The sequence below is a fragment of the Lactuca sativa genome, chromosome 8, assembly GCF_002870075.4.
Source record: "Lactuca sativa cultivar Salinas chromosome 8, Lsat_Salinas_v11, whole genome shotgun sequence".
Classification (NCBI taxonomy): Eukaryota; Viridiplantae; Streptophyta; class Magnoliopsida; order Asterales; family Asteraceae; genus Lactuca; species Lactuca sativa.
Genome location: NC_056630.2, coordinates 23,668,085 through 23,740,173, shown reverse-complemented (window position 1 = coordinate 23,740,173; position 72,089 = coordinate 23,668,085). Strand labels below are relative to the sequence as shown.

Here is a 72,089-nt window from a genome sequence, read left to right as displayed (position 1 = left end):
AATAAACCCTTAAGCCTTCAAATCTTTTCAATTTAAGTCCTAAACGTACACTTTTAACCCTCGACTCCTAATATTCTTTACAAATCATCATGGGACTTACATTTATTAATTATTTAAATAAACGGGGCGTTACAACTCTCCCCCACTTAAATTAGATTTCGTCCTCGAAATCCTTCCTTACCATTCCTTACACGCTAACTATTCAAGTAATATGGCCATAATCCTGAGTACACCCTAACCTTCTCAGGGTAGCTGTGACCAATGATCGCAAAGCCCAAACATCTGTAGGCGAACTACTTCCTCGCAACAAGATCACATCTACTTCATCTAATTTTTGATGTCTTGAGGTGGTCCGAATCCCTGACAAACCACTCTACTGATTCATGATTGCTAAATCCAATCCACTTGTTACTCAGCTGCCTGCTCAACTTCTGGTAACTCAAGGCTCACACTAGAAAACAGAATCACAAATCCACTTATCCCTGTGATTCACTTATACCTGGCCAACGTCCTGATAATCCCGCTGTGAGTGACTTGTCACTTCCGAATAAACTAGCTATCTTGACTGTACTTGCAACTTAGGGCACAATTACTAACATTGCCCAAGAGCGGTAATTGCCTGAAACACTGAACTGTCTGAAACTATATGCTGCCACATGGCTGCTTCCCAACATCTTCCGAGACCTACCTGGTCTCAAATTTTCCGCCAATCATCTGAACTATCGGGTTCCAGCCTAATTGCAGAGCCAAAGGACTCCCTACTTAGCCGCCTCGCACGACTTCTGAACGCAATCCTTCTATGGATCTAGCTGCTACTAGTTATCTCGTCACTGTGGCCCTAACGACCTTCTGCTCTAACTGATTGGTTCCATGCGTCGAATCCTGACGTCACCAAACCCAAAGCTAAATGCGATTGCTACATGATCATTGGTAGCCTTGTGTCATAAATGACCTCAAGCAGTCCACTGCTTCTCTGCTCTCTTCTCTGTAGTGGCGCTTCTACAGTCTTATCACTGGCTTAACCAGGTCTAATCCGACTGGGAAATTCCGAAATCCAATCCATGGATTTCCATATCCTTACTGCTATACCTGAAATGGTGAGTACTACTGATCTTTCTGCGTCCTAACAACGCACTCACGCTATCTACCAACCTAGTGAAGGCTGCGGCTACACCCACAGACTCACATCACTCTAGTACTATCTGCTAATCTTGTGAATGCTACGGCTACACCCGCAGTCTTACAACACTCTAATACTATCCGACTGCTAGTGAATGCTACGGCTACACCCGCAGGCTTACAACACTCTGATGCTATCTGACTACTAGTGAATGCTATGGCTACACCCGCAGGCTTACAACACTCTGATGCTGGATCGAACACGCGCTTGCCCCGCACTCAACTGAACTCATGTCCTAAATGGAATCCCAAACCTGATTCCCCAAGGCTTACTAGTAACATCACGAGAACGCGATCTCCTTATTGGCACGCTTTTCCGAACTTCCATCTCACACTATCCTCAAACCATACAACCACTTGGGCTATCTTCCTTCCCAATAAGGATGCGAAACTTATTCTAGTCTTAAAACTGCCTCGCTTCTGAATCCTTGGGTGATTCTCCCCCACTTTGATTCAGCTAATGCCCTACAGTACACAAAACTGGAAGAATTCCCAATCCTTCTCACCATCCATGACCAATCTGCTAGAAACCACACTTACCATTGCTAGTGTTTTAACACTAGCTAATCCAAAAGATCTCACAACTCTTAAAAATTCGAATAAATCTCCGGTAATAACCCGCTAAACCCAGGAAGCTCCGAATCTCAATTGGAGACCTCGGAATCTCCCACTGCATCACGGCCTCTAACTTAGTCGGATCGACTAGAATATCCTTCTGATTGACAAGGTGCCCAAGAAATTGCACCCCGCGCAACCAGAAATCACAATTAGAGAACCTTTCGAAATTTCTCTCCCTCCTCAAAGTCTCTAGCACCTCCCTCAGGTGCTTCTCGTGCTACTCCTCAGTCTTGGAATAAACCAAGATGACGTTGTACTCCTTACTCCCGCAAGTGCTACACCGAATCTAGTCCTACTGGTCTCTCGGAAGCTAATCCGAAATCTTGAGTCTCCTCTCGAGACCCTTCAATATGAGTAACTAATCTGGTTCCCTCTTACCAATGTGCTCTAAGTCCATATCCCGCTCTCGAGCTATGGAAGTCATATCATTTAGGGTCTTGCACCCCGAGATACTCACAATCTCCCTGCTATAATTCTACAGTATGTTCTGATAACTTACCTTCTTCATTTCCTCATCTGCTGCATACTATGGTACCATATAAGCTCTTTCCCAAGACTTGGCAGTGATCTCTGCCACAGTCTTAGTCTTCTGGTGGAGATCTGACAACTCTTGCGCCAACTGTTGCGCCTCAATCGCCTGGGTACACTCTGCCCATAATCTGGTCTGGAAGTCATCTCATGACATAACATCAACCACGTCACCACTCAACTCACTACCAACCTCTTCCTATCAATCTCGTGCTCTATCCCTCAGGAAATAGGAAGTAAGTCAGATCTTGTCTCCTTTCGAGACAACATCTGGTACGAAATGTGTTGGCAACATCTGCCAACCATCTGCCGCTAGCAATGGGGTCCCTAACCCCCTGACAATCTGAAGCCTCACAAACTGTGAATTCCTGAAACATCAACGTACGGGTCTCTATCATGACTGCTATCTCAGTGCAGAATGCACTCGGCCTCTCATCACAAATCTCCATAATGCCCTCCTTGATCACACTGAGGATCACAGGAGTCTGGTCAGTGATACTGCGCAAAATTCTCAAATGAAATGAACTCTCTCATCTGATCATCAATCTGCCCGACTCCAGAGTCCGAGCCTGATCCCCTGTCGACACCAGAACTACCATCTGGTCTACCACGTAGCGCCACTATACTCGGCAACATGCCATCACTAACATCACAATACTCACCCAAACTCGAGGGATCTCACACACTACAAGTTCCCTGGATTCATCTCAGCCTTCCTTGATTCGAGTACGGATCCTCTGCTTTCAGTAGTACGGGCCCATACTACCTTCCACATCTATCCGTACTTTCCTCAAGAACTGCCTCGACTCCACCAAGTCACTCTACTGCTACTGATCTCTGCTACTACTTTCCTAGGCTTTCCCTAGGGAACTTCTGACTCCACCCAAACCAGTCCTCAGCTGCTGAAGACCTCCTTGTAATGCCAATTAGTCACCACCTGAATACCATCACATGCAATGAGGCTCGGATAATCCTTCGAGTAAATCGTCCCTACAACGGTTAGACTCAAACAAGAGCTGCGCAGTAGGGCCAAATCCAGCACTCTGAGATTATTCAACCCTGATCACATGTAATGTGACGTATTCACCTAATGGCTAACTCCCATCACTCAGAGTTCTATAAAGCATAAAGCAAGCAGCATTCGGATAAAGGAAACATGCTCAAGCAAATCTATCCTCATAACGAAAAACCGCACTAGCATACAATGCTAAGCTCATACTATCAGGCATAACCTACACAGACTATCCTACTACTGTCTACTCAATACTAGCATGCAATTCTTATCAAGCTGAAACACATAAAGCAGGCACATAAGGCATCATCCTAGATCCTTAGTCCTATTCTAGCATGTTGTTCTACTGAAGCTGAAACTGAAACTGAAACTGAACTGAAACTGAAGCTGATACTGATAATCATAACATAACTTGTCTGGGTAAATTGGGAGTACTTACTTGAGCTCGGCTGATTGCATGCACCACACCCTTTTCTCTTTTCAAGGTTCTTTCTTTCTGAATTCTTTTTACTTTTCTAAAACCGTTTTCTTTCTCAAAACTCTCTTTTTACAAAACCGTCTTTTCATTTTTGAAAACCTTTATACCAATCCCTCAGTTTGAGTCCAGACACGCTCGAGAGCATGTCTAAATCCCTCAAACCAAGGCTCTGATACAAACTTGAAACGACCCAAAAATCACGACTAAAAATTTCTTTTAAAACATTACTAAAACCAGAATTATAAAAACGTATCTTAAGTCATAACATAATTTTTAGAGTATGAATTCAAAACATAATCTCATTATCAAAGTCAAACATCCCCAGGCTAACTGACTATGGTGTGTGCACTGCAATCTTCCCGAGCTCCTCATTTGAAGACCGAGTACCTGAAACCAAAACTGAAAACCGTAAGCACGAAGCTTAGTGAGCTCCCCCAATCTACCGCATACCATGCAATAACATATAAAGCACATACTGGGGCCTTGCCCCCTCCATCGGACCGAAGTCCGAAGCTAACTGACTGGGACCTTGTCCCCTCCATCGGACCGAAGTCCGAAGCTAACTGACTGGGACCTTGTCCCCTCCATCGGACCGAAGTCCGAAGCTAACTGACTGGGACCTTGTCCCCTCCATCGGACCGAAGTCCGAAAGCTAACTGACTGGGACCTTGTCCCCTCCATCGGACCGAAGTCCGAAGCTAACTGACTGGGACCTTGTCCCCTCCATCGGACCGAAGTCCGAAGCTAACTGACTGAACACAGCATAGTATAACAACTAGCATCCTCACATATACTGCATACTACATCGGGCTGTTGCCCGGAACACATAACACATAACACATAACACATAAATCCTATCTGAGCCACGAAGGCATCAAACATACTACTACTGCATCGAACCGAAGTCCGAAGCTGACTGGGACCTACGTCCCCTACATCGGACCGAAGTCCGAAGCTAACTGACTGAACATAGCATAATCATATCAACTGGCATAAACACAATAATCCCGTCTGAACCACGGAGGCATCAAACATACTAACTACTACATCGGATCGAGGTCCAAAGCTGACTGAAAGCTAGACGGGCTGGCATTGTGGCCTTAGACCCGTTCCTACTGGAAGGGAACTCACCTCACACTGCTGAAGTCCCGTAGACACAATCCCACACTGCTGAAGTCCCGCAGACTCCACCCCAGCTGCTGGTTGACAGATTCCCGAACTACAAGATTCTATTTGCACAAAGGTCCAGCCACCCTCCCTTGGTAGCTCACGGCGGCGGCAGGAGCACTAGAAAAGCAACAACAGCGGCACAGCGGCGGCAGCCAACATTCCCAATGGTGGTGGCGGTCCCTTACCAAGAACCTCCCGGTCACGTAGAACCCACACAGCGACGACGTAGCTGTAGTCGCCAGACTCGGCAGCTCTTCCGGCATCCCTTACGTCACCGGCAACAGCAAGGAAGGGGTGCTTGTCGGCAAGGCAGCAAGCGACGGTCTCATTTGGACGGAAGAAGAAGAAAAGGAGATGGCGGGCGATGAAAGCATTCAATGGGTAGTAGCGGCTGCATCTTATTCTCTTAGGGTTAGGGTTACTCGACTTCTCTTCTTGAAGCGGGAAAGAATGAGCACCGGGTCTTAACCCGTGTCTCATCCAAGCATTTGACCATTTTGTCAATACTAGCCCCTCCTCCCTTAATCTTTTTCCATTTAACCCTAAAACTTACACTTTAGCCCTTGCCCTAGGAAATTCTTTACAACTGAATCCAAAACTTACTTTTAAAACCCTGATCCCATAAATTTCTTTCATAAAAGATCCCTAAATCACCAATAAACCCTTAAGCCTTCAAATCTTTTCAATTTAAGTCCTAAACGTACACTTTTAACCCTCGACTCCTAATATTCTTTACAAATCATCCTGGGACTTACATTTATTAATTATTTAAATAAATGGGGCGTTACAATATAGCAACCCTAAATGGCTGGCCCTTCAAATCTATTTATAGGGCAAAATTGGCCCTTGCCACGTCGTGGCACCTTTTCCACGTTGTGGGCTTGGTCGTCACTGCATGCATCATCGCAAGTTGCGTCTGGGGGACTCCCGGAGGTGTCAGAAGACTCGCCACGTTGTGGCACTACTTGCCATGTCGTGGTATCTGATAGTTTTGGGGTATCGCGCCCCGAACTTCAGAAATTCATAACTTTCGCATATGAACTCTGTTTTCGACGTTCTTATATTGAAGCGAAGGTGAGATTATGCTATACAACTCTAGTTTAGACTCCATTGGCTAATTTTGACTTGATTTTTAATATATTATAAGTATATTACTTATATATTATTTTTAGTAGGCCGGGACAGGAAAACTCTTTTCGAAATTCATAACTCCTTCATCTGAACTCCGTTTTCGTCTGTCTTTTTATCGTTGGACTACTATCAATGAGATATTCAATTCTCATTTAGAAATTTTTGGCTAAATATCACTCGATCTCTATTTCGAGTATTCATGCTGCATACCGCTAAATCGAAACTTCAAAACATCATAACTTCCTCATACGAAGTCAGATTTGGGCGTTCTTTTTTTGCACGCTCTCGGTTTAAGGAACTCTAAAAAATTCGTTTAGATCACTAAGGCTAAATATCGTACTAACGTAAATTTCACTTTTTATGTCATTCAGCGTTGTCGGTTCTGTCGCAAAACTTCGACAGGTCATAACCTCTTCGTTATAACTCGGATTTCGGCATTCTTTATATATTCGGAAACCTCGTTTCAACTACTAAAACATTATCCATAGATATCGGCTTTATCTGAAATTTCATTTTGACGCTTATTTTTATTATTAATTAAATTAAGACACACAATTAAGCACATAACACATAGTACTCAAATAATACACTTCTATTATTTCAAAACGGGTTACAAAGGCTAACCTAGACTATTATATCAACATTAATGACAAGCCCAGAAACACAGGCGTTACAATATTACCCTAGGTAGCATACAATCTTTTGATACTTGAATAATAAACTAGATAGAAATACATACCTTGTTGATGTAGCTTAACTCCATGAAGCTCAAGAGCCTAGTGCCCCAAGTGTGACACCTCAAATGGTTCACACAACATCATCAACACTTGGAATAACCATGAAAAGAAGACACTTCATGCTCAAATTGGCTAGCCCTCGTATAAGTATCACTAGTGCCAATTTCTTGAGCTAAAGGGGTCTTTATATCGTGTGGCTATTAGGGTTACACCATGTAACTCATGACTTTACCCATTACTTATGCTCCATGGGTTTTAACCTCCATGGAGTATCCATGGGTCACCACATGGGTTAAACCCAACATAAGGAATCTTGGATCATAAGCCCACATATATAAGAATTAACGATTTTCACAATCAATCCCCATATATTTAATTAGTCTCTTTTGATCACTAAATTAAGTCCAAATTAATTCTTGATCAATACTAATTAAATAACATGATTTCATATTAATATATTAGAACTTATAATATATTAATATGTCACAAATGTCCTCTTCTCACAAACGGTCTATCCAAATGTTCCGATGTCATGCAACCCAAATGGACCATGCCGAGTCGGGTCAAGTAGATACCAATTATAGTTATGGACTTCGACAATAATCCAACAGTCTCCGACTTGGATAAGTCTAAAACTATTATTGAGTATGACTTTAAAACCTAACTGGCAATCATAGCTCTCAAAATCTGTTGTCGAACTCTGACCTTGGCGATGAACTCTGACCTTTGTCAATGACCTGCCCATTAGATAAGGGATCATATATTCCTCCATTCTAGATATCATATGGACTGAGACATGGATTAAAATCATTCTCTCTGTCCATTTGTTGTTTCCTGATTTCCAATTCATGATGACTGACTGGTTGAACAGATCAAATCAGTCCTGGCTTGGTCAAGCACTCACATGTATCATCATTAAATCATCGAGGGGCCCACATATATCACTTTTATTCCGAAGGTAAAAAGAAAAGGATAAACTTCGACTCATATGGCTTGTTCTACTACTTGTTAAATCATACACAAAGGCACGTTTTATAACATCGAGTTACCGAATGCGTTTTCGTGCAATCAATGTACAACCAACTCATAGTAACAACTCATATCTCTAGGTTTGAAGAATATAAGATATTATCGTCTCATGATCACTCGTGATAAAATCCATGAAGTGATTCCAATGAGCGCGGGTTGAATCCAATACTCATAACTTATGAGCACTCATGAGTGTTGTAGCACAACTTTGTCCATCAAATTGGACCTCTACAAGCCAACCCATGTCAGTCTTGATTCATATCTACTTCCAACATATGACCGACTGCGGATGGTTTGAATAACTTAGTCATTCCGGAAGAATAACCTAGTTTATTCTGGAAGTCAAAACATGAAAAATGAAACACAAGAATAATTGAATCTGATATGGTATCAAAACCTATGAACATAAATAAAACACTTTTTATTTATCACCATATGATTACACATTATTCATTGCATACTGTTTCAGCTATCAACTTTATTCTTGAATTAAAACAATAGTTGTCCCATGCTCCGAGCATGTACACTATGTTTTTTTAAACAATAGCTTTGCCATACACCAAGCATGCACTCTATGTTTGTCTATGATCCTTACTTTGTGAAATAAACCAATTGACCAAACTTTCAATGATTCTAATTTCACACTCCCGAATTCTTATGGCAAATGCAGGAATTCCAAATTCATGCCATTTTACCGAAATTTGTTAGATTCTAAACTTATATGCACTGATTCTCTTGTAATGATTATGCACAAAGTCACAAAGACTTAACAACAACCATTACAGTGTATTCCAAAGGAGATCAACTCCTTGGAAACATCCTTCTTGCATTAAGTTTCCTAATCTTACACAGATTTCTTGAACAACTTCCACCAATGGGATCATTTCACATTCCCCTTTTGACTATCACTTCTGAACAAGAGTTGCCTCTTTTCAGAATATGTCAATATGATCCTTCCAACAATTAACACTATACTTCCAACTGTCCCTGAGCAACCAATCTTTGGTAAACCTTAGATTGTCCTCGACAATTGCTTAATCGTTTAGGTCATATCCAGTTCTAGACCTTTTCCCTTCTTAATGCCCCAGGCATTTGGAAAATTTTAGATAGGATGAATATAGCACATGTAATCGATCATATATCCGAAGCATATGGGACACGATTCATGATGTCTCACATAAAGACTAAACTAGTCTTTTGCTATAATATTTCCATTTCTATTTTCCAAGTTCTCATAATTCAGATTATGAAAAGGGGTGCCGTAATCATAATCAAATTTTAGAACGCAAATAATGAACCCATATATAGAATTTCCTTATGTTGAGTCATTCTAACATGAAATTCATATATATATATATATATATATATATATATATATATATATATATCCTTGACTAAATTTGATTAAAATCTCAATCTAAGCTTTTAGAATTGAAATGAAGTATAATTTCCTCTCCCTTAATTATATCAAAACAACTTTTTCAACCCCTGCAGCCTCACGGATTGAAACTTTTGTTTTCTATAATTAACATTGATAACTTGCAATACTTTCATAATTATCATGCTCCCACTAACATGATGATTATTAGCATAACACTTATGCTCCCACTAGCTTTGACATGTACTCAGAAATTAGCTGGACTTCTAGAAATCAATACTTTATTGACTTTCTTACCAAAGTTCAGTTTTCTGATACTAGATTGGTTTGATAAGACTTTATCAAAATCATACACCTTTCATTAGATAGCTCATGGGTGTGTCTAAACAATTTAAGAACTATGAAAAGGGATGTCGTAATCATAGTCTCAACTGTTTAGACCTTTGTCACTTCTCACAAGTCCAGGTTAGTGTGCCGATTAACCACACACGCTCCACTAACGACTTTGAGAATGCAAATATCACAATTTCTATCTAGTTAAAATCTACTTAGTGAAAGTGTTTCATCACCATCATTTTCATGAATCATAGAGAAACCTTATGACACTTAGATTTAATGGTGTATGTGTTCTTATCCATGTGAATTGTCAAAACCATAGTCACAAGACAAGGATAATGACAAATCCAAACTCATATGGACTGAACTCAATCTTAATTTCTTGCCATCTGGAAGCTCAAGGGCCTATCATTGCTTCCAAGTTGTTATGCAACCAATTGAGAGCTCTAAGAACTCATATGTAAAGCCAACTTTAACTGGAATGAACACGGAATATGTCAACATGATAGGTTATAAACTTCAAGTTGTGTGCTAGTGATAAACTTATAGGTTTTTATTCTTGATTATCCTTTCAGGATCTTTAAGACTCCCACTATCCTCTTGACACATAAGGCTCACTTCCCAAATATTCAAGAGATAGTTTAGATTCTTTATCAAGACAAACACTTTACACAATTGGCCTTAGTTGGTCATTGTTTTGTCCAAAACATCACAACTTGCCAATTTCAAATGTACAAGAGTAGAAGACTTTTACTCTTACATTTGACTAGTGTTTTAAACCTTTCTTTAAGATATTTCACTCAACTTACAGTCTAGGAGTATGACTCTAAGACTTGTTTTGGAACGAAGTATGACTCATCTTCTTGATTTGACCACTTCAACAATTCATAGCTCCTATTCTTAGCTATCAGAATGCACTTAGGGAATGAATTGCGATAAGGTCTTTTAATCGTTAAGATGATCATATGACATGATACTAAAGTACTCTCCCATCTTTTTAGATTTGATAAACTTTTATCCTTCTGCCTAATTTGATTCTTCTTATTCGCTCTGCCATACATTGGAACCTTTTCCAATGTCTCAGAATTACACTTAAGCTTGAAAGTGTAACCATATTTACTGAGCTTTAGTAAATTATGATGAATAATCTTATCGATCTTTTGTGGTGGACTTGACCAGTGCACATGAATGTGTACTCAATCCCTTAGTCCTTCACTTGACTTCACATATACATGTGAACAAGGAACTAGTCTTAATTTTCCAAAGATGAAAAAATTCTCATTCATCATGCTATACAACCATGATTCTAAGTTTTGGTCCAATTGAAACTTGGGTGATGAGGATCTTTCCTTATTTGGTAAATTTAGACATTACTACAAATGAAAGAATCAATTTCATATTTCCACTCTTGCTATTAATGGAATCATATAAGCAACAATTTTTTTCCCTCAAATGTCATTGTAAGGATATTTTGAAATAAATAAAATCATCATTTTTCCTTTTATTTTAAAAACTTTGCGGAAAAACTATCCTTATAATGCAAAAGAGCATGAAAACTTTGTTGTTATCTATTCCTAAGCAATATATCATAACTCTAAGAAGTAGCTCAAGAATCCGATCTTCAAACTATGCGATAGAAATCCATCTACGCGATTAGATTCAACATATTCTTTCTTTAAGTTTCTTCACATTTCTTTGATTCTTAAAACATCAACATGTGACCCAGTCACATCATGTATCAAGAGTCTCAGAATAGAAACTTAGCAGAGTTACATAGTGGACTTTACCTGAAGTAGAGTCGAACTTATTGACTTTAACATCCTTAGGTAAAATTTGGCAGCTTCGCAACTAATGCCCCTTCCTTTGGCAATATAAAAATATGGACCCTTTGGTAATGGTAGGTAGTATCACAGACTTAGCTTTTCTCTTTACCATTTGGTCAACCGAGTTGAATATGGCCGATCCCTTTCCATTGGGAAGAGAATGCTTTTTCTGGATTTCCAGTGTCATCATTGTCAATGTCCATAAAGTTTTAGGAAGTTGATCTTAGCAAATAGATAAGATCATTAAGGGTCTTGTCATAGTCTGTTTCATAGGGGTCCCAAAGGAACTCACTATGTGACTTAGAAAGTGATTGAACATCCAACTTTCTCAAGACTATGGCACCCAACTCTCCCGGCTTGTCAATATGTGACTTCATCTCCAAGATGTGATCACACCTAGACCTTGCCTTGCCAATAAGGCTTGAGTGACCTTGAACTTGTGGGTTAGGGAGAATAATTGGAGGAGGTGGAGAAAGTGAAGTTCCAAGAGATTTGGGAAGATCATAGATGTCTGAACTAGACATCTTTTGGGAGATATTCAAGATAGTGGATCTAAAGTCCTTAATATAACACCCAATATGAAATATTAAGGCTAGGACCCAACACAATATTTTATAACTCGGAAGAGGGATGCCGTAATCCAAGCTATAAAATATTTGAAGGTAGGTGAATGACGATTCACCAATTTCCACCATGAAAAATGAAATAATTAATAGGTTTTTAATTGGATTTGAAACTCCTAGATCTTTTGAGATTCATTGAAATGTTCGATGGCATGTCTCAATCTCGAGTGTGTCCTTCAGGTTTTGTGATTGGGATGCCGAGGATCACAAAACAAGGTGTGAATAACCATGCAAATATACTTGGTACCCTTAATATTTACCCCTCAATCGATGTGCCGGTTAACCACATACGCTCCATCGATACTATGATAAATATTAAGTTACCCTTTTCCTACCTTGTTAAATACGAGTTAGTGTGCCGGTTAACCACACACACTCCACTAACCGACTTAAACAAAGTGCAAAGTGTAATTTCATGGATTAGCACCTTATTCACATTTTCCTAAAGTAACTAAGATTGGGAATTATAAAAAACATTTAGTTAATTTATATTTATCATTAATACTTTTAATGAAGGGAGAATTATAGTCCTCGTCCTACCCGTTCGGCTAACGACCCTCCACTAGTCAAGGAAGCGGTGGGTGAGAGTGGACACCCATTAAACTGCCATTTTATAGGCAGTAACCTTATACCCCCCCCCCCCCCTTTATAGACTAGCTTCGTGAATGAGGCCTACTAACGGTAAGACTGACTTGCTCTTATACATATATAAATATTATTAACTTATAATATTATAAATTATAAGGGTTGAATTTTAACTCTTTAAAATTCTAAGGGCTTAACTTGGAATTAAAGTATTCATAAAAGAAAACTTTTCAAAGTCCAAAACTTGAGGGCAAGTTTTGAAACTATTCAAAACTCTTAGATTTTCATAACTTATGAGTTTTAATTAAAGCTTTAAAACTTTTAATAAAGAGACTCTTGGACATCCATAACTTGAGGACAAGTTATGGAGCCATAAAAACAATTTATAAGGAAAGACTCTTCATTTTTTTTTTGTAACCTAAGACATTTTTATGAGTTTTTAAGATTCATAAATGTAACTTTTCATATAACTTGAGGACAAGTTACAAAAACACATTTTATGAACAACTTTTAGATTAATTTGGATTGAAAACTACTAACACATATTTTTCATTAATCTAAAAAATAACTCATAAAACAAGGTAACACAAAAAAAAAAAAAAAAAACTTTGGATTCCATAACTTATGGAGTTTAATGTTTCTTTTATGATGAAACTTTTCATGTTCCATAACTTAAGAACAAGTTATGAAATTCTTTAAAACATTAAGACCAAGTTTTGTAACTCCATAAAAAACTTTGAATCAATTCTTTTTAAAACCTTTTCATATCCATAACTTATGGAGGTTTCAAAAAACTCTTTAGATCAAACTTTTAAAACTAATAAAATAATCATATAATTTTATCTTTTACTAAATTTGACCTAATTCAACTCATATAGCAAATGATTCAAATTTTACAAATAATTAGTTTTAACAAAAACAAGGAATTATCTTAAAATTTGACAAACGTCATGTTTTTTTTTTCCTTTTTTTTTCAAATTTGAAAATAAAACATTTGCATTAATATAACAGAAAACAACCCATGGCTCTGATACCACTGTTGGGTTTTTGAGCATTCTACCACTCCTAAGTGTACATGCAACCCTAAATACCTTGGATCTATGTTTTCTCTATTATACATGCAAATATGAACTTTCCAAGGTATTAACCTAGGTAGCATACAATCTTTTGATACTTGAATAATAAACTAGATAGAAATACATACCTTGTTGATGTAGCTTAACTCCATGAAGCTCAAGAGCCTAATGCCCCAAGTGTGACACCTCAAATGGTTCACACAACATCATCAACACTTGGAATAACCATGAAAAGAAGACACTTCATGCTCAAATTGGCTAGCCCTCATATAAGTATCACTAGTGCCAATTTCTTGAGCTAAAGGGGTCTTTATATCGTGTGGCTATTGGGGTTACACCATGTAACTCATGACTTTACCCATTCCTTATGCTCCATGGGTTTTAACCTCCATGGAGTATCCATGGGTCACTACATGGTTTAAACCCAACATAAGGAATCTTGGATCATAAGCCCACATATATAAGAATTAACGATTTTCACAATCAATCCCCATATATTTAATTAGTCTCTTTTGATCACTAAATTAAGTCCAAATTAATTCTTGATCAATACTAATTAAATAACATGATTTCATATTAATATATTAGAACTTATAATATATTAATATGTCACAAATGTCCTCCTCTCAAAAACGGTCTATCCAAATGTTTCGATGCCATGCAACCCAAATGGACCATGCTGAGTCGGGTCAAGTACATACCAATTATAGTTATGGACTTAGACAATAATCCAACACACTATACCCTACAACTCTCAAGTCATCACTCCCACCGAGGGTAAGGACCCACCTTAGTTGAGTGCTAGGGTTTGAAGTTCCTTCACCGCTTGAATTGAATTTCTTCAAGGTCAACTTGCCTCCCACTGTTTCCTTGGCTTATGAACACACACTCTCTCTCTCTCTCTCAAGACAGCCCTCCTAGCTACAAAGACCACATTTTCACTAGGTCTGTAGAAAAGGTAACCAAAGGATTGTTGTGGGTAGCCGATGAAAATACACCTCTCGCTTCGAGGTTCGAGCTTATCATGAGTCTCACGTCTCACAAAAGCCTCGCAACCCCAAATCTTGATGTGGTCTAGTTTGGGTACTTTACCAGTCCACATCTCATGAGGATTTTTGGCAACTTTCTTTGTAGCGACTAGATTAAGGATATGGGTGGCAGTCTCTAAGGCATACCCCCAAAATGAGATTGGTAGCGAAGCTCGACTCATCATGGAATGAACCATATCCAACAAGGTTCGATTACGCCTCTTAGCCACACCATTCAACTGCGGTGTCCTGGGAGGTGTCAATTGTGAGACAATCCCACATTCCCTAAGATAGTCGAGGAACTCTGAACTAAGATACTCACCACCTCGATCGGATCGAAGCATCTTAATGTTCCTGCCCAATTGATTCTCGATTTCCTGTTTAAATTCTTTAAACCTTTCGAAAGTCTCTGACTTATGCTTGATTAAGTAGACATATCCATATCTACTGTAATCATCAGTAAAAGTCAAATAATAATGATTAGCATCCCTTGTGGCATGTTTGAAGGGCCCACACACATCCGTGTGTACAAGATCCAACAAACCTTCACCCCTCTCACAAGAACCTGTGAAGGGTGACTTTGTCATTTTTCCAAGCAAGCATGATTCGAAACTATCATCTGACTTTAGGTCAAATGACTCCAAGACTCCATCCTTTTGGAGTTGGCCTATGCGTTTCTTGCTTATATGTCCAAGACGACAATGCCCTAATGATGCTTTATCCAAGTTATTATCATTAATAGAATCAATACAAAATACATTATTTCCTAAGTTATCAACCACAGATATTGTTTCATACACACCATCACAAGGTAATGCTTTAAAATAAAGAACATTATTAAAGAAAGTATTAATCGAACCAACTTCGTTATCAAATGAAAAGGTAAAACCTTGTTTATATAATGCATGAAAGGAAATAATGTTTCTTGCCATTTCTGGTGAATAACAACACTTATTAAAATCTAAACTAAACCCACTACTTAGCGATAAAGTATAAACTCCAATCTTGGTGACAGATAAATCTTTCCTATTCCCCATGATTAATTTTATTCTTCCATGCTCCACATTCTCACTTCTTCTTAGTCCCTGCAAATCAAAATAGATATGAATACCACAACCGGTATCAAGGACCCAAGAGTTAGAATGGGGTGAGTTATTAGATAAGATAGTGTAAATACCTGCATGGTTGGGTATAACTTTCCCATCCTTCACATCTTGCTGGTATTTTGGGCAGTTCCGCTTCCAATGTGACTTTTCATGGCAATAGAAGCATTCAACCTCTTTTGGGTCAGAAGAAGGAGTGATGAAACCTTTCTTGGTTCCACTTGAAGAAGAGCCTTTAAGGGTCCTATCCTTGGTACCCTTCGAAGAGCTCTTCCTCTTCTTCCCTCGACTTTTCCCGATTGCCAAAACCGGGGCGGAGTTTGGAGTAGGAGTGTTAACAACCGACTTCCCCTTAAGACCTATTTTTGAGGTCTTGAGAAGTCCCTAAAGTTTGCTGAGTGTGATCTCTTCCTTATTCATGTGATATGTCATGCGGAATTGATCATAGCACGATGGTAAGGAGTGAAAAATGATATATATTGCAAGCTCCTCAGGGAAGTTCACATTAAGCTTCAGCAGCCGATCCACATACCTTTGCATTTTCTGCATGTGGTTCGTGACGGATTCCCCGTCCTTCATCATGGTTGTTATGATGGAGCAGATGATTTCATACCTCCCTTGTCTTGCACTTTGATGGTATCTTTCCATCAGATCTTGGTGCATTTCAAAGGGGTAGAAGTCCTCATAGGACTTTTGAAGCTATCATGGTGGCCAACATGATGCATGCCACTTTTTTGTAGCATCCCTTTCATGTGCCTGGAAGTCAGCGATCTCCTGGGGAGTTGTAGTGGTCTCATCAATCTCCTTAAGCTCCTTGTCAAGGACATATTCTTTGTCCTCGTAGCGGCTAATCATCCTGATGTTTCTGATCCATTAATTGAAGTTGGATCCATCAAAAGTGACTTTCCCACACAAGTTCATAAGGGTAAAGGAGCCATTAGGATTAGAGCCAGAAGCAGCATTGTTGGAAGACATCTGAAAGAAAAGGACAAGATTAGTTTATATATTAAGAGAGTCCTTAATAAAACACCCAAATGTAATATTAAGGCTAGGATCCAATCACAATATATTATAACTTAGAAGAGGTATGCCGTAATCCAAGCTATAACATATTTGAAAGGTAGGTGAATGACGATTCACCAATTTCCACCATGAAAAACGAAATATAAATATTAGGTTTTTAATTGGTTCTTAGAAATTCCTAGATTCTTTTGAGATTCAATGAACTTTTCAAAGGCATGTTTCAATCTCGAGTGTGCCCTCCAAGTTTTGTGACTGGGATACCGAGGATCACAAAACGAGGTGTGAAGTAACCATGCAAATCAGTTGGTACCCTTAAAGTTTATCACTCAATCGATGTGCCGGTAAATCACACACGCTCCACCGATACTATGATAAACCTTAGGTCACCCTTTACCTACCTTGTTAAGTCCAAGTTAGTGTGTCGGTTAACCACACACGCTCCACCAACAACTTAAACAAAGTGTAAAGTGTAATTTCATGGATTATCACCTTATTCACATTTTTCCTAAAGTAACTAAGATTGGGAATTTAATAAAACATTTAGTTACTTTATAATATTCATCATACTTTTAATGAGAATTTATAAGTCCTTGTCCTACCCGTTCGGCTAACGACCCTCCACCGATCAAGGAAGCGGTGGGTGAGAGTGGACACCCATTAAGTTGCTATTTTATAGGCAACAACCTTATACCCCCCCCCCCCTTATAGACCGGCTTCGTGAATGAGGCGTACTAGTGGTAAGACGACTTGATCTTATACATGCATACATATATATATATATATATATATATATATATATATATATTATTAACTTATAATATTATAAAGTATAAGGGTTGTATTTTAACTTTTAAAATTCTAAGGGTTGGAACTAAAGTTTTAATCAAGACTTTACTTGTTCCAAAACTTGAGGGCAAGTTTTGTAAACTTTCAAAACTTTTCATTTATTATAACTTATGAATTTAATTGAGTAATAAAAATGAAAACTCTTCATTTTTATAACTCTAGTCTTCTTTTAATGGCTTTAATAAAAGTGTGACTTTTGGTTTTCCATAACTTGAGGACAAGTTATGGACTCGATTAAAACACTTTATGATCATGAATTAAACTACCATGAAGGTTACAAGCAATTCTTATGATCATCTAATCTTCATAAGTTCAAGAACATGAATATGAACAATTCAAGAATCAAAAATTACACTTAAAACTTTGTAATTTTGATAATTGCCATTGCAAATTGATTAGCATAAACATTACACCATCTAAAACAAGTTTTCAAGTACCAAAATAGTTTAGGGTAATGTTCCTAGTCCATTTCCAGCAACAAAAGTCGAATTTCTGAAAACTGCAGCCTCTACTCGTCGAGTGCAAGAACAGACTCGATGAGTGGCTTGCATTTGTTCATGGACTCGTCGAGTCCCCTCATGGACTCGGCGAGTTCATACGAGCAGAAAACAGAAAAATGATTTTTTTTTCCAACAATTTGCACAAAAAATCAACAAACAAGCCTAGGCTCTGATACCACTGATGGGTTTTGAGCATTCTAACACTTCCTAAGTGTACATGCAACCCTAATAACATTGGATCTATGTTTGTATAATAATCATGCAAAGTTGAATTCCAAGGTTATATTCCTATCTAACATACATGGGGAACAATTTTTAACTTGAATGAAAGATAAAATAACATACCTTGTTGTTGCTTATGATCCTTGAAACCTTGTGAGCCTAGCACCCCAAGTGTGATGCCTCAAATGCTTCACACAACACCAAATGCTTTTGGAATGACTTTAGAGAGAATACACACTTCTAAAATCGGCCTAGCCCTCTTGTTTCTTATGTGTAGCCGATTTTGGTGGAGAATGGGTTTCTTATATAGTGTTGGCTCATCTAGGGTTACACCATGTAAACCCTAATGTGTCATGACTCTTCATTTCCATGACCCATGGGTTTGTAACTCCCATGGAGCATCCTATGGGTGGAACCTAACTTGATAATCCATGGAGCCTCTTAGCATACTATACAATTTATGGATGATCTACATAATCAACCCATATATTTAATTAGTTATCTTTTGATCACTTAATTAATTCTAAATTAATTCTTGATCAAACTAATTAAATAATATTATTAATATATTAGAACTTATAATATATTAATAATCCATAAGTTTTATTTCTCTCATTTAGTCTATCCAATTGCATGGTGCCATGCAACCCAAATGGACCATGTCGGGTTGGGTCAAGTACATACTAGAAATAGTTATGGACTTAGACACCTTATCCAACATATATATGTGCTCATGTATAGGGACCATTTTGGTCAATGGTTTTTCGGCTCACGTTCTGTTCGATTTGGGTGCTACCCGATCGTTTGTATCTCTTGCACTTAGCAAGTAGTTTCGGGATGTGCCGAGGATTTTAGATTCCCTACTCGAGGTTAAGATTGTGGATGACCGCACTGTGAGTGTTGCGAGGGTGTATCGAGATTGTATCCTGAATGTGTTGGGGGAGAGGTTTCATGGTGATCTAGTCCCGATACCGCTTCGAGGGCTGAAAGTGTTGTCGGGATGGACTGGTTGGGGGCTAATAAGGCCATGATAAAGTGCGAGCGCCAGTTGGTGAGAGTTCGAACCCCAAGTGGGGGAGAACTGGTTATTCATAGATAGAGGGCCTCGCAGGGGATAACCCTCTATTCAGCTTTCGAGAGTTAGGAGGCTTCTCCATCAGGGTTGTTCCGGATTTTTGGCATACATCTTAGATACAAGGGTTGAGCCTACGACCGATTTGGGTAATGTGTCAATTGTATGAGATTTCCAGGATGTCTTTCCCGAAGAGTTTCCACGGGTGCTTCCGGAGAGGTAGGTAGAGTTTCACATCAATTTGGTACTAGGTGCTACTTCGATAGCCAAAGCACCGTACCGGCTGGCTCTGCCCGAGATGCATGAGCTATCTACGCAGCTTCAGGAGCTGCTAGACCGAGAGTTTATCCGTCCGAGTATTTCCCCATGGGGAGCACCGATCATGTTCATGAAAAAGAAGGACGGATCACAAAGGATGTGTATTGATTATCGGGAGCTGAACAAGTTAACGGTGAAAACCCGTTATCCGCTCCCACGGATCGATGATTTATTCGACCAGCTACAGGATGCATCTTGGTTTTCCAAGATTGATCTTCGGTCGGGGTACCATCAGATGAGGATTCGGGCTGAGGATATAACGAAGATAGCTTTCAAGACTCAGTACGGGCACTATGAGTTTGTGGTGATGGAATTCGGGCTCACCAATGACCCAGCAACGTTCATGGACCTCATGAACATGGTGTGCAGACCGATGATGGATCGGTCGGTGATCGTGTTCATTGATGATATCCTGGTCTATTCTAAGACCAAGGAGCAGTACGAGCACCATCTGATGGAGGTACTAGAGACACTGAGGACGGAAAGGCTATATGCCAAGTTCTCAAAGTGTGATTTCTGGTTGCGAGAGGTGCAGTTTTGGGGCACATCATCAACCATGAGGGTATTTCGGTTGATCCAACCAAGGTTGAGGCAGTGATGCAGTGGGAAGTACCGAAGAATGCATCTGAGATCCTTAGCTTCTTGGGTTTAGCGGGCTATTATCGGACATTCATCCAGGATTTCTCCAAAATCGCTGTGTCGTTGACCCGTTTGACCAAGAAGAATGTGACTTTCCGGTAGGGGCCCAAACCAACAGTCGGCTTTCGATATCTTGAAGTAGAGGTTGTGTGAGGCCCCGATCCTAGTACTACCCGAGGGGCTGGACGATTTGGTAGTGTATTGTGATGCATCGATCTCAGGGTTAGGGGCAGTACTAAACTACTGATGCAGAGGGGGCATGTGACCGTGTACACCTCGAGGCAGTTGAAGCCTCATGAGGCAAATTACCCCACTCACGACCCGAAATTGGGGGCGGTGGTGTTTGCCCTCAAAATCTGGAGGCATTACTTGTATGGGGTGCGATGCACCATCTTTACAGACCATAAAAGTTTGAAGTATTTGATGGATCAACAGAACCTCAACATGCGATAGAGGGGGTGGTTGTATGTGCTAAAGGATTATGACTGAGAGATCTTATACCATATAGGGAAGGCCAATGTGGTGGTCGATGATTTGAGCCGCAAGACAACAGGTTCCCCGATTGGGAACGATTGTTTGAGGATGACAGTGATCTCTCCATTGTTGGATATGATCAAGGAGGCTCAAGTGAAGGGTTTAAAGAGAGAAAATTGGAAGTTAGAGCGGATACGGGGTCAAATTCCTTTGTTGGATTGAGATGGTCGTGGTCTTTTGACCTAGTGTAGCCGAGTGTGGGTTCCAACATCTAGAGGAGCGAGGCAAAAAATATTGAAAGAGGCACACAAGTCCAGGTTCTCTATACATCAAGGGGGTAAAAAAATGTATAGAGACCTGAGGTTGAGTTACTGGTGGCCCTGCATGAAGCGGGAGATCGCCTGGTTAGTAGAGCGGTGCTTGACCTGCCGGAAGGTCAAGGCCAAACATCATAGAAGAAGCATGATTCGAAAACAGAAGCATGTTTCTATTGAACGTTGTTTTGGGGTTAACGATATCATTTTTATAGATATATGGTTGAATGTAAGCTTGATTCAATATTTCAACGCTTTCTTTGAGTTGACCCAAACAACTACCATTTGAATGGAACCCAGTACCTGGATAAGGGTGTCGAGAGGCAAAGAGAAGGCGTGGAACAGAAAATCTACAAACTCCTTAGTGGCTTCTGCAAATAAGACTTTTTGGGTTCTCCTGTAGACCGACAGCTTAAGTACCATTTTTGGGAAAGCCATTGGTCTTAGTGGGAGCTGCTGGAAATTAGGGTTTTCAGGTGTTTTTAAAATGCTTTGTAATGAAGCATTTATTTTGGGGTAGCTTTAAACGTGGTGAAGAAGCATGTACAAATAACCTTGGAAATGGAACCCTTTTAAATAACTCGAAAGGATTATATAGAAAATTAAAATAGATGACAGTGATTACGAATGATATTGATGTGAATGATTGAGGTGGTGCACGATACTGCGGTAGCCGCCACTTTTTCAGTGATTTATTTTCGTTTTCTTTTTCATTTTAAATTATAAGGTTGATGGGAATGGTTAAAAGTGATAAATTATAGTGATAAATGCAAAAAATAAATTGTAATCTCAATCTAACTAAACTATTTTCTAAATATATTTTTATAATCGTTAAAAGTTTTCAATTAAGTAGTTTAAAATAACTTACAATAACAATAGTTAAAAATAACTCTATATAAATGATTATATTGTTAACTTTAAAATCAAAAAACAATGTTTGAAGTTTTAAATAATTAGAATGATTGAAATTAAAACATTAAGCAAATAAATTTTAAAAAAATAATTAACAATAACAACAACTATAAATAACATTAAACCATAAATTATATTTAATTTTATTCATGTGTAACTCGCAGATAGAAGTCATCCAAACGATTGAGATTATGCAGTTATAATATATATATATATATATATATATATATATATATATATATATATATATATATATATATATATATATATATATATATATATTATCATATAATTCAAAATAATCAATATATTATATTAATTTAATATACGAATTATTATATCAAATTTAACAACAACGTTATTGCTATATTTCAAAAAAAAACATATATTTGTAAAGACTTCGATTATATAAGTGTTTATGCGCAACGCATGGGCATTCGTCTGATATATCTTATAAAGCTAGCATATTTCTTTTCATCATATTTATTTGAAACTCCCATGCTTTTTTCCTTTCATAATATTCATTTGAAACTTCCATGACTTTTCAATTTCTTCCTAATAATTATTATAAGTTGGTTAATAAGATTAAATAAATATCAAACATAAAGTGTAATCATATACAAACTAAATTTTAATATTAAAAGAATATCTTACTTCTACTTATAAAGTTATGTTTTTTAACTTTTAACAAATTATACTTAATTTTTAGTTTTAATATAGTATTGGGTGTAAACCATTATCATTTTAAAACTATAACTTTTGAATAATTTGTATAAAATACTTAAATTATAAATTTAAATATCACGTTACAGTATCAACTTAAATATAAATTTTAGTTTAACTAAAACAATCCAATTAATATTTTGTAAATAGTTAAAAGTGATAAATTGTAGTGTCTTTCTAATAATGATTATAAGTTGGTTAATAATGTTAAATAAATATCAAACCAAAATTGTAATTATAAATAAACTAAATTTCAATATTAAAATAACATCTTTACTTCTACTTATAAAGTTATGTCTTTAATTTTTAACAGATTATACTTAATTTATTAGATTAAGATGTTGTTGTATGTAAACCATTATCAATTTAAAGCTACAAATTTTAAATAGTTTGGACAAAATACTTAAATTGTTAATTTAAATATAACATTACAATGTTAACTTAAATATAAATTTCAGTTCCACTTAAAAAACCCAATGAATATTTTGTGAATGGTTAAAAGTGATAAATTGTAGTGCTCAATGCAAAACTGAATTATAATCTCAATTTAACTAAAATATTTCCTAAAGATATTTATATAATCGTTAAAAGTTTTCAAATAAATAGCTTAAAATAACTTACAATAACAATAGTTAAATATAACTCTATATAAATGATTATATTGTTACCTTTAAAATCAAAAAAAGAATGTTTAATGTTTTAAATAATTATAATGATAGAAATTAAAACGTTAAATAAATAGATTTCAAAAAATTAATTAACAATAACAACAACTATAAATAACAATAAACCATATATTTTATTTAATTTTATTCATGAGTAACTCGCGGGTAGAAGTCATTCAAACGGTTGAGATTATGAAGTTATAATAGATGTATATATTATCATATAATTCAAAATAATCAATATATTATACCAATTTAGTATATGAATTATTATATCAAATTTAACAACAACATTATTGTTATATTTAAAAAAACATATATTTGTAAAGATTTCAACTATATAAGTGTTTCTGCGCAACGCACGGGCATTCGCCTAGTATATATAATGTATTACACATTTACCTACAAAAACCAACTTCTCAGGACCGAGGAGATGTATTGTAGCTAAAAGTACGTCTCCTAATGCACAATGTATAAGTATTTTAGTGCATAAAGTATTATTTTAATCTGAACTTTGTATTATTTGCAACTTACAACCCCTTTATTTTTGTAAAGTTATATCTTCGATTATTTTTGCTTTTTGAATATCACTTTCACCCGTTACCTTCAACTTTGTAAATTGTCATTTTTTCCATCACTTGCAACCCCTTTACTTTGTTAAATGATATTTTTTCATCCCTTACTTTTTAAAATATCACTCTCACCCCTACACCTTCAAATTTATAAATTGTCACTTTTACCCCTTCGTTTTCTAAATTTTCGTGTTTATCCACCGTCCTTATATATATATATATATATATATATATATATATATATATATATATACACACACACACACACACACACATGATTTTCCCTTCTATACTCTACTAATATGCAAAATCACATAAAAACCCTCGGCAAAGGGCAGACGCGAATTATACACACACACACGATTTTCCCTTCTATACTCTACTAATACGCAAAATCACGTAAAAACCCTCGGAAAAAGGTTGACGCAAATACTAGTATATACTAAAAGGTAACTTATGCGAGGAGAAGTTACGGTAGCCAAACACACAAGTTATCATGCACAATGTATATGTTTGGCAATGCATAAAGTTGAGATTTCGTTCCCCTAGATTTCTACAATTTTTCACTTTCAATTTTTCTATTTTGCAACAAAATGATATTTTTCATCCCTTTACTTTTTAGAATATCATTTTGACCCTCTACCTTTAACTTTGTAACATGTCATTTTTATCCTTTCGTTTTCTAAAAATTCTTGTTTATCCACATTTACTTTGATTTCCTTAATTTTGAACTTTATAAAATGTCACTCTTACCACTTTCATTTTTTAAGTTTTCGTGTTTATCCCAGGTAGTATATATAATTTGATTTTCTTTAATAACTTTCGTTCCTTAATTTAAAAAATTATCTTATACGTATGACAATGCAACAAGTTGTGATATGTCATATTGGTTTAATCAATTTTCACTCCTAATATGCAACAAAGACACGTAAAAACCTGCGACAAGCAATTACCAGTATCTTATACATTTACCAACTTGTGATGGAACATGGTGAATATTTGCTTTTATTGTTTTGATAATTTTAAATAATATTTCTATTACTATTTGCTGGGATATTTAACAAAAGTTGTTTTTGGTTAACCAACTTTAGCGCCGTGTGTTAAATGTCAGGTGTAGAATTCTACTCCTCAGCGCATCTCAAACCCTACACTAAAAAACCAATTTTTGTATTATAAATTATACTATAACGCTCCAATCGTACATTATACCTAACACTATATATAGTGTGAGATTTTAGTGTAACACTATATATAGTGTTAGATTTTAATATAACACTATACTAGTTGTGAGACTCGTGTATTACATGGGTTTATTAAAAAAATATGAATATTTATAATTTAGGAAGTTTGAATTTATAAAAAATGAAAGAAAATATTGAATTATTTTAATGTAATTGATGCGGTCCCTATTGTGGAGGATCGGGCTCTTGCGTTCCTAGAGGCCCCCGGTCGTGTGACTAAAGAGGCATCATGGAAATGACCGTAACTTTGGCTACGGGACTCCGTTTTAGGTCGACGACCAGTCAAATCGAAGCTTGGAATGAGGAGCACATCGTGAAAAATTTTGAGTCCAAAAATCGCTTTCTAAATGGAGTTATGAAATTTTTTGTTATTTTTCCTTCAACTTTGGGTTTTGTTTTGGGTTTGTATTTGGTCCATGGACCTTTAAGGTTCCGTTTTAATTTATGTTTCTTATTTAACTGTTTTTGATGTAATTTGGATGGTCGATCATCAATTTTATGAACTTTCATTTTCTACCAAAATTTTGTGCGTGTTAACCCAGATTTTAAAGTCAATCCCATGATATTCATAGAATCAATCCCACGATATTCGATTTTTCAACTTTGAAAATTAATCCATGCATAAAATATAATAGAAAACAACTCATGACTCTGATACAACTGTTGGGTTTTGTATACTACAACATCCTATGGTGCACATACAACCCTAAATGTTTTGGATCTGTGTTTTATCTAAATATGCATACAATATTGTTTCCAAAGCATTAAGCCAACAACTAGCATGCAATAGACATAAACAACATAAAATACTAGTTAGGAGTTTACCTTTTTATGTAGCTTGTAGAACTTGTTGTGTTTGGCCTTTAAGAACTTAGTGCCCCAAGTGTGACACCTCAAACGGTTCACAACACACCTAAGACAAAGGAGAACTTGAGAGAGGAAATACTGGCACCCAAAATCGGCTCTATGATCTCCAAGATCACGTGTGTAAAACTTGTGCAACTTCTTCAACCATTCTAGGCTAAGGGGTTACATATTTATAGTGTAGGAATCCAAGAGTCATGTGTAACCCTAATTCCTACACTTGGGCTTGTAATTGATTAACACCTTATGGAACTTACATAAGCTTAGCCCACCACTAATAATTCCCCATGGATTATTAGCCTAATTTATATGTATCATTGATTTACACAATCAACCACTGTATATTTAATTAGCCTCTTTTGATCACCAAATAAATTCCAGATTAATTCTTAATCAATACTAATTAAATCTTATGATTTCATATTAATATATTAGAACTTATAATATATTAATAAATCATAAATAACCTCTTACTCAAGTATCCATCCTATCAAATTGTCCTGGTGATATGCAACCCGAATGGACCATGCTACTCTCAGGTCAAGTACATACCAATTATAGTTATGAGCTTAGACACCTAATCCAACACTTGTAATGTCCCATTTTCACAGCAAACAATTTTCAATTTTATTTAAGTAAATCTTCCCAATTACAAATTTGTTATGGAGAAAATCGTTTATTCCAAATACATTTATAAAAATCAGAGTAATATTAAAGCACAAAATCTTTATTGTTGCAGATGAATGTGTACAGTCACGTCTTTGCCTTCCTATGATGACTGATGATACTTGAAAGAATAAACAATCGGATGAGCACAAAGCTTAGTAAGTATCCCCAAAAATACCCCATACGATAGACATACAAGCATGCATTGGGTCCACTCAGCCATCAGGGTGGAATAACCAGGGTTTGTTGGCCTACCACCCCAACCCAACCGCTCTTCCTGAGCCTCCGTGCCTACGGCTTACAGCGGGTCCGCACCGGGTATCTTGGCCTACAACACAAAGCGGGACCGCCTCAACCCACTACCACCATATGTCGACATATAAACAATCAAAGATCAAGCAGGCACATAATACATTCAAACATCAATCATACAACTCATTACCGCCTACTAGTCCTCTTACAGCATACAGTCCTGCTACCAGCTAACCTCCATAGAACGTGTAACCATAAGTAACCAGAGGTGAGATAGCCACCTGAACAGATGATCCTGCTCTAGAGCCATATCCAAACAAGGAAAATGAAAGAAAGACTAGATCAAAAGTTCTCAGACTATCATACATGACTACATACAGCCCATAGGGCACTCCATTAGATGATAACTAGCAAGTACATATAGACATATAGATCTACAGATCACTACCACATAACAACATCCTAAATACCAATATACAAATCTAACAGATCACTACAACATAACAACATACCAACTACCAGGATACATATCTAATATGTCTCTACAACATAGCAACATACCAACTACCAGGATGCAGATCAAACATGTCACTACAACATAACAACATCCTAAATACCAGGATACAAATCTAACAACTCATTACAATATAGCAACATCTTAAATACCAGGATACAAATTTAACATATCACTACAACATAAAAAAATACCAACTACCAGGATACCGATCTATCAGGTCACTACAAATAGCAACATACAAAATACCAATATAAGGAATGCATAATCGTACGTACTCAGAGGTGAGATACACACCCGGACTAGAATATTACTCTTGAGCCACATCCAAACAAGGAAAAGGCAAGAAAGCCTAAATCAAGAGTCCTCAGTCTATCCTACATGACTATATACAGTCCCTATGACAACCTTTTACTAAAGATAACCAAAACTAGTGGGACGGCATTGGTGTCTTCAATCCATGGGTACAATGAGGCAAAACTCACCTGAAATATAAAATCCTGAGAACACCATGATACACTCCTTGCTACACTGCTTGCTCTCGTGGATTTACTAACATCAGAACCATATATATAAACTTAATCACCAATCAAAACCCTCAAGTTTGACCTAAAGTTAAACTTTGTAAAAAAAGTCAACGATCAACGAAGTCAACAAAAGTCAAAGTCCAAGGCTGATTGAGTACACCCTGCGTACTCAACTTACGCCCCGCGTACATGGGATGACTTAGTACGCCCAACGTACAAAAATTACGCCTAACGTACTCGAGCTGGTTCCATCCTTTCCATTAAGCACTTAATCCCTTAAGGAATTTTCACCCAAACTCAGATTTGGCCTCGAAACATTGTCTTAAGTCATAAAGTTTCCACATTTAAGACTTTATATGGCTATAAAAGGTCCAAAAGACCAAACCCTAACTTATTTATCCATCAAGACATTACAACTCTTGCATGGAAGGGATAGAAGGACCAAGATCACATTTTTATGGTTCCTAATAGCTCCATAATGGATAAAGTTTCCAACTTTATCCATTAGAATGGTCCCAACAAACAAGATATAGTCTTTAAGTCATAAAAGGACCAAAAGTGCATCTTTTTCAACTTAATCCATTTAAGTCCAAGTCTCCAACCTTCAGATTTGAATCAATATGATGTTTAGGTGGATAAAGTTTCCAACTTTATCCATAATAAGGTCACAAACTTTCAAGATATAAACTTTATGCACTTAAAGTGACCTAAAACTCATAACACCCAAAACAAGTTAGATCTAACAATTTTATCATCAAGATTCAAACTTTATACCTTCAGGAGAAAGATCAAGGTGAACAAGGCATGGATCTACAAGCTCTAATGCAACCAACGTTTATTCAATGAGTTCCTTCTTCTCTAAGGTGCACCAAGAACACTCCAAAGCACTTAAAAACACATTCTTTTTGCTCACGAGGTTGAAACTAGGGTTAGAGGTTCAAACTAGGGTTAGGGTTTCAAGAGAGGGCGTTGGAATGGTGGAGGCTAAGAATGGAGTGGGTTTGGGGAATTTAAGGAGCTTAAATAGGGCTCAAACCACAAAAATAGGGTTTAGGCACTGATCGCATATGCCAGTGTACTCCTGATACGCCCAATGTACTAGGGAAAACCAGACCGGAACCGGTATAACCGGAAAATGCTTAAACGGTCCGGATATTGGGTTTCAAAATTACTCTTATCCAGGTTTCGGGTATTATGGTTATGGGTTCAACGGGTCTAGTTAATCCGGTTTTTTTAACCGACTTTGTTTAAAAAATCGAAACCGACTTTAATGGACCAAGTCCGGGTTTAGTGGGCCAAGGAACCGGTTTATGTTTAGTGTCCAAGGAACTGGTATAGGGTCAAGGAACCAGAATATGACAAGTCTCGATTTTCTCTTTCTCATCTTGTACTGTCGCTTTTCTGCTCGACGTCGACAATCATCAAACACATTCAACGACTTGTTTTTTTACCCTTCTCTGTGATCGACGATCTATGACAAACTTGTTTTTTGGCCTTTCTCTGTTATCGACGACAACAACAGGAGACTCAAAAAAAATTATTCTCCTCTCTTTTATCGAAAACATTCATCTCGTTTTATTTTTTCTTCCCTTCATTCCCAATTGAACTTCAAATCAATCTCCTATGCACAATTAAAGAGCAACGGTGGATAATTGGGTATATAACAATGAAGATACACAAGTAAGTTGTCAAGAATTTTGATTTCATGTGTTATGAAGTTTGTGTTTTTTATTGTGTTCCAATATTTATGTTAACATGCGACAATGTCTATATTTGGCACAAGTATGTTGTCAATAAATCCTTCATTTCTTCAGAACTAAGCTCAAATTCAAATCCTTCTTGTGGGAATCACAATTTTGCTATTACTTTCACTCTTGAGCCATGTAGTTTGAACTAGAGTTATTAATTGAGCTTAAAAACCAGGGATTTGCATTGCCATAACTATGAATGATAGTTTTGCTATTACTTTCACTCTTAATGTTGGTTTTTTTCCATACATTTTAGTTGTTCACAAAGAACTAACACTTTCGTTTGTGAATTATCTTGGTGTTGCCTTTGTGTATATTATTTTCAGTTTTGTATTGTCGGTCAAATTTATTGTATTTTAATTGTGTTTTTATTGTTATCTATTATAGTTTGATGATGATGAAGTGTTTGTTGACAACGCTTAACAAGAAATCAATGAGGAACCAACACAAAAGAGAAAAAGAGTAGGGAAAACAAGGGTCGATTGTTGGAAATCATTTGAGAATATTTTTATTGATGGATTCGACATGGAAAGTGAAAATGGTGCGAGAGGGTTCTAAAATTCGACGAAAATAATATAGGTATATGTGAAAAATTGTAAGCAAAACCCCGAAAATTTGAAAAACCAACCAACATTACAATTTAAAAAAGAACCATCCGGGGAGGGTAGTGTTAACACTTGGAAACATGATGAAAAACGAATTAAAAATGCTATGTTGAATTAGTTTGTAGTGGGTGGTCTACCTTTTAAGTTTGTAGAAAATGAGACATTTATTGAATACACAAATGCACTAAATGGGAAGGTGGTTGTACCTAGTCGAACAACAATTTCAAAAAATGTGTCACATTATTATCTAGAAGAAAAAAAATGGTAACATTCTTATGTAATCCCCTCAATACGGTTCATTTGACACCAATTGTTGGACAAGTCCAAGTAAAAGGGTGCATTATATTGACATTATCGCACACTTTATTGATGATAACTAGGTGAATATCCGCGCGTTACACAAAATAAAATTAAAACTTTTGGTAATCTTATGTTATTGAAAATATTTATGTCATTTATATTAACTATAAAATAATAATTATTACATTTAGTTTATATAAAATTATAATTAATTTAAACAATAGATAAAATAATGCTTATTAAAATCAAATCATTTAATGGTCTATACTCATGTTTTATGTGTGTATAACATTAGTCATATTTAAATATTTTAATTTACTACTGTTATGATTTATTAATTTAAAAAAATTGACGGTGTTTTAATTTCATGATGATGATTATTTAAATTATCAACAATTGTTTGTAATCTAACATAAATTAATTTCTAAGTTTTTATTATTTTTAACTATTATTATTATAAATTAATTTAAAAACAACCGAATTGAATTTTAGTTTTTAAAAAATATAGTTTTCAGACACCTTTTAGTTAATTAGATTCATAGATTTAAGTTGTTTTATATTTATTATATTTAATGTTTTCCTTTTAACTATGTTAAAAAAATATATATTGAATTTTTTTAAAAAACATTATTTGATATTTTACTTTAGGTTTTAAATTTTACACTAAATTTTTAATCTTATTTAATATATTAATGTAGATTATTTATCCTGCCTAATAAATAAAAGTTTTTTTTGGCCACATGTCATCACCTAATTTAATATGCCACATAACATTTTTAAAAAAATTTCAATTTCATTTAATTCCACTTGACAAATTGTAGTTTTTATTATCTTTGTTATTAAATTATAAAAAAATCTAATCTAAAAATATATTAAAAAAAATAAGGAAACTTAAATGTCTCCAAAAATTCTCACTTAATTTGTCAATTAATGTATTAAATTCAATTTAAAATTCAAATTAACTTTCCTAATGAAAAAACATCATAAATGGTCCCTGTGTTTTCCCAGATTTTGAAGTTTAGCCCTATGGTTTAAAATTCTCATAAATGGTCCCTATGCTTTCAAAACTTTTGACATATGGTCCTTATCCCTCACACCGTTAGAACCCCACCGTTAACCCTTATTTCATTAAAATAATATAAGGGCAAATCGGTCTTTTCACCTGTACCCTCTTCTTTATTGAGGGAAATGATTATGCCACTGTCTTCTTCACGTCAACTCTCAAACACTCTTCATCTCCCAAGAGTACAATGACTTCGTCTTCAAAAGATCACTCTCATCCAAGAAACGAAATTGGGGTTTAGGGTTGACACAACACCAAAAGACAATGGTTCTGTCAATATGGTGTTTGCGTGAAAAAAATGCGTGCTTGAAGGACTTGCAATCAAGATATGGTAAGATTTTTCATAAAAAAAAACCTTAAGTTTTTGTTTTCCTTGAATGTATTCGTGAAGATAAATCATCTTCTTTACCCTTTCTATTTTTGTGTTTGTAGAGGGATATGATAACTATTTCACATTGAAGATACACTATAGTGGTGTCTTCACCAAGTCACCTGGAAGGAAATACATCGATGGTACTATATCATACGTAGATGACGTTGACACTTATTTATTTTCAGTCCATGAACTCGATGACATGGTTCGAGAATTAGGGTACAAAGGTGAACAAACTCTTTACTACCATTTATGTATCCCTGAATTTCCCTTAGACTACGGGTTATTGCCTTTAGGTAATGACCAAGATGTTCTTAAATTGGTTTCGTATGTCCCTAAGCACAAACTTGTAAAGGTCTATATTAAACTTGGTCAGACTAGGGTAACTAGTTATTTTAAGTCTCCTTCAAAAGTTGTTATTGAGGAACTGGAACCTGAGAGTGTGTCATCGGAACTTAATAGAAAAAAAACCTTATAGAAGAGAAGTAGGATCGTGTAGTACAAATCTTGAGTTAGACCACCCTGCCAACCATGTTGTTGACCAGTCACAGGTAATAGATATGGATGAAAGTCAGGATCATTCAAAGACTATTGTTCCATATGTTATGTCTCAAGTTAGCCAATGAAGTAATTTCATTGATGTGAATGAAGGATTGATCATGGATCACATAGAAGAAGTGTGTAAGGGTAATTTGTGTAAGGATTGATTAATATTTACTCTCTGTGTTCTTACTTTTCATTCATTCAATCATAATTGCTTTCGGAATCTCGATATTAATTCACTACAATTGGTATCAGAGCGAGTGTTCTTGATTTGATCAAGAATTGATCCTTGATGGCTTTCTTGATTTGGTGATTCATTTTATGATCTTGGATCTTCGTGGTTTAGAGAGTTTTGGATTCTAGAAATCGAATTCATCTTTGATTCTATTCATAATTCGATTTTCTTCACTAGAATTCAAGTGATTTTTACTTTCTCTCTCTAGAAAACCCACTCAAAATCATTTTTTCTCTCTAGAAATCTTAAAGTTTTGTGATCATGGTGAATTTTCCTTTCAATTCTTGGATTGTGATCGTTGAAGGTATCAAATACAAAGTCAATAAAGATCAATATTATGGGTTGGTGTTAAACAAGAAGATATATTGGGGAACTATGGTTTCTTATGGAGGATTGAAGGATGATCATGGAAGCTTGATATTTCAACCACTTTGTGAGATCAAATGGTTGGCTGATATTACATGTTCCATAATATCATGTAGTAGTGATAAGATTGGAGAAGAAAAATATTTGTTCGATAAGAAATATGTTTCTCTTGTTGAAAACCCAAATGATCTTCGTGCTCTTAAGCTTGTTGAAGTTTTTGACAATGGGGGTTCAATGTGATTTTCTTGATGTTCAAGAAAAGGGAGTTCAAGTTGATTTTCAAGATGAAAAAGTTTTTTGCTCAATTGGAGTTCAAACCGATGATATTTTGTGTTCTTGTGATTCGTTTGAAGGAATGACTCCTTATCGGAAGCCGATGATCCAAGAAAATCACAAGTATCAAACTCCAAAAAATTTGATTCAAACTCATAATGTTCATGTTGTTGAAAGTGGGTTTGTTCATGAAGCCAACTCTTCAAGATGCAAAAAGATGAGAAAGAAAATGAAGAAGAAGATGAATCGGAAGAACAAACGGGTTTACTCACAAAAATCGTCATATGTTGTGAAGCCGAAATACGTGAAACAAATTTGGGTTCCAAAGCAACAAACTCCAAAGGTTGCATTGAATTTGAAATCAAAACCCAAAAGTGTTGGTGGTTCTTTTGAAGATGTTCTTGGATCGACGAAGAACACGAAGAACGAGTTGTACATCTCGCATGGTGGGTGGTACAATGTTCGTTTTGGAGATTTTCTCATTCTGACAAAAGAACCAAGATCTTTCAAATTTGATTCGTTTGTTGAAAACGGAACTCGATTCGTCAAAAAGGTATCTCAAATTCTCAAATGGATTCCAAAACATCCATGAATTTCGATTCGTGTTTTTCGTTTTTCCTTTTTGATCAATTTGTTTCGTTGGATCTAATCCGTTTCAACCCCTTTGTTGATCCAATTAATTTTTGTTTAGATCAAATTCAAACCAAAAACAAAATAAAATTTACTGTTCATGATTCGTTTAACTTGAGCCCAACATTTGAGATATTTTGTTCATGAAACCCAAATTAAAGATCAGGTACTGTTCATATCGGATCATTGAGCCCAAATTTAAACTACTCGTACACAATAAGTTAGATCCGATGAACTGCTCATTCATAAAATTTCGATTCCTGAGTCGCATGGTCTGTATCGTTGTTGGTATTGATTCCATTTGTTTCACAAATTTATGAAACTCGACATTATTTCTTCGATTTCATCTCGTATTAATGAATTTAGAACCGATCGGAAGTAAAGATCGAGTTGTTCTTTGACGTATCCAGTTTGTGCGCATCAAAATAGTTGTACCTTTGAACTCACACGATTCAGTTCTGGATTCTTAATCGTCTGTAATTGATCATATCTTCATCTTCATTTCTTTAAATATTAACTTCGATTGGAATTGATTGTTGAGTCATTTTTGTAAATCGATTTTATCACTTCGGTTTTAAAATTGCTTTTGTTCAAGTCTCAGTCGGATAATCGAAAATTAATTCTTTGATCTTATCGATTTTGGTCAAGAATTCATGAAAGAGGCTTAGAACTTGTGATAAAATACGTTTTTGATCTGAAATTTGGTATTGGATACTTCAATTTTGTGTTTCTTGATCTTTGACTTCGAAAAGTCAATCCCAGAAAAAATCAAACTCGACTTCTATGGGTTGATTCAATGAATTGGAAGAAGAAATTGGAAGATATAAGTTGTTTTTGAACTGTGAATGTCAAAATCATGTTCAATTTTGAGTTTAATTTCGAATTTGGATGAGTTGTCTTCGTGATGTTGAACACCGTGAGTTGTTCATGTTCGCATCATGAAAGTGATTTGGAAATTGAACATTTTGTGGTAAATGAAAAGCAAAGTTAATACAAGAGTCATCGATGCGAAGTCAAGAAAGTTTGGAATCGATGGTGAATGGATTTGAATGCTATTGGAAATAAATTTCGTGAATCGACATGACGATTTTGTTTTTGATTGGAAATATGAAAATGAAGGATTAACTAGGTCGAACAGTTTCTTGGGATTCTAAGATGCGAATGTTTCAGGTTAATATCGATGCTTGGGAAGTCAAAGTCGAAGTCGATGGTAGATGATTGAAAATGAAACTGGATTTATGATTAAGGGTCGAACAATCGATTATTTGGGTCGAATAGAAATTGGATTCGTGATTATTTGATGTCGATTTTTGACTTTGGAGTCAAAGATCTGGGATCGCGGTTGAGAGTCTCATTTACGGAATTGATCTCATATTTGAGAGTCGAACATCAAGCCTGGGAGTCTCGACTTGACAGGTTTGAAGTCAATCGAGTGTTCGCATCTATGGATTGTGTTCGATGTGTGCTCATTTTTTTTGGGTTCGCATATGGGTGAATTAACATCGAGTTCGCAATCTGGATATTTTTTTGGAGATATTCGCATATAAGGACAACAAGGTTCACATTTGGTTAGATGGGTTAAAGATGCGAAGTCTTCTCATCCATGGTTCGCATTCATGTTTCACGTGTGAAGAATTTGTTTGACGTGCGAAGTATATTTCACTGGTTAGTGAATTGGGGAAGAAAACAGAAGTTTCGAAAAGAGTCCCTGTAGTTTCGTAATATTGGCAGTTTATACCCAACTTCGCATATGGGTAATATAAGTTGAGAAGTTGCAGAATTTTCAATTCTGGTCCCTGCAGTTTGTGCGAATTTGCGCTTTATGCTCGGTTTCGCAAATGGGTTAGAGTTCGCATATTTGGTTGTTTTTAGCGCAACGGGTCCCTGCAAGTTTCAGAAAATGACAATTTCTACCCGGTTTTTGAAAAATCTTGCAACTTTCACCCAAAAAGTCAAAATTTTTCATAAATTGGAATTTTTTGTGGCTTTTTCATGATTGTTTTTCCGTGCAAGATTTTTGGTGATTCATTTTTGGTACACATCAAGGGGGGTATCGTGAAGACTATTCCTCGGGCGCTTCTCATCCTTAGTGGGTTTTATAATCATTTTTTGATTATAAAAAGGGGGAGAATGATGGGTATTCGAAGCTTCTTGGGTTTATCGAATATTCATTTGCGGATTTGAAGACCAGTGTTACTTCGAGGGGGAGTTTGGTCTTGATCGCGCTAGCTCGTTGGATATTAAAGCCGAACATCCAATCCTAACTTTGAGGGGGAGAATGTTAGGGTGCAAAGTCATGCTTGGATGTATTGTTTTAGGCTTTCCTCTTTGTATGTGTAAATGGGTTGAGTCTTTCCTATAAATAGGAAGTGAGTGACTCCCATTATGTAAGTGGAACCATTTGGAGTGTTAGACTAGAGAGAGAAATTGTATACAAACCCATTTGTATAATCTTTCTAGATCTAATAAGAGCTTACAAAGATTTATTTACTCCATGTGTTCTTGATTTTACATGATGATTCACTAGATCCTTTCTAATTCCGCACATGCCATCATAATCAACACCACTACAATTGATGGACAACAAAGTGTAAGACTCGATGAATTTGAAGCATTTACAAATGATTATTCAACTTATGCTGACTTTGATGCTGAGTACATTGTACCAAATGGTGAAGACAATCAAGTAGAAATGGAAATTCTAAAGGGCATGGTAAGTGATGACAGTGGAGATGCTTTCTATAGTCAGAATGATGATGGTTTTGATTATAGTGGAGATGATTCTGATGATAGTGACTACATTGTACATGATTCTAACTTGCAATTTGATGTGGATGTAGACATGAGTGAATTCCAAAGTGTCGTGGATGTAGATGAACATGGAATTTTAAACAAGCAAAACCGAAAGTATAGGGAATGACATAGTTGATGAAGAGTTGGAAGTTATTCAAAGTGATGATTATCAGTATGCAGGATTTTATGAAGATGAAAGGACAAAAATGCTTAAGGAGTTGAGTAGGTCAACTCCATGCTCACATGGGGAGATCCATTTAAAACCATATAGGGTGGGGTAGTGTTTAAAAACAAAGAAGGAAGTTGTGGACTACATGCATGCACATGCTGTAAATACAAGGAGGTCCCTATCCTTAGCAAAAAATGATAAAATCAAGATAAGGGTCAAATGTGGAGGTGTTGTGGGCCAATCTACTGAAACAGTTCAATGTGGTGGGCCATCAACTAGCAGTAAGGTAAAGTGCAAGGGACAATCTACTGAAACAGTTGAATGTGGTGGCCCATCAACTAGAAGTAAAGTAAAGTGCAAGGACAAAAATGTGATTAGTAAAAAAGGAAAATGTCCTTGGGCAGTCCAAATCTCGAGGCCAGATGAGAATAAGGATTGGTTGGTGAAAACAGTACATGATGTCCATAAATGTTTGCAGAAAAGATCAATGAAAGCTTGTACTTCAAAATATTTAGCAAACTTAATTGTCCCACAAATTTAGAGTAACCCTAAAATTCCAATCAAAGCTTCACACGAGGAGTTGTGTAAGAAGTTGGAGCTTGGTATGTCAGTTCAAAAGGTTGGTAGGGCAAAGCAAATGGCTAAATGTGTGATTAGTGGGGACTACCAACTTCAATATGGGTATCTGAGGGATTATGCTTTGGAACTTCTAAACACTAATCCTGGTTCAATTGTTAGGATATATGTGTATTCTAAACCATGCTTGTCGACTACTACAAGAACTTTTAGAAGAATATATGTATGTCTAGGTGCATTGAAGTTGGGATTCAAAACTGGGTTAAGGGATTTCCTGGGAGTTGATGGTACATTCTTGAAAGGCCCATATCCTGGGCATGTACTAACTGTTGTGGGTCTAGACTCAAATAATGGAATATACCATGTAACATATGCAGTGGTAAAGGCTGAGACAACTAGTTCTTGGACCTGCTTCATGAAACTGTTAGGAGAAGACTTGGAATTGGGAGCAAATTCAAATTTTACCTTCATTTCTGATAGACAAAAGGTATGTTTTACCTAATTGTTTCTCATGATAGTGTACCTTACTTTCTATTTTTATAAATGAAACTGGTTGTATTTGCATTTGTTAAGGGGATAATACCAGCAGTTGCAAAGGTATTCCCCAATGCAGAACATGGGTTTTGTTTGAGGCATATTCAGGAGAATTTGAAGAAACAATGGAAAGGAAAAGAGTTGAGTGACTTGGTTTGGGAATGTGGTAGAGCAACAACATTAAATCACTTTAAATATGTAATGGATGAGTTGAAGAAAATGAATGATGAAGCTCATGCTTGGTTGTGTAAGATTCCTGCAGAGACATGGTCTAAATCTCACTTCAGTGGTATGTCATTTAGAAGTTGTTGAGTTTTATGTTTTAATATAAGATTTGTAAATTCTCTTTTTGAATATGTTTTTCACAGGTAGGGCACACACTGATTGTTTGTTGAATAATCTTTGTGAGGTATTCAATGCCAAGATAGAGGAAGGTAAGGATAAACCAATCATCACCTGATTAGAGTATATTAGAGAGTATCTCATGAAGAGATTGTGTGTTGTGCAAAAGGAAATAGATAAGTGTCAAGGTGAACTAAGTACTACTGCAACTATAATTTTAGAGGAGATTAAGACTCAAGCAGCAAAGTATGTAGCTAAGTATAATGGGGCAGGAAAGTACCAAGTTGCAAGCACATGGCAGGATCAATATGTGGTGAACCTAAATGAAAGAAGCTGCACTTGTAGGTTCTGGGAGATTACAGGTTTTCCATGTAGGCATGTTGTTTCTGCTATATGGAACAAAATTGAAAATGGAGAAAATGCCCCTGATGTTGAGGATTGGGTCCATCCTTGCTATAAGTTATCAACATGCAGAGCCATGTATCTGAACAAAACTGATCCAATAAATGGTCGTTCAATGTGGCCAAAAAGTGATTGTCCATTCACGTTAACTCCACCAAAACATCACACACAGGTTGTTATGTCAACTAGGCTAGATATGTACTTTTAATGCCAGCATGTATGTTAATGTTTTAAATATAATAAATGTATATGTGGAGGTTGGGAGGCCAAAAAAGAAGAGAAGGAGAGGTGTTGATGAGCCCAACAACCAAACCACTAAATTGAGCAGGAAATTTCTTGCAGTCACTTGTTCAAAGTGTCATAACAAGGGGCACAATTCCAGAACATGTAAAGGGCAGGGAGGCATTGGTGAAGTTGGATCAAAGGGGAAGACACAGGGAAAAGGGAAGACACGGGCAAAGGGGAAGACACAAGGAAAGGGAAAGGGTAATTTAGGCAATTCTGTTAAGTAGTTAGTTGGATGTTTGGGTAGTTAGGTCTTTTGAAACTTAAATTATGGTTTGGTTGTTTAAATTATGGTAACTAGGTCTTTTGTAATGTTTGTATGGGTTAAGACCTTCCATCAGTAAGTATGTTGAAAGTAAGTCTCATGTTTGTATGGGTTAAACATAGACTTGTAATGATTTTATCAACATTTTGCTTATGAATTACCCTCTCCAAACCTTTCTAAAAAACATGCATGTATAACAATGTAGATTTGAAATACCATTCCTAACCATTTGCAAGATGCAGTTATAACAATGTATCATACGGAAATGCACATCAAAACCACTGATTTACAACAAAATACATAATCATCATTTCCATTAACTTAATGTGTTACACTTCATACAACAAAATGAAACCAAAAATACCCATTCCATCAAAATCCAAAACCCCCTGAACTAGTTAGATGCGTACAAAAGAAACCAATAAACCCCATCCTATTACCATCCAAATCCTTACTGGTTAAAATAAAACCAAAAAAAAAAACATCCATGAATAGAACAACATCAGCCGGTAGTTCCAAAGTTCTGCACTTGCAATCCCAACCCTCTCTTCTAATCGATTCATTGATCTTATCAAACCTGGAATCACCACCAATGCCCTTGCACACATCGGAGGGTCAACCCACCTTAAGAACCCACATCTTGAACAGTTCAAAAATTGCCTTCGTGGGTTACGATCCGTTCATGAGGTCAACTTCGTTGTTTCCATTCCACATCTACAAATCGCCATCTTCGACACTTGCAGAAATCGTTTTGCAATTGGATGCACAATAGAGTGACAAATCGCCATCTTCGACACTTACAATTTAGTTTTTGCATTTATCACTACAATATATCAATTTTAACTATTTACAAAATATTCTTTGATTTTTTTAAGTGGAATTGGATTTATATTTAAGTTGACATTGTAATGTTATATTTAAATTAACAATTTAAGTATTTTGTCCAAACTGTTCAAAAGTTGTAGCTTTAAACTAATAAATGTTTACATACAACAACATTAATAAATTAAGTATAATATGTTAAAAGTTAAAGACATAACTTTATAAGTAGAAGTAAAGATATTATTTTAAAACTAAAATTTAGTATATTTATGATTACTCTTTAGTTTTGATATTTATTTAACTTTATTAACCAACTTATAATCATTATTAGAAATACACTACAATTTATCACTTTTAACTATTTGCAAAATATTATTTGGGTTGTTTAAGTTCAACTAAAATTTATATTTAAGTTGACCTTGTAATGTTATATTCAAATTAATAATTTAAGTATTTTATACAAGTTGTTCCAAATTTGTATATTTAAAATGATAATGGTTTACATCCAACAATATATTTAAACCAATAAATTAAGTATAATATGTTAAAAGTTAAAAAAAAAACATAACTTTATAAGTAGAAGTAAAGATATTATTTTAATATTGAAATTTAGTTTATATATGATTGCACTTTAGGTTTGATATTTATTTAACCTTATTAACCAACTTATAATTATTATTATTAGAAAGAAATTGAAAAGTCATGGGAGTTTCAAATGAATGTGACGAAAGAAAAAATGCATGGTAGTTTCAAATGAATGTGGTGAAAGGAAAAATGTTTCATTTATAATATAGTATGATATGATGATTAGGAGATGCACAAACGAATAATCAACTTTAAAGAATTAGATAGTCAATGGGGGGAAGATATCGGACAAGAAGTGTTGAAATGTATTCAGGGGTAGGGTATCAAGAATGTCATGACTTGCACGATTAATAATGCAAGTTCTAATGACAAGACAATAGAATTTAAAAAAAAAACAAATTACCAAACATGTACAACGAAGGAAAGCACTTTCACATTAGGTGTATGACACACATTATCAATCTAATTGTGAAAGATGGGATGGATAAAAACGATGAAAGTGTTAAATGTTTGCAAAATGCGGTAACATATGTTAGAAAGTCCACACAAAGGATTACCCTATTTAGAAAGTGCATGAAAGTCGTCGGGGCGGAATCAACCAAGTTTTTGAGCAACGATTGTCCCACTTGTTGGAACTCAACCTACGACTTATTGAAGATCACAGTGGATTTAGAAAAAGATTTATACGAGTATGAAATGGAAGGTAGTTTCTTATTATATTCTTTTTTTTTTAAATCTTCTGCATTGTTGCTGAATTTTTTTATTAGTTTTAAACTGTCATATCTAATTTGCTATAAGTCCGTTGGGACTGATTTTTTTTTTTTTTAAATGTAGTTCATTGTTTGACAATAGTTATCGACTCCAGAAACACCTTATTTGCATTTGTATTGAGTCATTTACAACCCTCCAAAAATGAGATATCAAGTTTTTTTTTTTTTTTTTTTGTTTCAACATTGTTGCCGAATTTTTTGTAAGTTTTAAACTGTCATATCCACTTTGTTATAAGTCTGTTGGGGCTGATTTTTTTTTTAATGTAGTTCATTTTTGGCGATAATTATAGACTTCAGAAACACCTTATTTGCATTTGTATTGAGTCACTTATAACCCTCCAAAAATAAGATATCAATTTTTTTTTTCTGTTACATCGTTGTTGTTGAATTTTTTGTTAGTTTTAAACTGTCATATCTACTTCATTATAAGTCCGTTGGGGCTGTTTTTTTTTAAATGTAGTTCATTGTTTGACAATAGTTATAGACTCTAGAAACACCTTATTTGCATTTTTATTGAGTCACTAACAACACTCCAAAAATGAGATATCAATTTTTTATAGATATTTTTTGATAGATCGTTCCTTTACATGAGATGTGGTAACCCCCGTGAGTGAAGATTTTGTAACTTGTCGAGCAATGGTCTCATTTCTTGAGAAGTTCAAGGTCAAAACATAATTGGTGTTGACGACTTCAAAACCGATGGCAAATCAGTTTTTTGGAGAAATATGCGGCGTTTACAAGCATATACGGGTATGGTCGAAAAACAAACGATTTTCTTCAATTGGGAAGGATATTTTAGACAAATATGAGAAGTATTGAGGCAAATTTGAAAAACTGAACGACTACATGTACTTTGCGACTATCTTGGATCCGCGAATGAAGACAAAATTTCTTAAACATGCTTTTGAAACATTTATTAAGTACAAGATGCCGAAAAATAACCCCCTTTCCGAATTAGGTATTATTGAAAAGGCTTAGTCTTTATCAAATGATATTTAAAAGAGATTTGAGAACTTTTATAATGAGTACAATACCGACTCTAACGTACCATCAGAAACCGATAGTAGTCAAGATGTCGTGCATATTGATGACAATGACGACTTTTTAGACGACTATTTTGTTCAATTGATGAACCCATTGGCTTCAAAGGAAACGGAGTTAACACGGTAGTTGAATGAAGGACAACCCCAAAGTGTTAAAAACTTTGATATACTAGTTTGGTGTAAAAATAGTGCATCTCATTACCTAATTCTCTCGCGGATGGCAAAAGGTATAATTTTAATTACTTATAGTTTTTATTATAAACAAACGATTTTCTTCAATTGGGAAGGATATGATAGACAAATATGAGAAGTATCAAATATGAGAAGTATTGGGGCGAATTTGAAAAACTAAACGACTACATGTACTTTGTGACTATCTTGGATCCGCGAATGAAGACAAAATTTCTTAAACATGCTTTTGAAACATTTATTAAGTACAAGATGCCGGAAAATAATCCCGTTTCCGAATTAGATATTATTGAAAAGGCTAAGTCTTCATCAAATGATATTTAAAAGAGATTTGAGAACTTTTATAATGAGTACAATCCCGACTCTAACGTACCATCAGAAACCGATAGTAGTCAAGATGTCGTGCATATTGATGACAATGACGACTTTTTGGACGACTATTTTGTTCAATCGGTGAACCCATTGGCTTCAAAGGAAACAGAGTTAACAAGGTAGTTGAATGAAGGACAAACCCAAAGTGTTAAAAACTTTGATATACTAGTTTGGTGGAAAAAGAGTGCATCTCATTATCTAATTCTCTCGCAGATGACAAAAGGTATAATTTTAATTACTTATAGTTTTTATTATAAGATAGTATAATTTAATATTATATGTTTATGTTATTAGATATTTTGGGCATTCAAATATCTACTGTGGCATCCGAGTCCGCTTTTAGTACAAACGGTTGCATAATTGATACTTATAGAGCAAACTTGTCCACACCTATAATAGAGGCCTTGGTTTGCAACCAAGATTGGGTAAGGAAATCAAAGAAACCGATTTTTTTACAACATCGAAGACATTTTTAAAGATAATGACATAGTTAAAGGTAACAAACAAATTCATTTTATTATCTAATAACAAATCGTTGGTTATATATTTACTTTCACATTACTTTTTTTCCGATATATATTAGAGTTGGAAGACGCAATACGCACCCAAAATCGAAATGGAAAAAGGCCCATAGATATTAATGACTAGTTATATTCTTTTGATATCAATTTTATTAAAATTATTGGGACATGGTTAGTTCACTGTATGATTAAGATGTGAGAGTTTCTAAATTTATCATTTAATTGTATGATTTACTTGTTTTGTATTGTGCATGTGGGTGTAAATTACACAGGGTAAAAGTGTACACTTTACTCGGATGAAATATTTTAACCATTGGATGAAACTATAAAATTTATTCCAAGTTGAGGTACTTAAAATGTTACATGAGAAATTTAATTGTATAACTTATAGTTTTTCCAGCAAATAAGCAACTAACCTGGGTAACCATTCAACCATGGAGGTTGGTGTCATAAATGGAAAGAACTTAATTTAATAGATTATAATTAATTAATTTTGTTCGGTGTCATAATGAAATATTTAAATAAAACAATTCAAATGTAATATTCAAAACAATTGAAATCAATATTCTTAAACAATTCAAAATCAAAGTCTAATATTCAAAACAATTCAAATCAAAATTCTTAAACCATTAAGAACAAGACAACACGTGTTCCTTGACCATCTTGTCGAGTTAACGCATCTTCAATCTCTATTGATAAAACAAAAATAAACATATTTAGTATTAAAAAAATGTTACCAAACAAATTTAAAGCACAAAACTTATTACCTAGTTATATTATTCGGATTTTTGGCACACGTACGACAATGTCTATTAAGGCTACTTGTACCATGTCGATAGATCGGCTTTAAGTGTAGCGAAACAATACTTACAATTTGATTGCCTTCATTCAACCACATCATCTTCTACTACCTACAATATATCAAAATGTAGCCAACATGTGGACATCTCCTTCAAATTCAAATGTTATACAAATAAGTAAAAAATCTAGGTAGATTTAAAGCATGTAAAAAAAACGATGTATCAAAGACATAAAACTAATAGATTCAAAACGAAACCTAATTGAAGTATAAAGACGTAAATTAGTCAATTACTTTAAATGCATATTTGCATAAAATTAAAAAGAAACATACTTCAATTGGACGGTTAGCTTCTATGTATGCTCTTGAAAAGAAAAAACAACTTCAAGCCTTCAACCTATAGAATAATAAGTTAAATGAAAATGTAGAGGTGGAAGGGTCTATTTATAATGAGATGTTGTGAGGTGTTGACAAAACATGAAAATTAAAAGATTGCTAATGTCAAAAAATTGTCTTCTTGCTTTTATGTTCATGTTTTTAAAGTTGAAGCCTTAAAGGTCAAAGATACAAAAAGACAAGTTAGTGTGGTTGCCCAATAAATAAATAGATAAAAATTTAGAATTTCCACAGAAAGGTGTTGAAGAGCTCGACAATATTATCTAAATATCTCGGGATAAAAACTTCTCGAACGAAAATCCATATTTCAAGCACGAACCCAGCCTATGGCTTTTCCATTTTTACCCTTCGGCCCAAAACACAATTTAAGGGTTAGATCTCTCAACCATTATTACCTCCTTTCACAATGTCTAATACTTACCTCCTTAAGTCTCAAAGATTTTACACAATCGACTTTTGGCCCACGACAAAATAAGAAATGACCGGAAATATGATGTTACAAATTACAACAATAGTATGGAACGAGACATTTAGAAGAAAGTATTTATTTTTCAAAAACTGAAAAAAATAATTATTTTCTTCAAATATATCATTTATATATGTTATATTACTTAATTTCCCTAAACGAGGTTATTATCCATAATATTTGAAAATTTAATATGCTTCGATGTAACTCTTTCCGTATAAATTGGTTATAAGGATGGTCATATTTATCCATACCAAAAAAATATAAGTAATTTTATAGGTAAAAAAAAAGTAGAAATTTGAAGACTATGCCTATTTTTGAGATTTAAATCTGGGAAATCTCCAGAAAAAATCATAATATTTTACCCTAATTTACGAAAAAAGACATAAACTAAAATTTGTTTACGAAAAAGCATGAAAAATTACGGTTAAAATGACGATTTGACCACTTTTTTTCAATTTGTCGGTTTCAATACTTATCTGTTTCCATTAAAGTCTCATTATTTTATCATAATTTACTAATAAGTCCTCAACAAAAGTTTAGTAATGATTTGACCATTTTCTCCATGGAACATATATTTTTCGGTTTCATTGGTGGCCTAAACGCCTAGTCATTAAATGAGCTGATCAGCTAGATATATTGGGTTATATAATGTTATGTTTAGGGATGAGCATTTGGACCGGGGAACCGGCCGGAACCGGTCCCGGAACCGGTACCAGAACCCGATGGAACCAGTAGGGCCGGGACCGATACTATAATTTCGTTAATTTTTGGAACCGGGACCCGGTAAAAACCGGTTGTTGGAATCGGCCCAAAACCGGGAACCGGACCGGATAACTCACTCAAAATTTGAAAGTTGCATAACTCACTCAATTTAATTTTTTTGACCTGAATTTTTTTCTACATGTAGATTATGATTTGTAGTTAAGTTTAGACTATAAAAACGCTTGATTTGGTTAAAAATTGAATGAGTTACAAGCCCCGTAAGGAAGGGTGTCAAATCAGAATTTTTTTTATGTTTCAGCAAATAAGTGTAATCTGACTTTGTTGTTCAAATATGCATAACTCACTCAATTTAACTTGTTTTGACCTGAATCTTTTTCCTACATGTAGATTATGATTTATAGTTAAGTTTAGACTATAAAAGCGCTTGATTTGGTTAAAAATAGAATGAGTTACAAGCACCGCAAGGAAGGGTGTCAAATCATAATTTTTTTATGTTTCAGCAATTAAATGTAATCTGACTTTGTTGTTCAAATATGCATAACTCACTTAATTTAACTTATTTTAACCTGAATCTTTTTCCTACATATAGATTGGGATTTGTAGTTAAGTTTAGACTATAAAAACTCTTGACTTGGTTATAAATTGAATGAATTACAGGCTCCACAAGGAAGGGTGTCAAATCATTTTTTTATGTTATAACAATTAAATGTAATCTGACTTTGTTGTTCAAATATGAATAACTCACTCAATTTAAGTTTTTTTGACATGAATCTTTTTCTTACATATAGATTAGGATTTGTAGTTAAGTTTAGACTATAAAAACTCTTGATTTGGTTAAAAATTGAATGAGTTACAAGCTCCGCAAGGAAGAGTGTCAGATAAAAAAAAAATATGTTACAACAATTAAATCGTAATATGACTTTGTTGTTTAAATGTGCATAACTCACTCAATTTAAGTTTTTTTTTTACCTGAATTTTTTTCCTACACTTATTTTAGGTTTTGTAGTTAAGTTTAGACTATAAAAACGCTTGATTTGGTTAAAAATTGAATGAGTTACAAGCCCCGTACGGAAGTGTGCCAAATCAGACCAGTTCCAAAATCGAAAACCCGACAAAAACCGGAACCGGTATAACCTTTGGGCCGGTTCGGTTCTTGATTTTGGCCGAAACCGGTTCCCGGTTCGGGTCTGGGTCCGGCCAGTTCGGTCTGTTTGCTCATGCCTAGTTATGTTTACCATAAAACTTGATATATTGATTTATTGTATATTTTTTAGAATACAAAATGCATCCAACGAAGACTGCAATAATTACATAAAGTAGCAACAGCTTCGTTATTTTTTAAGTTTATAAGAAATTTCAATTTGTCTATCTAATCTTATGTAACCTGGTATATCCATCTCATTAGACATCAGCTCATTTCCCGCCATTTTTCGCCGATAACATATACATAGTCATAAATGAGCCAATGAGATGAATATCAAATTTTACGGTAAATGTAACATCATACAACCCATCATATCCAACTTATCAACTCATTTAATGATTAGACATCCACGTAACAATAAACTAATAAAATGTCTGTTGAAAAAATGATTAAATCATCACTAAGTTTTAATTTTTGACTTACTCGTAAATTAGGTAAAATAATGAGACTTTAATGGAATCATGTAAGTAATGAAACTGGAAAAAAATGGTATAATCATCATTTTTACAAATAATTCATGATTTTATAAATAAATTTGAGTTAAATTTTTTTTCCTATATTAAAATAAAATATTAGTATTTTTATTAAGATTTTTTTTATTTTTTTATTTTTTTATTTTTAAAATCATGTAAACTATGAATGGGCTCATCTCTTATAAGGTTGAAGAATAGTTAAAAATAATTGGTGTACGGTCTTTATCGGGCTAGGCCCATTTTCATATTAGTGTATCAATTTAATAAAAACCTCAATATGAACGTCGAAACTCGAAACCCTAGTTACTAGCTGCCGCAAGCAACTCTTCCTCATTTCTTTTTTGCAGGGTACGTTTTTGGTTTTCTTCTTACTGATTTAAATATTCTGAATTAGGGTTTCAGATTACATTAGCAATCCATACGATTGTCGCTATACTATGTATGCTCATCACTTAAGATCTATCCTATATCCGTTTGTTTTTCCTCGTTTCGCAATTTTACATCGTTTTGACTAACCCTGTTTTATTATTTTCAGTGGATTGCAGTAGGTTCGGCTAGCAATGTCGCCCGCTAAAGGTAACACCTCATCGCTTCTATATGCTGTTCCTTTTTGTCGATCTATATTTATCAATTTTATTGAATATTTAAAGCTTATACATATCAAAGGCTAGAACTCACTTTACAATCCAACCTTATGTTTCACATCCAGCAAACAAATTTTCTGTTTAGTTAATACGAGATTGTTGAGCTGCAGGAAGCATGAGTAATTTGAAGAGAAGTTAGGTCACAAATATATATATATATATATATATATATATTTGTCACAAATATATATATTTGTATGAATGCTCTGCATCTGATAAAAAAAGGACTTCTTGCTGATACTCATGTTGCCCAATTTACTGTTACAGCTGATGCTACAAAGAAAGGAGATGCAAAGGCGCAGGCTCTAAAGACAGCGAAAGCTGTGAAGACAGGATCAACATTCAAAAAGAAGGCCAAGAAGATCCGAACAAAGGTGACATTTCATCGCCCAAGAACATTGAAGACTGACAGAAACCCAAAGTATCCTCGTATCAGTGCCCCACCAAGAAACAAGCTTGACCACTACCAAATCTTGAAGTACCCTTTGACTACTGAATCTGCAATGAAGAAGATAGAAGACAACAACACCCTGGTTTTCATTGTTGATATTCGTGCTGACAAGAAGAAAATCAAAGCTGCAGTTAAGAAGATGTATGATATCCAGACCAAGAAAGTCAACACTTTGATCAGGTATTATTTTCAATAATTGTCACTATTAGTACACATGTTTGATAAATTTTAGACAAAATGGTGGATTTTTGAAGTTTTGTTGTTTTTATTTAAAAAAAATCCAGGCCTGATGGAACAAAGAAGGCTTATGTTAGGTTAACCCCAGACTATGATGCTTTGGATGTAGCAAACAAGATTGGAATAATCTAAGTGAGGTAAGGTGTTGTTTTGGTTTAAACTTGAAAGGGAAAGTGTATGCTCATTGTGGCAGTTTTGTTAGTTTTAATATCTTGAATGTTACAAGTTTAATGTGGTTATTTTTTATTTGGATTCTTCATTTGGTAATGGAAGCATACTATAGCCTCTGTTTTAAGTTGTTTTGTTATGTTGAAGTTTTTTTTTTATGGTTTCTTAGTGGATCTGAATTTTTAAAACATGAATTTATAACATGTTGTGGCGCTGGAACCTTTGAATTGTTTTGCAGAATTGTAAAAAGGATCATTTTACCCTTTTGTATTATTTTGAATTCAATGTTTCTGTTTTATATAATGCTGTAACCATCTTTTTAAATAATCATAAATGATATATAAACACCATACAAAAACACAAAAAAACATGATGAAAAATTCCATTATATTGATCAAAATTGTAGAAATCTAGAAACATTTAAAAGAACAAAAAAAAAGATTAAACTTTTGGATTCCCAGAGGAAAAGAAAACATGTATTCTTTCCATCGTTACATCAAACATGCCCTTCAATAGTCACTCCATTTTTCTTTCCAATGTTTAAACCTCCAAATTCTACAAGGAAACAAATAGGCTCGATGGAAAGTTATACAATCATTAATGGAGGTATTTTCATTGACTTCAAAATTGAATTGATCTTCAGAAAACTGAAAATGATTAGATTATAGTAGACAATCCACATGAAATTTGTAAGATTCCAATCAAACCAATAATCCAAATGAAGACAACCAAAAAATTATCCCATGGATGTTAGGAACTGCAAGGATTGTCCAAACTATATGCGTTACATTGGATGTACAGCTAGGGTAGGTAGGGATGAGCATGGGATGAAACCGACACCGACCCGTACTGTTCCTGATTTTCCGAAAACCGAATTCGATCAAAAGTTCATCCTGAGTACCGAACCGAATTAAAATCACCGGTACCGGGAATGGTACTGGTTTTCGGTACTAGTATTGGTACCAGTGGTATCGAATCCTGAATTTTGTGTATTTGGAGTACCAAGTACCGTCCTGTATTTTTAAATTCGGTACGGTTCGGTACCGATACGGGATCGGGATTTGGGAAAAACTGCTTATCCCTAAGCTAGAGTACTATGACATTTGTTTAGTTGCAAAATACAACACAACTCTTCATTCTCATATAATTTATTGGAATAAAGAAATACATGATGCAAACTAAACTAATTACATCTGGACATATGCAATATCTTACCAAAACTCACCTGTTTGACTAAAAAAACTCAATGATATTGCAACAAATGAAACATAATTCCAGCTGTGATTTTCAAGCATCGCAACTACATACAACTTCAACATAGAAAACTCGATTTTTAGAGGAAAAACAAACCACATAAGAAGAAATAAAAAAGACCAAAACAACCCTAATATCTTGAACTCGATTTTCACAGAAAGAAAAAAGAAAATAGCGTCTGATAATTGATTTTTAGAGGGAGGAGGAAATTAACAATTGAAAATACAAGCAAAACATTCCAGAAAAAAGTCTCCAACTCTTATTATCGAGTTTTGGGGGAAAAAAGATGAAGAAACTCTCACCTCGAAAAAAACACATTACTTTGACGAAGGGAGTCGGCGATAGAGGATGCGGCGCCGTTGGAGGAGTTGCTGCCGGCAAAGTAGCTGGTGGAGGGAGGTAGCTCAGAGAGGGTGAGAGGGAGAAGTGGTTGCTGGTTTGGTGGAGGTGAAGGAAGATAACGAGCGTTCAAATTTTGTGGGTATTTGGTATAGCTTTTTAAAACAACTTATTAGTTTTTTAGCTTTTCAAAAAGCTAATAAGTTAAAAAATTGTTTGTTTATTTGAAAAATACTTTTTAAAACAGTTTTTTGGATAGGAAAAAATAAAGCTTTTAAAAAACTGAAAAATCCATACTTTTTAGCTTTTTAACCATTTTACTTTTAAAAAACAGTTTTTCTTATCCAAACACTTTTTAAAATCAATTTTTCCTAAAAGCCATAAGACAATAAGCACTTTTATTAAAAAACACTTTTGTGCTAAAAAAGCTAACCAAAACATTTAGATCACAAAGGAAAAGACGCATTATTTTTTAAATTCAGACATGGTTTCATATATGAAAGTTTAAGAGGTATTTAGAAAATTAAGAGTTAAAAACTAAGATGCTAAAAAACAAATTGAATCTGAAAATTTAAGAGTTTGCCTCTTAATTTTCCAATTAAGAGGTAAACAAACTAAGGAAGTAGTTCGACACAAAAATCACAGTCGATTGGCTCAACTAAAGTAAAAACATTTGGACAATGATAAACCAAACTTTCTAACATACACCAAGTATTTGGATGATTGAGATTTATCAACAGCAACAACGGACCCATATACAGCAAATATGGGCTCAAAAACCCAATTAGCTAATCTATGTCTACCTAATAAGTAACTAATAAGATTGTATTTCATGTACGAAGGTTTTGCCTTGTGGGTCCTGTCTTTGATCTTGTTTCGTCGAAAAATGATCTATGACTTTCCCACCTTGTCAATAACCATCCCAGAGTCCTCGATTAGCTATCAAAGTTGTCGAAAAGTGATTGAAAAATGATAACATGGATTTAACCTATTTATTTAATAAATTGGGTTGGAGAAAAACATAAGTTAATCCAATAGCAACCCATTTACCCGGAATGTTATGTTGGTTTGAAATTTTAATCCATTTAATCAAATATGTTTTGTTGGATTGAAATGTTTGACCCAATTAATAGAGTTTATTTTAAGTTGTGTTAAATGTCAAACAGAATACTTAAATGTAAGTTAAAAAAAAGTGCTATTTCAAAAATATGAAAAGATAAAAATAAAATAAAAAAATAAAGTGGTATAGTTGTGAAACATACCAAACGGAGAATACTTGCTCACTGTTTATCATGAGATGGCAAAAAGCCTACTCTACTAAAGAGAATAAAAATCTACTTCTTGCAGTGAAAATCTCGGTTCAAAAGAGAGCAAAGGACATTTTTGCCCTTTCTTTCACCTATTTTGTGTTTCCTTTCTTTATTTTCTCTCTGTGTTCTCACCATGGCAAGATATCCATATCTTGTTGCAGCTTTTAATTTACATTGCATATTTTGTGTACTGATACAAGCAACCCAATATTATAAGAAACCCATGATTCTCATCTTTTTAAATCCGACGATGATATGTATTTTTGAAAAAAAAAAAATCTAAGTGCATAGTTTCTGCAGTTAAGAAAAATGTTTAGAAACACATTTGAAAGATATCACACTCTGACGATAACAAGTTTCTTCTTTCTGCAACACCACCATCCTCTCTATCCATCGTGCGAATGAAAGAAGATCTGAAGTGAAGAGAGTCGAGGTATGGTTTCTTAATTTCTAGGGTATTCCGGATCTTCTTTCTTATTTTGTTCCAATTCCAAACATCCTAATTAATTTGAGGGAACGTAATGAACATCGAATCCATATATCGCGCTTTAATCTGTGTATATGTTTTATGGTGTTGTAGTTTGTTAATGATATGAAATTGGGATCGGATCCATATCTCTGTGGAATCCTACTTTTCACTACATGTAACAAGATGAGATCCCACGGACATTTCTTATCTTGCCTTGATTATTGGAATCGGTGGTCTCGGAAGAAAAATGGATGTGATTAACATATCCACAAGGTAAAATTCCTTAATTGTAGCTGCATTACAAATCTTTTATATAGACTTTGGAATTATTTATTTGACCTATATATAGAACTAAGTGTGAATTAGTGAATATATTTGGGGTAAAGTTTTGAGCTTTGTATACTTGATAAACTGAAAACTACAGAATTTGTACACCTATATATAAAACTAATTTTTACAATGAGCATGATCATTCATCGAGGTCCATAAAAAGAAATAGAATTTCATAAACTTCACTGTAACATCATGGGTTTCTTTGAAGAATAAAACATAAGTCCAAAATTCAGTTCAAGTGGTGGATTTTTGTGTTGTTAGTTTTTGTTATCAAAACTAAAGAATTTGCTTCTCTCTTTCATCCTTGCATTTAACTTTAAAGATAAAAGTAATTTTTTAAGTTGTAAATGTTGGTCAAAATTATTCTAAAGGTATATATATATATATATATATATATATATATATATATATATATATATATATATATATATATATATATATATATATATATATATATATATATAGGGTTAGGTTCACATCATTTGAGACGGCCTAATTTTGTGAAACCTTAAGACGCATTTTTTTTATTTATTTTTTATTTTTTTAGTTAATTCAAGTTCCGAAAATAATATTTAAAAAAAAGAAATTTTTGATGTTTCCATTTATTTTGCATTGTAAAGTTATTTTTAAAATATGTACAGTGTAATATTCTATTTAGAATATTTCACGTATTTTAAAAAAAAAATAGAATTTTTTATTTATTTATTTTATTTATTTTTATTTTTTTAGTTAATTCAAGTTCCGAAAATAATATTTAAAAAAAGAATTTTTAGATTTTTCCATTTATTTTGCATTTTAAAATTATTTTTTAGAATATGTCAGTGTAATATTCTATTTAAAATATTTCACGTCTTTTAAAAAAAAAAGGGGATTCTTTTTTAATTTTATTTATTTATTTATTTTTTATTTTTTTTAGTTAATTCAAGTTCCGAAAATAATATTTAAAAAAAGAATTTTTGGATTTTTCAATTTATTTTGCATTTTAAAATTATTTTTAGATTTGGTCTCACGGTCTCACAAAATTAGAATGGTCTCAAGTGAACCTGAACCTATATATATATATATATATATATATATATATATATATATATATATATATATATATATATATATAGAGAGAGAGAGAGAGAGAGAGAGAGAGAGAGAGAGAGAGAGAGATTTGAATTTAATAAAATTTTAAATTAAACAAAAAAAACATCATATGGATAATTTGGTATTTTCAGTTTTCTGAAAGATTAAATAAGCAAGGAAAGATTTTCAAAAGGACCATCAATCCACAACCTTAAGAGTTTGGACGTTTTTTTTTCTAAAAAAATACATATTACAACGACGATTTTTACATTTTTGTCACCTGTTAATATATATGTATTTTTCTAAAATTATGCAATTACTTATGATTGACATGCACCATAATAACATCTACTTTGTTGGATATAAAAAGAATGATCTTAATGACACCTTGTTATAACCTATTTTTCTGTTATTTTTCATATTAAGACAGTTGACTCATTAAATTTTGATTTTAATTTGTAAACATGTTTCAAATTATGCCCTTGTTTTATATAAATAATTTTAACTAGATTCCTAACCTCCGCTCCGCGGGAGGCAGAGGGTATCAGAAAGTCATTACAAACATTGATAAGTGTAGAAGGTGATTAATATGCTTATAGGGTAGATAAAGACAGTAATTTATAAGGAGGAAAAGCTAATATTCATTAAGTGATAAAGGTTGTCGATTACAAAAGAGTCTGAATGACATTCGATTACAAAAAGTGTAGGAAGAGTTTCTTGTTCATGGTGTGTGGTGGTCTTCAATGATTTTGTTGCAGATGTCTGTTGCCGCGCTCATGTTGTCCTGCATGCTTTGGAAAATGTCCAGCATCAACACAGTGTTCTTGTCGAGGTCGTTGATGAGTGATTCCGTGATGACAACATGTATGTACGACATTTCCTCAGGAGCTTTCTTGTATCATTTTCTGTCTTAACTGGTTGATGCTGGTGAATGTGTTTTGGACCAAGGCTAACGACTCTTACATTGTTTCCAGCTGATTCTTCAGTTTCTACATAATGACTTCCATATGTTGTGTGTTGTGTTTGTTGGTGAAGCCGATGAGTTTGCTGTGGGATTTTATAATGGAGGATTGTGGTTGTTGGATGGTATTAATTAGGGACAATTGATTACTATTCTGGGAAGTAATGGATATAGGGTGGCTGCTGTGACCTTTTTTTCCTTTAATTGATAGATGTGATTGTTGGGTTTGTGTGTGGTATTCAATTAGCAATTTCTGTCCAGATCTTTGACTGCATGGGGTCAATTTTAATAACTTACCATTAATTGGGTACATTTCTTTTGGTACTTACATTTGCGTTGATTGGTATGTCAGAGAGCATATATCTATGTATTATTATCTGTTTCAATTGTTTATTATTGATGTGGAACAAATATAAAATTGATACCATTAGACAATGAAATTAGTAAACTTAAGTTATTTAAATTATATATTTGAAATAGATAGTGGCTGTTTTGTATCTGTAACGGATAGAAAGTGAACAACAATTACTGGTGCTGGGATTTAGGATTCACTTCTCTCATTTCTTTTGTTCAGGTTTAAATAGAATAATATTTTGTAACAATTTGTTTTTCTTACTGGGTATATTTGTCTTTTTGTCCAAAGTTGTTTTTAGGTCGGGAATAATTGTGTTGTTGTATATAAGTGAGTTATTAATTAATAGAGGAAGGAAATAAATTTTTTCTTCTAGGACAAGCATGCAAACAGTGTTGACTAATTATAGTTTCGGATAGCAGGATGTTGCGATGGAGTGTTTATACATAGGATACTTGTTTATCACATTTGTTACAAAACGATAATGATATCATTCGAAACAAAACATTGGGTTGAAAGTGCAGCTTTGTGGTATTTACTATTTGCTGCTCTGTTTTTGATTTTTTGCTGGTGGTGGGCCGGTGATAGGTGAATTGGAAAAGTGTTAGCATTCGTTGTGGAAAATATATATATTTTTTATCTTAGATATTGGTAGACTGGGTTATTACCTGGTGGATTGAAGGTGAGAGCACGTGCGATGGATTGAGGAGTTCTGTCTTCTTCAGTTGATGTGTTATCTTTTCGCATTCTTGTCATCCGTGATAGGGCTGGTGTTGTCGGAACAGGTGGCTCTGGTGTTGGTGTTGTTGTTGGGTCATCGATGTCAATTATTATGAAGCGGATGTTGTTAGGTGCTGATGCCCTCAACATTTGGATAAACATTGTTTTTGTTTGTTCTTTTTGATCGGTGATGATTGCAGGCAGTCTGTTTCTGTTTGTGTGGGGGTTGTCGGATATGTATTTGTCAAGTGATGACTTTAACAACTTTCGACATGATGTTTCGGATACAACTGGAGGTATGGTGTCTGTAGTGTCGGTAATGGTTACTGTCAATTTGTACCTATGGATATAGAACAGTTGTAAATTGTGTAGTTGGTGAAGAGTTGTTTTTTGTTTGATTGAGTATATACTTACGTGTAGTTTGGTTTTTCAGTCAGCCCATGTGCAATGCAGTACCAGTCATAACCTCTTCTGAAAATCGGATCTTTGCAGATCGGACATGTTGCTTGGTACCAGGTGTTTTGGAAGTGAAAGTCCTTGATTGAAGCTTGGACCATGAATGTTTTATCCTATAGGCAAAGGTGACCTGGTTGTGGGAGTACAAAATGTTGTGTATTTGTAAAAAGTTGTATTAGTGATATCATCTTACCAGCAGATCAGATCGGGTTTTTAGTTTCATGTCATGTAAGGTTGAGGGGGTTCCAGATGGTGCCGGCACTGGCCTTGAGGGTCCTGTGAATCTGAGGTCGTATACTTGTTGGTATATGATATCGATGATATGAAGGATAATATTGTTCTGTAATGTATGTCACTTACAAATTAATCAGTGTTGTTGTCTCTGGTATATCTGGATTCACATAGATATGTGTAGCATGTGATGACCCATATCGTAATGCTCCTGTATGGAAGTTAGTTGGTGATTAAGGGCATCAGAGGATACAGTGTCATAGTCATAGTCATAGTCATATCATATCATATATATATATATATATATATATATATATATATATATATATATATATATATATGTATGTATGTATGTATGTATGTATGTATGTATGTATGTATGCTAGTATGTAGAAGAGGATACCATTAGATTTTGATGGTTTTAGGTTTGTTACTGCAACAACAGTTGGCGTAGCCGCATGATCCAGGGCGGCACAGTTGAATTTATGTGGATTTGTTATGCATTCTCTCCATAGATTGATTGCGAGGTCACTACCACTATTGAAATTTTGGTTGTTTTTGGTGCTAAACAGTGATGTTAGAACTTATAAGTGTAGTTTGATGGTTATTATATATATACCTTTCATCTGTGAGAATAAGTAAGACAAACGGTTCCTTATTTGTTTTCGTGCAATCTCTTATCTTTGATAGAACACCAATGAAGTATGTTTAGAAGGAAATATAAGTATGTAAAAAGTACTGGTACTATGAACTTGTTTATTGTGAAGAATACCTGGATAATATGGTGGTGTTTCTCCGAGTTCTATCAGATGCGACTTTGAAACAAAGCGAAACCAGTTTTTTGGAATTGTTGTTGTGTCTGGAATTGGTTGTATGATAGACTTCAGACCAACATCTATGTAGATGTCATTTTCAAGAACCTTTTGATACTTGTCTAACACTGGGCAGCTGTAATCAGATATGACATAACACTCTGAATCATTAAAAATGGATTCAATGTAGCTCTGATTTGTTCGTTGTCCAAGAATTTGAATTGCATCAGCCTGTACGAACAGATTATTATAGTGTTATAATCAGTGTTATTAGGTGTGTTTTTGGGCTTAGGTACTCATATTAACCGGTAATCGTATATGTTTTTTTAACAAAGAAAGCAATTCTTTTCATCAATATTAAAAGGCAATTGGTAATGCTTTGGTTGATATGAAGTTTAATTGCATGAAACTTCATGTTCAGAAACTGTTATTGTTGTATTCTTATAAACAGGTATGGCATGTTGGTTGGTACATATTTCATTTGCTGAATTTTTTTCAACTTTCAACCCATTTTGTTGTCATATGTTTTGGTACGAACTTACAAATCTGTCAACAGCCAGGTACCAGGTTTCATATTGGCGGACATCGTGCTTCCATTTACGTAGGATTCTATCATGTAAGGGCCCTTCGATACCCTCAGCTTTGAGTTCTGAGATACTCGTCATCATTTGTGTGGTCTCTCTAATATAAGAAAAGATATGGAGGTCAGTAGTATATCCAGATGAATATAAAAAAGTGAATAAACATGTAAAGAGTTTTGGAATAGCAAAGAATGTATGAAAAAAGTAAAAAGTAGTAAGGTTCATGAAAGTAACTTTCTGCAGTAGATCTTTCAAGACAACATTTTTTGTTATGTTGGTTTTCATTGTGTCAGTGTTGTTTATTAGTATCTTTATGGAATCCGGTGATGTTGCATGGGAAAGGGCAATGTAAAGTTGTCCGTGTGCGAAGACAGACTGTGACAAATAGATACCAATTTTACGTAGTGATTGCCCTTGACTCTTGTTGATAGTCATTGCGTAACAAACCTTAACTGGAAACTGTTTTCGCGAAAAGATGAATGGTAGATCTGATGACTTATGTATGAACTTTATGCGTGGTATATATATACACGTTTTCCGATGGATGTACCGGTTATGATTGTGGCTTCGATAACAGTTGGTAACAATTGTGACACAATCATAGGGGTACCATTACATAAGCCTTCTTTTTGATTTATGTTTCTTAACAACATTATCGGACAGTTGACCTTAAGTAAAAGGTCGTGTAGTGGTATTCCTGGAAAGCTTAGTTGGTTTAGGTATTCAATTGGATAGAGCCCCTCCAAATCCGATGTATGTTTTCCATTTGGCTGCATGGAGTTTGTGCTACCTTATACCTTCGCAGCTGTTGTGACCGTTTCTAAAACATGAGTGTTTATCTCATCTGCTGAATCGTTTTTGGGACAAACTATTGCTCTTGATGAAAGGTCTCCTGCAGTCGGCTGCTTAAGTGTACCATCCCCATAGACAAAATCTATTAAGGTTTGCAATTAATTGGAGGAAGGTGAAATTAGAAGTGAAGGTGGAATTTGTATCCAACTTGTGTCCCGTGGGTCATCTTTGTCAGGTACACCTATAAGTCCATTACCAATAGCCAGCAGCCACGTGGCAAAATCCGATGAGGACATTGTACCGTGAGGTACTACATCACAGGACTCTAGTCTCATGTTCGTATGTAAGAAGTGAATACTAAAGTATTTCCATAAATACGAACTTGGTAGAGTTAATGCTATGATTTCGGAACGTGTACTCTTTGGTAGAACAAGAAGAGTTTGGCGGAAATCACCACCAAGGAGTATAGATATGCCTCCGAATGGTTTTTCGTCGCAATCCAGGACATCTCTAAGTGAACGGTCCAAAAATTCAAAGCACCTTCTGTTACTCATCGGTGCCTCATCCAAGATAATGAGTGTTGTATGTTGCAGAAGATCTCCAAGGAAGGTGCGTTTTTTTATATCACATGACTTTTTGTCGTTTAAATCGATAGGTATTTTGAACCTTGAGTGTGCAGTCGTGCCAGAGGGTAACAAAAGCGATGCGAATCCAGAAGCAGCAACAACCAAAGCAATCTTGCCACTCGACCTCAAATGTGAAAGAATAGTTGTCCACAAAAATGTTTTACCAGTACCACCGTGTCCATAGACAAATATTAGTGTTTGTTTTTTTGTCTTGTATGGAAGTAACAACTTTGTTGTAGACTGATCGCTGGTCACCGTTTAGCTTTGGTAGGAGATCATTGTGATGTTTCAGTAGTGCTTCCTTGTCGTAGCTCATTTCTTCCAAGAGCAGTTGATTTCGTAGGACAGCAATCATATCCATTGACGGAACTGGAAGAGGAAGGCCAAAGTCTACCATCGATTTTGATGGGACCGCCTAACGGAGTGTATCTTCTAAATCATGAAGCAGTTGTTGTTCAACTATCTCTGCAACAGAAGCAACTGTCTTATCTGGTATTTCAGTTGTGAGGCAATGTAAATAATCGTCTTTCATCTGATCACACGCTGTATTCCACAGCAAAAGTGGATTGCTAACCTCACAGAATAACAGTAGATGACAGAAAAGCGATCGTAGTTGTGATGCAGTTGCCCAGACTGAAGCCTCTGTGAAACATGTCAACCACTCGATATCATCACCTATCAATCCAAGTGCATTACTGGCAGCTCTGAAAGTTGGGTAAACAGTACCAGAAACGGTACGCAAGTCATCAAACGATGTACATCCTTTCTGGTGACATAATAGCATCCGTAAGTAAAATAATTCCCCACATGTCGGATGTACAAATACTAGCCGGCCTACCGCTTTTGATGATTCATAAACCCGCCGACCCCAACTCTTACTTATTTTATCCCATTTGTAACTTTTTGGATAATCAAGATATGTCAATTCATGACCTTTAGGGTCCCTTGAGTTGCTTTCGAATCATCCAAGTAGCGTTGTTATGCTGGCAACTGGATTAGATAAAACCTCGGGTATGGAGCTGTCCCCTTTGAAGATCAATTGTTGCATATTTTCTTCATGAACGGTTAGAATCTGAACAGATGGATGTCGATGATGTATATTGAAGTCCAAAATCCGCCATGCTGCCTCATGTGGACATATATATCGCCCATCCGAAAAAATTTGGACTTCATTTATAGGACGACTATCTTCATTTGCAGATCTGTGAAAGCTATCAGTAGGCATTGAACTGGATGATCCATGTGAAGCTTCTGCCTTTTTGATACAATATCTAACACGGTCTGGACCTTTAGAAATATACTTAAATAGGTACTTAATCATCATGCTCCAGCCACAGTACTCAACATTAATATGTGCACGGAATCGTGAACAAAGCCTTTTGTTGTAGGGCACAATATATCCATTGTCAACAATCTGTCCATATTGGCTAGTGTAGTGCGCAGTTGAGCTACGTTTGTACCGTACATATCCATCTGTGTCAAAAATGTAGCAGGAAGAAATGGCTTAGGGAAGTGTTTACTGCATTTACCATCTTTCATACATGGAGCCTTTTGGTTAAGTGGTCCACATGGACCATGGATCATACAGCTTGTTATCGTCTCGTATAATTCTGCCTCATTAACTGGATCTGGCAGTTCAGCTGTGATATACCTGTCAACATCACTTCCTATTTTTATCCGATCTGACGCTGACACCCACACCAAGGTATGACAATGAGGAAGTCCTCTTTTCTGGAATTCAATAGTATAGAGATCTGTGATAATGTAGAGATTAAATCAATTAACAGTTGTATTAAGTTGTTAATACATTTGCTATAAAAGACGATATAGGTATAAACAGATATTTTTTTGTAAAGCATGAAATATTTAAATCATAACAGACTGAGAGCAGCAAATTTGTACAAACAGCCAACAGTATTAAACTGTGAGAAAAAAAATACTAAAAACGAACACAGAAAATATACGTACAAACGTAACTCTTAAACAGTTATGAACAAAATATGGAAGAAAAACCGTAAAACAGGAATTGCAAAAGGTAACGTAAAATGGAACAGCTACAATGAACAATCACACATATTACATATAACACATGGACTCAAACTATAAAAAATTTAAGATAACGAATATGTCGTTACAGACGTAATCGACGAAGAGGCAACAAAAATGTAAGTTACAGATATAGTAACGGAAGGACAGATAGAAAATAAGAGTAATGAATAGAATCCAAACAGTGTTAATATACAGTGGCTGGAAACAACAGATAGATAGAATTTGTAGGACGAAAAAATAATAATAATAATAAGAAACAACCGCATACACAGATCATAGTAGTAACATATCCAATGAGGGGTAATTTTGGAAAAAGAGACAAAATATAAAAAAAATTAAAAATAAGAAACAATTGCATACAGAGGTGATATGAATTCAGGGGTAATTTTGGAAAACCAGATAAAATATCAGAAATACTTATGTATGAGTAACCTACACTATAGCAAACCGTATATTATATACAAGGGGAATTAAGTTTTGTGTAAACAAATTAAAATATGATAGTTTCTACCATACAGAGACAGGAGCAACAACTAATCCATAAAAAAGTAATTCTGGAACCACACATAGTTTGTACCACAGACAGATAGAAGTTATAGGAATCTAAATAAAAAAAATAACAATAACAAACATTAAAATGCAGAGGTGATATCAACTGAGGGGTAATTTCGGAAAAACAGAGAAAATATTAGAAGTGCACATGTATCAGTAACCTACTCCAGAATAAACAATATACTATATAAAAGGGAATCAAATTTTCGTTAAACATATGAAAATACAATACTTTCTACCATACAGGGGCAGCAGCAGCAAGTTATCGGTAAAAGGCTAATTTTGGAAAGACACATAATCTGTACTACAAATGGAAACAATAGAAAGCTAAAAAAGAAAAATAACAACAACTAACAATAATTTTACATTTTGTTTTATTAATATATTTATAATTTTTAAAACGTTATTATTTTTGTATATACACATTCAACAAATCCTATTTATAAATTTACACAATTCATTTACAATTGAACTTGATTCTCCAACCTTTTGTCTGGAGTGACATCTTTCTAACATACCTAATACCACGAAAGGGATATTTTTTTATTTTGGAAAAGAAACCTTAGGGGCTGCAGCACCAAGATATCAATAGAAGGGTAATTTTGGAAAGACAAAATGTCTGTACCACAAACGGATACAATAGGAACCTAAAAAAATAAGTAACAATAACAAAAAATAAAATGCAGAAGTGATATCAATTTAGGGGTAATTTCGGAATAACAGAGAAAATATTAGAAGCACATATATATATCAGTAACCTACTCCACAATAAATAGTATATTATATAAAAAGGGAATCAAATTTTCCTAAAACAAATGAAAATATAATACTTTCTACCATAGAGGGGCAGCAGCAGCAACTTATTGATAGAAGGGTAATTTTGGAAAGACACATAGTCTTTACCACAAACGGATACAATTTATAGGAAGTAAAAAATTTAATTACAATAACAAACAATTGCATAGAGGGCTGGCAGAGTTAACATACCAATTCAGGGTTAATTTCGTAAAAACAGACACAATATTAGAAATACATATGTATAAATAAGCTAGTGAATAAGAAACTATATATTATATTAAAGTGGAAATAAATATCCTTTAAACAAATGAAAGTATAATACACAACTGATCAGACCAGTGGAAACAGTAGAAACGTGTAACTGTATGCCAACATATATATATATATATATATATATATATATATATATATATATATATATATATATATATATATATATATATATATATATATATAATTAAAAGGAAAAGAACTGCAATTCAGATGTAAAACACCAAACTAACATACACATAACATACACACATATATCTTAAATCTCACGAAATACACATAATACATATTGAAGGTAAAAGGGAAACCAAATGGAGAACATACATGCTTCAACGACGCCAAACGTTTTGTCTTCCTTAAGAAACCGGATAAAGTCATGAACTTTGATATTGAAGACCCTAGCAATGATATCAGCTCTACTATGGGGATCGGTCTGATGATGTGCATCCATATAGCGGGTGATCTCTAGCAACTTCACATTGCATGTAAACGTGATAAAGTACTGTGGGTTGCCATAGATCCTACATATGGAAAGGGCGTCTAGATAATGACTGTACATGAACCGGGGACCACCAATAAACGATGCAGGCAAGAATACACGTTTCCCAACAACAACAGCCTCTCTATCCCCCTTTGAAAGCGCATCATAGAGACCACTAACGTAATCGGACCGAAGATTTGCTTGATGTTTTACAATGTACTCCAAACGGCCTTCTTCTATACATGTCTATGCATCTACTAAATACTGTTGAAAGAGACGGGATGAATTTACAATTGGAGACCAGATATGTTGACGGGCATGGATGTAATATGCATAATACATATTGACAGTAAGATTTTGAGCAGCTGCACCCCTCTGATTACCAAGTTTCAAACGGGGTGACCAACCCTCTTCACCATATGGAAACAAAAGGGGGTACTATAAAGGCATATAACTCAGGTGTAGCTTACTGATACGTTGGGGACGACCAGATTGTGAGTGGACTATAATGTCATATGTGGTAGCTGTCGTGTCATCACCACTCGCAATACATCCCAACGAACCTGCTGAGGGCAGATCATACCTACGGTCAGGAACAATGTTAAACAATCGAACCGCATAAGACTGTAAATTACTTCCTTCGGCTATCTGTTTTGTAGTCTTGAAAGTCCGCACATATTCATTATTAGCAGCAAAGAAGTCAACCAAAAACCTGACAACAATTGGGTCCAAATTGCTTCCTTTAAGATCATCAAAAGCCCGCAATCGATTTTCTACTTTGTGATCTGTATCAAACAGGTAAAGCTGCAAAAACCTTGGACCTTTGACAGGATCAGGAGAGAGAGAACCAATCTTGTGACTGATCTGACGACCTGATATCTTAAAAACATAGGGACCCCGACTATCATTCACATCCTCATCAATATTAGCCCCAAAGGAAGTCATGGAAAACATACTGTTATAGGCCCTAATATCTTTTAAAAAATTCCGACTTTCATACAACACAATAAACGGAGCTGGAAACGGAGAAGGATACGGAAGGACAACGGTGCCAGCTCTACAACAATGGGTGTACCGTGCGTGAGCAGCGGTAGACACATTAACAACCCTCTCGACATACCAGAATAATGCACCACAAAATTCACATACCCAACTGCAATCACCACAGTCGTGGTACTGGGGAAGTACAGATAGTCGATCTAGACGCCGATACTTTCGTCGACCACCAATATCAACACCACCCGACGACGACGCAGCGTCATGACGGGTCAGCTTGGTCGGAACCGCCATGACATGGAAACAGGACCAGACAACGACAACAAACGAACCAAAAATAGGAAAAAAGTATAGGAAAGAAGAAGAACGGACTAAATTTACCTTGATGATACGAAGAGCGAAATCGATACACTGTTGCAGATGACGAAGAGAAAAAGAAAGACAGATGGAAAAGAAAGAAAGATAACGAATCCAAAAGGAAAATATCAGAAGAAAAAACACATGGAACTGGGGAACAAATGACACGAAGATGTCAAACATTAAAATATTATTTATCCCACCTTTCTTCACCAACCATATTAATTGAGAACTCCCAATAAATGAGTTCAAGAAAACGGACAACACAGACAATTTCACAAAAATATAAGGAAACAAATATGAACATAGTCCAGGGGCGAAATTGAGAAACAAAGCCTACGTTTACTGTTCTTTTTTTTCATTTCCTTAATATATATATATATATATATATATATATATATATATATATATATATATATATATATATATATATATATATATATATATATTATCTATTTTATTTTTATTGTGTACGTATAATAATCAGTGTTTTAAAATCCGGTTTGAACCGGCCGGTCGAACCGGTTGGACCAGGAACCGGGGAAGAGAACGGTTCAACTATCACCGGTTTTATATTAATTTCTGAACCGGATTAAACCGGCCGGTTTTTAGAAAAAACCGGTTGAACCGGTCAAAATAAACCGGTTGAACCTGTTAAACTAAATAAAAATACATAGAAAAAAACCATTTTCAATAATAAACTTTGGTGAATTTTTTCACATCTATTTAGATTTCTTTAAATAAAAACATATGATAAATATTATAATGTTTTTTGATGCACTTGTATTCATTTGAAACTATATTTTGTTTTGGTGTTATACTTTATTTTCTTTTTGTCGTGTGTGAATTGATGTAAAAACTTATAGTTATGTGTTGTTTTAATGTATTTATATTGATCTACAACTTATTTTTATATATATTTTAATGTTTGAACTTGTAGACGTCAAATTCATAATTTATATATGTATGTATGTGCAGAAAAATAAGAAAAAAAATGAAAATTATAGAAACCGGTTGACCCGGCGGTCAAACCTGTTAAACCGGTTGAACCGGAAACGGATCGCTATACCGGTTCAACTAAAAAACCGGTTTTTAAAACATTGATAATAATAATCTATTTTTATTGTTTTTCAAATTATGCCCTTGTTTTATATATATATATATATATATATATATATATATATATATATATATATATATATATATATATATATATATATATATATATATATATATATATACCTGCGCGATGCAGCGGCACGGATATGATGATTAGTTTCTTTTTAACAGCCTGCGAATAGTTTATTTAACAGGTAAATGATAATTTCAACTCGACGATTAATTTTTTTTGCAAACATGTAGTTAACAAAAAAAAAACCTTTGGTTGTAGTCTTTTTGTTATTGACGTTAAACATATAAACATATCAAATTCCAAAATAGTTACATATAAACATATTAAATTTGAATTAATTTTAAAAATGCAGATTGAAAAAAAGGAAATTAATTATCCCTTAAATCTGAAATTTTCCTTTTTTAATATAAGTTAACTGACCAAAACACTATTCTATTGAAATTTATGTGATTATATGATATATGTTATCCTATTATACTATCGTAGACCCTCAGATCATGATCTTTCATTTTATTCATCCATTGGTTCAAAATTGTGCCTACGGGGAACACAATAGATGTAAGAAACAAAATAATCTCTCTCTCTCTCTCTCTCTCTCTCTATATATATATATATATATATATATATATATATATATATATATATATATATATATATATATATATATATATATATATATATATATATAATATAGGGAGATATTCTTGTCACCTTTTTTTTATTGTCATACCCCTTCCATTATTACATTTTAGGTGAAAAGATAAGAATATGACAATGTTTGGACTAGCACCAGAGGTCCAAACTTTTCATTTTGTTGAGAGTTTATCCACTTTTCTATAAACTTTTTCATAATGACTATTTTGCCCTTATTTTTTCTTTTTCAGTTTTTTTGTTATTTAAATACTTTTTATGATTAAAAGAAAAAAAGAAAAAAAATTCATTTTCTATTTTATTTTTATAATTTTTTTATAACAAAATAAAAAAAATAAAAATAAAATATCTCTCTCTCTCTCTCTCTCTCTCTCTCTCTCTCTCTCTCTCAGAGAACGTCACTACCCTTACTCCCTCACCCAGGCTTTACTCTCGCCGGAAATCGTGAACAACACAGGCAGAAAAGATGAACACCACGGACAGAAAAGACGAACGCCACCAGATCGAAGCTCTGGCAGTGAAACCCTAACCCTAAAAGTTCTAGGCTGTGACACAAAGATCAAAGCTAGGGATTGAATCGACCGCAACCTCTGAAAACCCTAGGGTTTTAGGAAATGAGAATGGCCGCAGCCTCTGAAGTTGAAGCTCACCTGAGGGTCGTTTGATGGAGCCAGGAGGGTCGAGAGACGGCGTGGTCAGTGCTAAGCCTTGTGTTCTGTTCATCTTGAAACCGTCATCGTCTTCTTTCTTCTTCTGATTCAATCGGTCAGCAACACACGAAGGAGGAATAAGGACTCCGGTCCTCTGCCTTTGTCTGATTGAGAAGAGGGTCCTGATTGGAAGCAGCAACAGATTGAAGGGGATGTCTTTTTACCAACAACAATGCAATACCGAAGGCAATCGTCAAGTCTCTGAATAAAGAATCATCAGCTACGACATCCATGTTCAAGAATCAATAATCATCACCAGAAAAGTCCAAGTTCAAGAAAACAAAAACCAAAAAAAGTTTTAGGATTACTTCTCTATAACTCAAGAATCATCAGTTATGTCATCGATTCAATATCATATATAAATAGAGTCAAAGCTCTGTCATTTGTTTAGTGTTGAGGAAATTGGTCCATGGTGATATCTAAAAATTTCCTAGGTTAGGTTAAAGAAGATGATTTTGTTACAGGTTCTGGGTTTGAAGATTCCCACAAATTTTATGATTTTGTTATAGGTTCTAGGTTTGAAGATACCCATAAATTTAACTGATTCTGTTCACGGTTAATCTGGAGATTGAATATGAAGTTTTGAAAAATCCTAAAGAGTTTATTGATTTCAATTGGTGATTGGATATGAACATCTAGACGATCGACTGCAGATTTTGATTTGTTAGAGAGAGAGAGAGAGAGAGAGAGAGAGAAATTTAATTAATTTATTTATTTTTTTAAATATGAAAATCAGGAAAAAAATTAACAAAAAAGAGAAAATCATATTAAAAAGGGTAAATTTGTCATTTTGAAAAAATTGACCAAACAAACAACAAAATGAAAACTTTAGACCAGTGGTGGTAGTCCAAACTTTTTGGGACCAAAATGACAATTTTGAGCAAACCACAGGACCATTTGTGCAGTTTAGTCTTGACCAAAACATTAAAGATTAAAAAGTTGTTTTTTAGACCTATAACCCATTACAACTCGGAAACATGTTTTTTTTAGGGATAATGCACCCAAAAAGTAATATAGTTTAGATTGTGTATACATTAAGGGCTGTTTGTTTACCTCTTAATAGACAAATTAAGAGGCAACCTCTTAAAAATTAAGATATGGAATGTTTGATAGCCTCTTTACCTCTTATAAAATACCTCTTAATTGGTTAAATGTCTCTGGAAAATTCACACATAAACCCAAGTCTGAGAAAGAAAAAAAGACGTTCCTGCCCTATTATACACGCCTCCTTTTCACGCTCCTTATTTTCTTCTCCTCGGGTGCAGACGCCTCTCTTCAACCCCCATTTGCTGCAACTTCGATCCCCGCTATCGTCGCCAACATCGAATTCGCCTCCGCCTCCTCCACGTTGTTCCTTTCCATCTTCACAGTTCCGATCGTCGCCACCCTCCCGCACCTCCGAAGCCACCGCTACAGGTTTGTAATCCGTTCTTCAAAAATACCTAATTTTTCTTTGATTTTTTTCTGAAATCGAGGATAAGGTCCCAATACCCTCCTCCAACTCTGATGAAAATGACAATTTCTTGTTGAAATTGATGATGTTCTGATTGAATTGTGTGTTGATTTCATCTGATGATCAGATGTTGTCTTTATGAAAATTTTGATGGACTGATTTCTGTTGATATATACTGAAAAGTTTGTAGCTGAAATCAATAGTTCATGTAATTCATTTATATGAAATCATTAGTTCGTCTGATTTTTTACTGATTTGTTGTGGTTAATTTTTTGTTGACATGAAAGTGATAGAATGTTTTATGGGTAATGTTGGATAGAGACAACATCACAAAGGTAGCATTCATCCATTTTCTCATTGGTTTTCTTCATTTGATCATTATTGAAGTACATTAATCCAGTCCCCGTTCTTCCACCTAATCTAGGTCATAACAGTTAGCATCTTCTTTAATTGATCGACAATAGTTGGTTTTATTGATTATGTATCTGTCACTTGGTGAGGATTGCTTTTATAGCTTGTTTTTGTAAGGGTTGAATGTAAGAAATAACAATGTATTTAACATTTTGTTATACACGGGTCTGACAACCAAATACATAATTTTAATTTAATTTTTCATGTTTTTTTAAAAAAAAAATTTATTTTGAAATTTAAATTCAAATAAACTTGCTGTCTAATCATTTGTATTTAGCATTTTGTTGTAATCAACCCTTATCACAACTGGTTTTTAATATATATATATATATATATATATATATATATATATATATATATATATATATATATATATATATATATATATATATATATATTTTTATTTTTTATTTACAAAGGGCTTGAACGATTTCATTGTGTGTACTTTTAGCCCTCAATCCCTACATCGTTTTATATTTTCTTCTTATTTGGTTCACACCGCCTCCAAAACACCGGCGCCACAGCAGCCTCCATCTTCAACATCTTCCCCAATATTCTCCTTCCGACTGTTTCTTGATATAACTGATTTCTTTACAATGTACTTTCTTGTTGATAATGACTTATAATTTCTGTTTCCATGGCTAATTTTTTACAAGTAGTTATTGAATTGTTAGGGTTTGCTAGTTTATGTTCGGTTGGTTGAAAATTGAAATTCAATCGTTAAGAAGAATTGTATTTTAAGTAAGACATTGTTTTGAAAACAGAGGAAATTGCATTCGTATTTGGAGCTATGATTGTATTACTAACCCATCACTGAATTGGATCTAAACTGAAGCATGATCAAGAACAAGAAAATCATAGAACAAGATCAAAGATTTTATGCATAAAAATTTATCTTTCCACATATTATTCACATTACTATCTTGTTCTCATACAATTTCTGATGTAACACATGTTATTTTATGTTAATTTGATCAACAATGCTTGAAGGTCATCCCTAATTTTGAGAACTTTTTTTTTTTTTTCAGAATCTGCACTTGATGGATCCTAAATACACAGGAGAGATGTTAAAGTAAGTTTTCTTGAAATATTTTTTAATCAAAAATGACTAATAACAGTACATAATAATATTATTCTTTAACTTTAATATGTAGACACTTGGAGAAACAGGATGAACTCCTCATGGATGCTTATAGATCAATGTCACATGAATTACATAAACTTCAGGTAACACATCTTTTCTTAATCTTGATTTATATATAAATAAAGTTAAAATATTCTTTAGTTTTTATAGTTGACTTCCATTCTATTTTTTATAACACGCAACTAAAGTGTAAAATTGGCATTTTGAAGAAAAAAAACATGGAAAATATCATAGAAATATTAATTATTTAGTCTTTTTGTAGGTTGAGGAAGAAATGTTAATGCGTGCGTTTTATGATCTCATGGCATCTCAAGGTCTGGCTACAAAGGTGATATTAATTTTGTAATTAAAAATGGTTAATTTTATTAGCTATATGGAATCATTTTTGAAATTACTTATTAGTCAACGTTTATGGTCAAAGTTAATATGTTTTCTTAATTCGAATTTTGCAGAGACAAGATGGTACAAGTGTTTTGGAAGATATTGAGCCACCACAGTCAAAGTCATTGGTCAATGTGGATAGTAATAAAAAACATTAAATAAATCAAACGTTGTTTTGGAGGTTTAAATTTTGGGTAAATATTTGTTTTTGAATAGCATATGTGGCTAACGACTTTTGTTACACAATGTGGATGTGGTCTATGAGAAACGTATTAACTACGTGTACACTAACACTAAATCGAATTTTAAAAAGTAGAGCTATGTTCTTTTACTTAATTTAGTATAATCACTAGTAACTCGTCAAATTACACTAAATTTGTTAATGCATTGCTTTTTAATACCATAATTCGAAGTGTTTCATTTTAAAAAAAATTTGATTAATGAACTTGTTTCCCCACTTTTATCAAATTTTGTTAATTTACCTAGAAGATTAATGTTTAACATAAGAAAATTTTTAATGCACTTATATATGTTTTGATACCTTTAAAATAATGCTAATATCAATTTAATTTCTTTTTAATATTCATTCAAACCGCTTTTTTTTTTCGGTTAATTATTTATGTCAATAGTTAAAGAGTAAATTTATCAATCTTCGTTAAATAGTTTTGGATGTGGAAACCATAGCTTCAATTTGCATGAATAAGTTATTTTAAGACATGCATTGAGTGCAATGTCCTTTCTCTGTTTTCATAAGATTCGTATGTTTTCCAACAGAAGACAAGTACAATGCTCCAAAAACTTGCGTGTCTTGTGCCCTTAAATTGTGAAGACACTCTTCTCTTTCCAAAAAA

General features: G+C 34.5%; 4 protein-coding genes and 1 long non-coding RNA gene across 7 annotated transcripts; 3 read left to right on the top strand and 2 right to left on the bottom strand.

Moving 5' to 3' along the window:
• The first annotated feature begins 37,421 nt into the window (after positions 1 to 37,421).
• LOC111888944 (uncharacterized) lies at positions 37,422 to 39,642 on the top strand. Its single transcript, XM_052766319.1, has 6 exons — positions 37,422 to 37,727; positions 37,818 to 38,339; positions 38,426 to 38,675; positions 38,755 to 38,820; positions 38,950 to 39,302; positions 39,388 to 39,642. Exons 1-6 carry the CDS (start codon positions 37,422 to 37,424, stop codon positions 39,640 to 39,642), a joined length of 1,752 nt encoding a protein of 583 aa, XP_052622279.1.
• An 8,635-nt stretch (positions 39,643 to 48,277) lies between these two features.
• Positions 48,278 to 49,673, top strand: LOC111888969 (60S ribosomal protein L23a). 2 transcript variants are annotated; one of them, XM_023885100.2, is made up of 4 exons: positions 48,278 to 48,394; positions 48,582 to 48,622; positions 48,958 to 49,321; positions 49,426 to 49,673. In XM_023885100.2, the coding sequence occupies exons 2-4, from the start codon at positions 48,607 to 48,609 to the stop codon at positions 49,508 to 49,510; spliced, it is 465 nt and encodes a 154-aa protein (XP_023740868.1). In that variant the 5' UTR covers positions 48,278 to 48,394; positions 48,582 to 48,606; the 3' UTR covers positions 49,511 to 49,673. The 2 variants fall into 2 exon arrangements, with proteins under 2 accessions (XP_023740868.1, XP_023740869.1); XM_023885101.2 differs by having other exon boundaries at positions 48,356 to 48,485.
• Positions 49,674 to 52,481: 2,808 nt separating this feature from the next.
• On the top strand, positions 52,482 to 57,199 carry LOC122195310 (uncharacterized). Its single transcript, XR_006185585.2, has 4 exons — positions 52,482 to 52,882; positions 53,030 to 53,191; positions 55,081 to 56,651; positions 56,789 to 57,199. It is a non-coding gene; the product is annotated as an uncharacterized LOC122195310 (long non-coding RNA).
• Positions 56,031 to 65,516, bottom strand: LOC111888978 (uncharacterized). Of its 2 annotated transcripts, XM_042897075.2 has the most exons (8): positions 65,381 to 65,516; positions 58,397 to 58,535; positions 57,815 to 58,085; positions 57,172 to 57,253; positions 57,005 to 57,095; positions 56,770 to 56,924; positions 56,304 to 56,695; positions 56,031 to 56,202 (listed from the first exon to the last, which is right to left on the bottom strand). In XM_042897075.2, exons 2-8 carry the CDS (start codon positions 58,520 to 58,522, stop codon positions 56,174 to 56,176), a joined length of 1,146 nt encoding a protein of 381 aa, XP_042753009.1. In that variant the 5' UTR covers positions 58,523 to 58,535; positions 65,381 to 65,516; the 3' UTR covers positions 56,031 to 56,173. The 2 variants fall into 2 exon arrangements, with proteins under 2 accessions (XP_042753009.1, XP_042753008.1); XM_042897074.2 differs by having other exon boundaries at positions 56,031 to 56,695.
• On the bottom strand, positions 58,542 to 64,081 carry LOC122195309 (uncharacterized). Its single transcript, XM_042897076.1, has 2 exons — positions 63,847 to 64,081; positions 58,542 to 61,607 (listed from the first exon to the last, which is right to left on the bottom strand). The coding sequence occupies exons 1-2, from the start codon at positions 64,079 to 64,081 to the stop codon at positions 61,174 to 61,176; spliced, it is 669 nt and encodes a 222-aa protein (XP_042753010.1). The 3' UTR covers positions 58,542 to 61,173.
• Positions 65,517 to 72,089: the final 6,573 nt, after the last annotated feature.

Coding starts and splice junctions, on each gene's coding strand:
- LOC111888944 (XM_052766319.1), top strand. CDS start 37,422: ATGCATGCACATGCTGTAAATACAAGGAGGTCCCTATCCTTAGCAAAA. Junction 38,340..38,425: donor TCATTTCTGATAGACAAAAG/GTATGTTTTACC, acceptor GCATTTGTTAAG/GGGATAATACCAGCAGTTGC. Junction 39,303..39,387: donor CACCAAAACATCACACACAG/GTTGTTATGTCA, acceptor GTATATGTGGAG/GTTGGGAGGCCAAAAAAGAA.
- LOC111888978 (XM_042897074.2), bottom strand. CDS start 58,522: ATGATGACGAGTATCTCAGAACTCAAAGCTGAGGGTATCGAAGGGCCC. Junction 56,925..57,004: donor AAACCCGATCTGATCTGCTG/GTAAGATGATAT, acceptor CTTTGCCTATAG/GATAAAACATTCATGGTCCA. Junction 56,696..56,769: donor ACTGAAAAACCAAACTACAC/GTAAGTATATAC, acceptor CTATATCCATAG/GTACAAATTGACAGTAACCA.
- LOC122195309 (XM_042897076.1), bottom strand. CDS start 64,081: ATGTACAGTCATTATCTAGACGCCCTTTCCATATGTAGGATCTATGGC. Junction 61,608..63,846: donor GTTTGGCGTCGTTGAAGCAT/GTATGTTCTCCA, acceptor ACATTATCACAG/ATCTCTATACTATTGAATTC.
- LOC111888969 (XM_023885100.2), top strand. Junction 49,322..49,425: donor AAAGTCAACACTTTGATCAG/GTATTATTTTCA, acceptor AAAAAAATCCAG/GCCTGATGGAACAAAGAAGG.